Genomic DNA, 72,089 nt, shown 5'->3' with positions numbered 1-72,089 from the left:
TCAGAAGAACAAGAAATAGTCTGATATCTCTGATGAATTCAAACTACTACTACTTTTTCACTGATGAACCAGTAACACATTTTTTACTTTACATTTCCCAATACAAAAATGCTCAACTTTGAAGCAAATGACACAACAAATATTTTCTTTACTTTAATTCCCTTCTTGCTTTTTCTATTTAACTTGTGATACTTGTATAATGGACACGGCAGAACATGAGGCTTAGCTAAATTATCCATGATTGCCCACATGACTGACTGTCACTCCACACACCACACATACACATGCTTGCATGCTCAGTTACTCACACAGACACACACACACACACACACACACACACACACACACACACACACACACACACACACACAGACACACACAGACACACACAGACACACACACACACACACACACACACACACACACACACACACACACACACACACACACACACACACAGAGTAGCACTGATTTTTTACTTCAGACAGGTGCACACCTTTTCCGGAAACAAATGGCTCATACATGAAGACTGCATGTGTGCAAACACACTTGCACTTAGTTATCTCTCTCTCTATCTCACGCACACACACACACACACACACACACACACACACACACACACACACACACGCACACACTTCAGCTTACCTTTTCTGAGTCTTCTTTGCAAATAAAACAAATCCTTCCAGGTTTGCAAATAAATTAAATCCTTCCAGGCAGACGTCGCAAATACACTGATTAAACCCTTCCAGATAACTTTGAAAATAAATCCTTCCAGGCGACTTAGCTTATTTCAGGCTGGTTCATTCCTGCTCGCAAAGCATATGAACTAGCTGGAAACCCAGAAATACGTGTGCCACGAGCTCAGGCTGGTAGCCCTGACAAGCTGACATCATCGCGCATGCAATGATGTCAGCCAAAGAGCAAAAAATAAAAAAAAAAATAAAGGAAAATAAATTGGAACTGAAGGGGAGCGACTTAGGAATCGTGTCCATTATTTGGACCCCAAAACTCAATTAAAACCGAGTAATTGGGGACAGTTGGGAGGTATGAGCCCAATGGTAAACTTAATCTGCGACTGGCCAGATGCATTTTCTTTGAATGTGAGTTTCAAGGGCAGAGACGTTTACTGTTGTTCATGCCAAGTCTGCTTTCTCTGTGAAACTGTATTGCGTTGTTTAGCAAATGGTTATCAGTGCTTGTCCTATAAAATTTGAATCCCAAGTTTTAAATTAAATCCAAATATCTGTAATCATTGTTCATAGGTTCATAGGTTCATACTAGGCTATCTGCCCTTGGGCATTTATAAGCCTAGCCAGAGTGTGTTTCGCTTTCGCCACCCATTTTAAATGAATTTTGCTATGCCATTTTTCGAGGTTAGTATACTGTGCCTCTGTCTAACAGTGACACAGAAGTGATACCCGGGGCAAACCTACTATCTCCCATCCAGTCATCAAGATTCCTCTTGAAGAGAGTCAATGCCTAACCTGGACTGGGATTTTATTCCAGAGTGAAGGGGGCCTCTGGGTTATGAATCTGTCCCTCCAGCATGTCCTATTTATTTCAGTGCTGAGGTTCAAGTCTCTCGAGTGCGTAACTCGATGGGATTTGGATTTTCTGAGGTGCAGCATGTCCATTAATTCTGGGTTGGACATGGCTTTATACGTCAGGCACAGATCGCCTCTGAGCAGGCGGTATGCCACTGAGTAGAGCTGGAGTTTCTTTAACCGGGCAGCATATGGCATCTGTTTGAGCCCTTTGATCATCTTGGTGAGGTACTTTTGGGGTCTTTCCAGTTGCTGCAGGTGTCTGGTAAGGTACATCCCAAAAGGGGCATTGTACTCAATTATGGGCCTGATGAGGGATGAGTAAAGAGGCACGATGAGCTCCCCTGATATAGATGTGAATCCCTTCATGATTAGGTGGGCTATATAAAATGTTTTTCTAACCACTTTGGCCAAGTGGTTGTCAAATGAGAGATTGCTATCAACTTGGTCCCCAGGTCCCTAATTACTTCTTCCATACTTAATGGATTACCACCTATGTGGTAATTTGTGTGCACTTTGTTTTTGCCAAAGGGGATGACTATACACCTTTTGGCGTTTAGCTTGAGGCCATGGCTCTGGCACCAGTTGTCTGTTTCTATGAGGCCCTTTTGTAGGATGCTTGTGTTGGCTGGAGAGTCTATTATGGTGCCCAGTTTGCAGTCATCTGCGAACTTGGTCAGCCACAGTCCTTCCATGTTAGCCTGTACCTCCGAGAAATATATACTGAACAAGAGAGATCCCAGGACTGAGCCTTGTGGGATGCCACTTGCAACTGGTTTGGAGTCTGACATGGCTCCAGCAATTCTAACCATGTGGATTCTGTCCTTGAGCCAGTTTGCAACCTATCTAGTGACATAGGGGTTTATATTTAAGCTGGTGAGCTTATCTATAATGCCCGAGTGGGGTATTGTATCAAAGGCTTTTGCAAGGTCCAGGTAGGCTGTGTGGACCACCTTCCCCTCGTCAATGGCCTTGGTGACTGTTTCAAAGAAATCAACCAGGTTTAAGAGGCAGGATCTGCCTTTAACAAAGCCGAACTGGGTAGGATCCAGTGTCTGTAGGTCCCCAATATCTTTATTTATGAGGTCCATGATGATCCTTTCCATAGCTTTGCAGACCAAGCTAGTCAAGCTTATGGGGCGATAGTTTCCAGGATCCATTGAGGCACCACCTTTGTGGAGCGGGACCACTGTTGCTGTATGCCACTCTTTGGGTACATATCCTGTAGTAAGGATGAGATTGAACAGTAGTTTTATGTTTGGGTTTAGTTCTTCTTGGAGTTCATGTAGGATGCAGCCCGGGACACCGTCTGGTCCCATTGATGCTGTGTTTTTTGCTTTGGAGAGGGCGGCTCTTACCTGAGCATCTGAGATGTAAGGGGGCAGCACTCTGCTGGGATAGATATTTGCCCTTTTGGTGGAGAAGGGGGGAAGAAGTTTGCGCCGAGCCTGTCAGCTAGGATGTTGGCAATGTCTGTGGGTTTGGTGTATTTTTTGTCATTTTGGACTAATTCTGAGCATATCTGGGAATTTCCACCCAGGTTCCTAACATAACTAAAGAAAGCCTTGTGATTATCCTTAGTGTCCTGTGCAATTTTTCTCTTGAAGCTGGCCTTAGACGATTTTATGAGTGCCCGTAGTTTTTTGCTAATACTGATCAGAGATGCCTTCCCTTTTTGGGATTTTGCTCTATAATGTAGTAGCTTCCTCCTTCTATTGTATAGTTTGTTTATGGCTGGGGTCCACCAGACAGGACGCCTAACTTTGGAGGGCTGGGTCTTGGTTTTATTTGGGATTGCATGATCCATGCATTCCTGAAGGTGTTCATAGAATGCATTTATAAAGGATTCTGCGGTCTGGGACGTATTTTCCACAGGCCCGGGGGCTTTGAAGGATTCCACCTCGGTTTTGAGGAGTGTGAAATTTGCTTTAGAGAAGTTTTTCACTGTGGTTTTCTGGGCAGGGTCTGGGGTCGGGATGTGAATATCTAGTGAGATTAGTTTATGGTCTGATCTTACCAGTGAGGGATACACTTCTGGTCTGGAGCATAGAGTCCCCATGTTGGTGATGATCAGGTCGAGTATGTTTTCCCCTCTTGTGGGAGTTGCAACAAGTTGTTCCATAGCATTTGAGTTTATAAATTCTAGGAACCTTTGGGCTAGGGTGTTCGAGCTAGAGTAATGCTCCCAGTCTATGTTAGGGTAGTTGAAGTCACCCAATATAATGGTGTTTGGAGAGACCTTCATATTTTCCAGTGTTCTCAGGAAGGCCGAGTGGGGTTCTTGGGTTTAAGAGGGTGGTCTGTAGCAGGCTGTAAACTGGAAGGCAGTTTTACCCACTGTTAGTTGCACATGGATAGTCTCTGATGCTTTGTGCTGTGCCACCGACCTGGAGGTGTGGGTATCTTTGACAAATATTGATAATCCCCCTCCTTTTGTGGTTCGGTCCAAGTTTTGGGGCCGAAAAACATGGTATGAGGTATAACCTGATAGTGCTGGGGTGCTCTCGGGAGCCTTGAACTAGGTTTCTGTTACTGCACAGATATCGATGTTCTCCATGCTAAGGAGAGTTTTGAGTGTGTGCATCTTGAGGTTTAGACTTCTGGCGTTGAATAGCATTACTCTTAGTTTCTTATCCCTTGTGATACCTATGGAGGTGGGTTTGTCTTTTGAGCCTTGCCTAAAAAAGGCACTATGGGGGAAGCAAGAGCCTTTGCCAATATCCAAAAGCCCAAGGGCGACAGGTGCAAGCCGTCAATAGCGAAGCATCATGGCTTGTCGAGCATGTCATCTCAGGCAGACAGGCATTGGATCCACTTTGAATGACACCAATACTTAAGCCGATTGTTGAAATTGATCATCTTGTCTTCATATTGTGACATCATTCTTGGTGAGGGTAAGATGCTACTCAAGGTCACGGTCATACCGCCCTGGGCTACATGCTCAGAGAGCTCCTATATGTCTCTTTTCATGTAGTCCAGGGAGGTACGTCTCAGGTCATTCACACCAGCATGGACAATGACTGAGTCATATTTGTACTTGCCTTGGAGTGACCTGAGTGTTTGTGTTATGTGGCGGATCCTAGCGTCCGACAGCAACTCACCATGACCTTCTCCGTGTTCAGCCTGGTAAGCGGGACGTCAGTGGCCTGACGATAGAGTCACCTATTACAAGTGTATCAGGTGTGTTGTTTAGCCTTAAGGGCTATGACTGTTTGGCACACTGGCTTTGTGAGCTATATGTTGCACGTGTTTTGTTTTGGGGTAGCGGTTGCTTGGGTGTCTGCTTTGGAGGTCTCTGCTGCTTAGGCAGATTTTTATTTAGAGCCTCCAAGTATGTTTTTGTGTGTTTATGTGTTTGGTTTGCTGTCGTGGTAGGTCTAAGTGAGACTGGAATTGTAGTGAGTGTGGTTTCCTTCTCCTCCTGACTGGTTACGCCAGTACTGAGTTGAGAGAGCTTAGCCTCCAGTTTGGCTATATGGTTGCATCTCTCACATGTGTTGGAATTTGTTGGGAGGAGGAGAGGGTTGTCTGTGTACATGAGGCAGTTGTAACATTGCCTCAAGATTCCCAGATTCACCAGCTGGACCGGAGAGGAGATTGACAACTGACCTCTGGACATGCTAGAATAGTATTGGGAATTCCTTTATAATTGATAAAAAGGGCCAATGGGGAACAAAGTACTCAAGGGGAGTTTGTGAGGGTGTAGTGCTTTTAATTTTTTAGTGCTGACTTATATAATTGCTTTAGTGAGCAAGTGCCAGGCTTTAGAGTGGGAATAGGGTGCTTATTATGAGAACTAGATCAGTTCTAAGGGAAAAAGTGAAGAGCAGACTTTGTGGAGCAGAGAATGGTTTAAACCCAATTAAGCGGCGTTGCCCGATGCTGCGCTATGCGCAAAATCGCGCAAAGCCACGCTAAAGCGGGTTTTATACAGGGGGACTTGAAAGAGCTAGAAATTGGCCCAAAACGGCCAATAGACTACCAGATTATTGTGCTGGGAACACTCCTCCAGGGATAGATAGGCTGCTCCAAGCTCCCCACTGCCACTGGTGAACAAAGAAGCCTCCCTTTATCTAAGAAAGGAAATGGGCAACACAGGAACTTTCCAAAAGTCCAGAATACAGCAAAGCCTGTATTTGGACTACTCTAGGTCAGGAAAGACGGGAAACAAGGATAATTTTTTTTTTTTTTTTTTTTTTGCAACAACCAGCAGGAAAATGCAGTAAATATGTAACACAGGCTATCGCACTTGAGTGTGTAGCCTCAACAGGTAAAAGCAACAAACAAGACAAACTTTAAAAGTGCAGGTGCAAAAACAACTTTAAACAGTTTAAAACAGTTCAAGAAGCAGAAATACTTGCAGTTTAGCTAGATCGGACAGTCGCCCAGGTAGTAGCAGGAAAACAAACACTTTTATTAGGTTAGCAGTCACTCTTTTAGCCTCTCTGCTGCTAGCACCACTCTGCAGGACCACAATTGTAGAAGTAAAGAAAACAGTATGCACACTGAGAGGTTTGTGCAGTGTTTATGATAATTGGGAAGAAATAGCCAAGTAATGGAACACTGGAATGGCTAAGTGTGGGGGGGTCTGTTGTGTGGGGGGTGGGTCCTGTGGGTGGGCTACTGCAGGAGATGGTGAGCCATTACCCTGCTTAGAGTAATGCAGATCTAGCTTTGTATGTGGGAACTTTATCCGTTAGTTTCTGGACATGTACGAACTGCTTACTATACAAAGGCCATTTACACTTTTGTTGGTATTGTAGAAATTAGTTGCACAGCTGTATAAAAGCATTGCAGAGTGCAGTATGTATCACATGCAAATCAATGCATAAATAAATGTAAATAATCATGCACAAGGAAATGATTACTTAATGGCAAGTTAATGAAGCAAATAAAAAAGTAATGATTCACAGAAATCAGTCAATGCATTGTGCAGTTTGTTTGCATTGGTTGCGATAAGGGGAAGGAAAGCAGAACAGCAGTTACCAGACATACTTTGAGTTGCAGTAGCATGTATGGACAGCATCATTTAACTTTTTCCACCATCAGTGCTGTCCAGGTTATGCATCCTTGTAGATTTAGTGCTATTTAGTTTCCTAGTAGTGAATAACCAACCATGTCTTCACAGATAACCAGACTGTTTATCATTTTTTATTAGGTCAGGATATTATCCAGTGCTTGATTACTGTATTATGTAGGGTGGAGTAGAATAGTGGTTAGAGCATTTTCCTAACATGCAGTCAGTCATGGTTCTCACTAACTCAGGGGTTAGAACACTGGTCCAGTAAACCAGTGGTCATGAGTTCAGAGTTCATCTAATCATGTACCCACTCCTTCGCTCAACACTTTCTGGAATTCATAAATTCCAATGCCCTGGTTCACCTTACCCACACCCCCACCAGGGGCAACAATATCCTAGACCTAGTCATTATCAACATGAGTGACCAGTGTTCCACACCTGAAGTCAACTCCTTGTTGGTCAGACCCGACCATAAGCTAATCACCCTAGATATCCACATCCCGTCCCCACCCCCCATTACGGAAACCACTGTAAAAAAATTCTCCAAAGCCAACTTCATGCTTCTTAAGACAGAAGTGGCAAACTTAATGACACCCATGCAGATGGACAATACAGTTATGACTGCTGAATCCTACACAAATTTATTCTATAAGCACTTACTCGAATGCATGGATCGTACTATCCCTAACAGAACCAAGATGCTATCCTCCAAAAAAAAGGAAGCCAATCTGGTGGTCCCCTGCCATAAACATTCTCTACAATAGAAGGAAGAAACTGTTGCAAAAGAGAGTAAAATGCCATGAGTGGAGGAGCTCCCTTGTCAGCCTCAGTAAGAACCTGAGATCCCTCATAAAATCCTCCAAAGCTACCTATGAAAACAAAATTGCCACTGATTCTAAGGACAACCACAAAGCATTTTATAGCTATGTCAAGAATCTTAACGGCAATACCCAGATTTGCTCTGAGTTACAGCACAATGGCACAAAAATTACAAAACCAACTGATATTGCCAACATCCTGGCAGATAGGTTCAGTGCTAACTTTACCCCCCCTCACCCCCAAAAGGGCACATATCTATACTGGAAGAATGCAGAGTCGTTGTAATCACAACTATGCATGTAAAAACTGCACCCTCTAAAGCCAAGAACACAGCATCCATGGGATCGGACAACATCCCAGGCTGCGTTTTACATGAACTTCAGAACAAACTGGCTCCCCACCTAAGCACCATGTTTGATCATAGCTTCACATCAGGCTTTGTGCCCAATGAATGGTGCACAGCAACATTTATCCTACTCCACAAAAGGGGAGCCACCACGGACCCTGGGAACTATTGCCCTGTTAGCCTGACAAGCCTGGTCTGCAAGGCCATGGAATGTATCATCATGGAACTCATAAACAATGACATTGGTAACCTCCAAACTCTGGACCCCACCCAGTTCAGGTTTGTGAAAGGCAGATCATGCCTCCTGAACCTGATCGACTTCTTTGAGGCAGTCACCAAAGCCGTAGATGAGGGTAAAGTGGTTCACACAGCCTATCTTGACCTTGCCAAGGCTATCAACACCATCCCCCATTCTGGAATTATAGATAATCTCACTAAACTGGGTATAAATCCCTGCGTCACAAGATGGGTTGCCAACTGGCTTACTGACAAAACCCACACTGTAAAAGTTTCAGACTCCAAATCTGACTTCAAACCAGTGACAAGTAGAGTAGCACAGGGTTCAGTCCTGGGTTCTCTCCTGTTTGATATATACTTCTCTGAAGTACAGGCTAACACAGAAGGTCTCTGGCTAATGAAGTTTGTAGATGTCTGCAAACTAAGAGCCATAGTTGAGCCTGCAAAGTATGTGGTCATCCTACACAAGGGCCTCACTGAGACAGATACCTGGTGTCAGAGCCATGGCCTCAAGCTCAATGCCAAAACGTGCATTGTCATCCCCTTTGGTAAAAACTATGTTCCCATGAGCTACCACATAGGTGACAGTCTACTTAATGCGTAATGTGTGATAAGAGACCTTGGGACCCAGGTGGACAGTAGTCTCTCCTTTGATAATCACATCGCCACAGTAGTCAGGAAAGTCTTCTATGTGGTACAGCTCATTATGAAAGGGCTCTCATCCAGGAAAAAAGAGGTCATTGTTCCCCTCTACTCGACATTCATTAGACCCATTATAGAGTACAATGCCCCTTTTGGAATGTACCTCACAAGACATCTGCAACAGCTGGAAAGGCCACAGAAGTACCTCACAAAGAGGATTACTGGCCTCAAACAAATGCCCTATGCTGACCATCTCAAAAAACTCCAGCTTTACTCCATAGCATATCACCTACTCTGAAGTGATCTCTGCCTAACATACAAAGCTATGTCAAACCCAGAGCTGTTGGACATGCTACACCTAAATAAATCCCAATCCCTCCGAGTTACACACTCTAGGGACCTAAACCTTGTCAGCACAATAAACAGAACATGCTGGAGGGATAGATTCCTGTCCCAGAGTCTTCCCATACTCTGGAACAAGTTACCCATCTATGTCAAGCAGAGTTCCTCATTAGCAATCTTCAAGAAAAATCTTGATGAGTGGATGGGAAATAGGAAATTCATCCTGGGGAATCACTTCTGTGGCTCTGCTCGACAGGGGCACAGGAAAATAACCTTCTTGGGTGGCAAAAGCCAGGGAACCTTGTTAGCTAGGCTTATGTAGGCCCTTGGCCAGATAGCCTAGTACCTACCTATGTAGACATTTATTTATTTATTTCCAGTTTTAATTACTGGGGAAGTCCACTGGGCCAAAATGACCCATTTTCAGTGGAGTCCTGGGTAGAAAATCTCCTAGTGTCATAAAACAATTACAATACAAGTGGTTCATAGGTATAACAGATACATTATAAAAAAGTTACAATTAACACATTTGTAGTCATGGTATTTAAGAGAGTTCAGGGTTTTATAATTTCATTTAAGGAGCAATCTAATATGTGGAGTTTGACAACAATATATGTATGAACATGAGTAGAAGGAGAGAATACAGAATAAAGACATAGAGAATACAGTCTGCTTATGCATAATTAAACATGGATGCTATTTACAATATTTACAAAGTTGAGTTGAGTCAGAGTGGCTGTAGGTATTACTAAGAGCATAGAGAGCCCAGGAGAAAGAGCGAGAACACACTGGGAGCAGAGGGTTTAATTTGGATTAGGTAGGGTGAAGGCAGGTACATTTTCACTTGGAGGACAGGTATTTGAAAAGCAGGCTTTTAAAGTTTTCAGCGTTTGGCATTGATCTTAGAGTAGATGGAAGGGAATTCCATTTTTTTGCCAAGTGAGTAGGCGAGAAGAAGTTGGCCAGCAGGATGTTTAGGTTTATTGATAGCTATTAGATTCTGATGTTCAAATCTTAGTGTTCTTTTGGGTATGTAGGGGTGAAGGAGATTAGTTAGGGCCGGACATTGAGTTGTGTGAAATACGAGTCTATGAGCAGTAGTTAGTTGGATGTAGTTAGGGAGTTCGAGCCAATTCAGGGATTGTAGGGTAAGGCAGTGATGGGTATAGTTTTTGGAGTTTGTGGCGAATTTAGAGATTTTGTTATAGCAGGTTTCTAGTTTGGAGGTGATAGTGAAGGACAGATTGGTTAGGAGAGGTGCTCCATATAATGAGGAAGGGAGAAGATAAGTTGTGGCCAGTGTATGCCTAATAGAGTTGGAGAGAAAGCGGTTGTTCCTGTACAGCATGCCTAGCTTTTGGTGGGTTTCCTTATATGTTTGTTCATTATGTATATCAAATTTGAGGTGTTCATCAATGGTAATACCAAGTAGTTTAGTGAAGGGAACTATTTCTATAGGTGAATTGGTGTTGCTATAGACTTTGAAGTTGTTTTTGTTATAGGAGAAGGACTTTGTAGGAGGGAAAAGTAAAATCTTTGATTTATTTGCATTTGGAGAGAGGTGGCTTTGGCACATCCAGTTTTCGGTTGTTGAAAATGCAATTTGGGTTTTGTTCAGAAGTTCAGAGAGGTTTGAGGCAGAGCAGACTAAGGTTGAATCATCTGCATATTGAATGATTTTGGTATCGGGAATGGCAGAGTGAAAGTTATTGATTAAGATATTAAAAAGCATGGGGCCAAGAATAGATCCCTGTGGTACTCCTATTGGGGTGGGTAGGAAGGAAGAGATGGAGTTCTTCCATTTGATTGCCTGTGATCTATCGGATAGATAACTGGAGAACCAGGATATAGTGTTGGGTGAGAGATGTAGGTTGGAGAGTTGACACAGAAGGTGTTTGTGGGACACAGTATTTAAAGCTTTAGACAGATCAAGTAGAATGGTAGAATCTAAATGTCCTGAATTTCAGGCTTGGTTGACAATTTCAAAGAAAGAGAGTAGAGCGGTTATTGTGCTATGGCCTGGGCAGAAGCCATGTTGGGTGGGAGTGAGAAGGTTGTTTCGGGTCAGAAAAGGCATGAGTTGAAGGTGGATGTATTTTTCTAGGATTTTGGAGATTGGTGAGAGCAGAGCAATTGGGTGGAAGTTTGAGATGCTGGTGTCTTTGCCTCCTTTATGAAGTGGAAGAATATAGGCTGAGCTCCAGAGTTGAGAGACATAAGATTCCTTTATGGATGTTTATAATGATGCTGATTGAAGAGCAATGCCATCGGCAGCACATTTCAGGAATGAGGAAGGGATATTGTCAGGAGCATTAGAGCAAGGCTTAAGTTTGGATAAAAGTTGTTGTATAAAGTTAGTGGAGATGGGTTAGAGCTGAAACAGAGAGGGAGGGTTGCTAGGTGAATTGGAAAGTGGTGAGTATGAGCAAGTTGGGTTATTGTTAGGAAATGTCTTGGTGAGGTTAGAAATAGTTTCTATGAAAAATGAATTAATTAATATATATATATATATATATATATATAGAGAGAGAGAGAGAGAGAGAGAGATAAATATAGATACAGATATAGATGAGATATATAGATGTATACAAATAAACAAATGAATATGTGTGTGTGTGTGTGTGTGTGTGTGTGTGTGTGTGTGTGTGTGTGTGTGTGTGTGTATCTATATATATATATATATATATATATATATATATATATATATATATATATATATATATATGTCTACATCATAACACTGACATTTCATAATGTTGAATTTTATAACATTGAGACCAAAACATTTAAATCCCAAAACACTGAAAACCCAAAACATTGAAAACTCAGAACATTGAAAGTGTGCTTCATAACATTGAGAACTATAATGCATAAGTAAATATCATCTAAACCTATAACAACACCTAATTAACAAACACAATTTCTACTATGCTTCTGCAGGGGGGCAAGCCCCACTGTAGCCCCCATGTGCTCTGCCCCACACACCCCATAAATTAAATATACCAACTCCAAGATCACACTACAGTGGAAAAAAGTTTATTTCCTAACCTCACTGTATCACACTCACTATACACTGAGGTTGGGAAATTAACTTTTTTCCACTGTAATGTGATCTTGGAGGAGGTATATTTAATTTACAGGGGTTGTGGGGGTTGCAGGGTGGCTCCCCCCAGTGCAGAAACTTAGTAGAAAGTGTGTTTGTTAGTTAGGTGGTGTAGGTGGAGGTGATATTATTTACTTGTGCAATGTAGTTTTCAATGTTATGAAGCACACTTTCAATGTTCTGAGTTTTCAATGTTTTGGGCTTTCAGTGTTTTGAATTTTTGATGTTATGGTCTCAATGTTATGAAATTCAACATTAAGAAATTTCAATATTATGAAGTAGACCCATATATATATATATATATATATACATATATATATATATATATATATATATCCCCTTCAAAACATTTTAAAACCCATAACATTGAATTTCATAACATCTAACAGTACAAATCAAATGAAGATAATATACCCTCCACATATAATGACATATAATGACACCAAACTACCAAACACACTTTTTACTAAGTTTCTGCAGTAGGGCTTGATACAGTGGCATTCGGAAATTAATGTTTCTCACTGTAGTGCGATCTTGGAGTTGGTATATTTAATTTCCAGCCTGCCCCCCTGCAGAAATGTTGTAAAAAGTGTGTTTGGTAGTTTGGTGTCATTATATGTGGAAGGGATGTTATTTTCTTGTGATATGTAGTGTTAGATATTATGAAATTCGATGTTATGGGTTTTAGATGTTTCAAAGTAGACCTATATATATATATATATATATATATATATATATATATATATATATAGGTTCACTTTATAATCCCAAAATTCTGAAATACCGAATTTCAAAATCTCGAGATCATAAAGCCGAAACCTTAGAATCCTGAAACCCCAGAAGGGCTAATTTCAAAATTGCGAATCCTACACTAACCATACACCACACACATACACATGAACACACCTTCCTCCTCTACACAAACCTACACTACATACAAGTAGACAAGTAGGCAAGCCCCCCTGCACCCCCCATGTGGGGGGCTGCGCCACCCCCAACCTCCCTACTTAAATATACCAACTCCAAGCTCGCACTACACAGACAAACACACGAAAACACCACCATACAAGCTACATTCCCCCGCACACACACATCACAGTAACAAAACACACAGACACACACTAAAGCCCCTAACCAAAACCCTTACACATAAATACTTACTTGAACTTCCAGCTCTCCATTCACAAACCGCAACACTAGAAGTACAAGTTCAACATCTCCAGACTTTGGGTTTTTGAAATTCGTGCTTCCTGGGGTTTTGGTATTTTGAGCTTTAATAGCTTTGATATTTCTGAATTTTGGGATTATAAAGTGTTCCCATTTATACATATATATATATATATATATATATATATATATATATATATATATATAAATGTGCATCACAACATCGAACACAACAAATCACATGAATATAACGTCCCCTCTGCATATAACAACACCAAACCAACAAACACATTTTTTACTACGTTTCTGCAGGGGGGCAATCCCCCCCTGCACCCCCCACACACACCAACTCCGAGATCACACTACAGTGGGAAAAAGTTAATTTCCTAACTGCACTCTATCACGATCACCATAAAGAATGTACACATAATGTCTATATCACTTACCTGTATGGCCTAAAAAACATATACAGAATGGCAAAATAAATGCTATATAAATAGTATAAATTCCTATACTGTATAAATAATGACTATAGAAATAAAAAGTACAACATCTCATAGTGATATCACCAGATTAACAGATTAAACTATAACATTTACACATTTGTTGATACACTATTGCATATTATACATTATAGATGTTATGAAATTCGATGTTATAGGTTGTAGATGTCATGGATTTTAGATGTTATGGTCTCAATGTTTTGATTTTAGATGTTATGAGTTTTAGATGTTTTGAAGGGGAGCCACACACACACACACACACACACACACACACACACACACACACACACACACACACACACACACACACACACACATATATATGGGTCTACTTTAAAACACCGACATGCCAAAACACCGACGACGAGAACACCAAGACCAGAAGATCGACAACTGAGATGACTGACAGTTTAAAAGCCCGACACTGAGAACACCGACATGTTAAGGTAAGTGCGCGATAGTGAAAGACTTTAGGGTTAGGGGCGGGCTAAGTGAGTTAGGGTTAGGGCGCAGGTTAGGTGTGTGTGTGTGTGTGATAGTGATGGACCTTAGGGTTAGGGTTTGGGTTAAGGTTAGTGTATAGATAGTTGTGTATGTAAGGTTTAGTGTAGGTTTGCAAGGTATTTGGTGTGCTTGTGTTGTGTGTGTGTTTTTTGGTAAAGGTATTTGTTTTGTTGATTGTTGGGATTGTGGTTTGTCGGGCATGTGAAGTTTTGTGCTTTTGAACTGTCGATCTTCTGGTCTCGGTGTTCTCGTCGTCGGTGTTTTGGCATGCCTGTGTTCTAAAGTAGACCCATATATATATATATATATATATATATATATATATATATATACATATATATATATATATATATATATATATATATATTTATATAGAGAGATAGTGTGATAGTGGCCATTCAGCGACTAACAGGGGACAAATGGTGTATTTTCCAGACTTCTTCATCAGTGATTCTTAACAAGTTTCTTAGTATTATGCAGACACATGTTAATGAAGATATATGGCTTCCCTGGAATGAAGAGGAGAGAGGTAGCACTATGCATTGGTTTCACATCAGCTGTTACCATGAGGTACTGAGTGATAAAGGCTGAACTAGTGCGATTATAAATGTTTTCCTTGGAGAATGGATGGATGGACAGTACCAGAGACAGAGCAACAGAAAAGGCTACCATTCTTACTGTACTACCATGCAGTCTGCGATGCAGAGGATGTCATTTCTAATGTGTGCTCCTGCACGTGTGTCTGTGTGTGAGTGTGCACATGCACATGTGTGCACGTGCATGTGTATGTGTATGTATGTGTGTTTACAGTTAGCATATGCCAGCCCTTTTCCACTGCTGAGATTTCTTACAGGATCATCTTGTTGACAAGTGCTATCAGAGAGTATAGAAGGCAAACTGAGGCATTCATACGCCAAGAGTTTGGCCTGCTGCATCAATAAAACATTGTGGTTATGTTCTGTTTTGCAAGTGATGCAGACAAACTTTTGGAACCCTGGATCATGATTACCATGCATGACCTCTAAATGATTAATGAGATGTTTTTCAATACTACTTCATGTCCATCCATGGACATGTGTTTGGGTTACCATAGTCTTAGCTTAGATGCTTTGAGGCATTTGGGGTTGTCTCCATGGGTTGCCTGAAAAAGCCAGCAAGGTGTTTGTGGAGTCTGAGGCCAGCAAGGAGTTTGTGGGATGAAACTAAGCACAGATAAGACAGTGGTAATGGCAGCAGATTGGGGAAATCAGAAGAAGCTGAGAATAGAGATAGATGGGAAGATAGTGGAACAGGTAAACAGCTTCAAGTATCTGGGAGGGGTGGTTGAGGAGAAGGGTAGTCTGAATGAAGAGGTCAAAGTTAGAATCAGAGGGGCTGTAGCCAACTGGCATAGAGTATCAGGTGTAGTATATGACAGAAGAATGCCAAAGAAGCTGAAAAGTAAGGTGTACAAGACAGTGGTGCGACCAGTACTACTGTATGGTACAGAAACCTGGGCAGTAAAGGCAGAACAGTTGAAGAAGCTAGAGGTGATAGAAATGAAATGCCTGAGAAAGGTGGTAGGATGCACACTGCAGAACAGACGAAGAAATGAGGACATAAGTGCAGAAGTCAAAGTAGCTCCAATTGCAGAAAAGATCAAAGAAAACAGATTACGATGGTATGGGCACATGTGTAGAAAAGCAGAAGACAATCTGGTGAGGGCGATTTGGGACAGACAGAAAGAAGGTAAGAGGAAGCGAGGGCGTCCAGCAAAGAGGTGGATGGATTGTGTGTAAGAAGATCTGCGACAGTCAGGCATGAGTGTTGAAGAAGGCAGGAGAGTGGCACTGAATCGAGAGAGTTGGCGACAGTTAATACGATACCCCGACCCCATGTAAATGGGAAAAAGGGGATGATGATGATGATGATGATGATGTGTTTGTGGAGTCTGTACTGTGCTCCACAGTATGGTATTATGGTGGTAGGACTGACATACCAACTACGTGCCTGCATTACTCCATTCAGTAGCTACAGTAGATGAGGCCAGTGATGATCATCACCGACAAGGTGCAGTATGGTCAGTAAGAAGTGCAATACCTGACATGGGTTGCAAGGAGATAATGTTTGGTCAACAACATTACACCAGGCATTTGTAGGGCAACACAGTAAGCATGATGCATGCAGTGATCTCAATCGATTATGCTAGTCAGTGTCTGATTTCACTGTGCTTCAGACTTTTGCTCAACAGCATGTATCATACAAAAAAAAAGCGATATGGACAACAGTGCAAACTATTTAATATGTTGCAAACAACTTGGCACCTTGGTAATTCATCTTCACTTGATGAAACAACTGTAAAAAAGGCATTCTTTAGATGACACGTCCTTAATAAATGAATTATCAAATAAACACATCAATTAACACTTGTAACTTTTCAGTAACTCATATTTCACTAAAAACTTTACCTCTTCTCATTCATTTACAATAAATAAGCAATCTGTTTTATAATAAAATAGTAATACATTGTAATACAGCAGTTATATTGGTTTTATGATTCACATCACTGGGTTTTAATGTGTGATACCTCAAAATCAATTTAGTTTCTAAATATAAAAATAGTGTCTGTAGATCTCCCCTGCTAGAGGTAATGGGATAGGCCAACACATTAAAAGACAAATTTGAAGCTCTTCTTCCATGAAACTGTAGGCAGATGGTAGCTATGGGATTACTCGTATTCATAGGTTCATATGTGTATATTAGGCTGATGACCTCTGGGGCCTTTATAAGCCTAGCCAAGCATCCTGTTTGTTTCCCAAAAGTTTATGTGCCTTGAAGGTGTTTTTAAGAGGTATATCTAAGCTAGGGCAATATTTGGGCCTGAGGTGTATTTCCAATTTCTCATTCACTGGTCCAGGTTTCTCTTGAATATACTTAGGGAAGAGCTGTGCTTCACATGGTTGGGAAGCCTGTTCCTGAAAAGGGGAATTCTCTGAAGTACATACTTATCCCTCCAGCATGTCCTTTTTATAGCACAAAAAAGCTTAAATCCCTAGATCAAGTAATTCTGATACTATTCACTTTGCAGATATGATAAAGGGCCATCAGAGCGGGATCCAAAGATGCCGTGTGTTCCAGGCATAGGTCATCTCTCAACAGTCTGTAGGAAACAGAGTATAGCGATAGGGCTTTAAAGCAATCTGAATAAGATATGCTGTTTACACCCTGTATTCTTTTTGTGAAGAACATCTGCAGACATTCTGATTGTTGCATGTGCCTGGTCAGGTAAATATCAAAGTGGGGGTGGGGGATTGTGCTCAATGATGGGTCTGATGAGGGATGAATACAGTCAAGCAATGACTTCTTTGGACCTAGATGCCATGCCCTTAGCTAGACATTGTTTATTTATAAGTTGAGCAACATAGAATGATTTCCTAAGTGTCTACAACACACATTGATCAACAGCTAGGTTACTGTCTACAGATATATTCAAATCCATTATGACTGATTGTACTCTTAGGGGTGTGTTATTCATTAAATAATTTTCTAGGGTGCCTGACTTCCCAAATGGTACTATTATTCATTTCTTGGGACTGAGTTTTAAGCCATGTCTTTTGCACCAGTCATAGTTTCATAGGTTCATAGGTGTGTACTAGGCTAATGGCCCAGGGGCCTTTACAAGCCTAGCCATAGGATTACCCTGGTATTGTGCCACCTGACCTTAGTTCCCAATGCTCTGTTGAGTAGAACGACTGGAGTTATCCCCAGGGTGAATTTTCTATTTCCCATCCATGCATCAAGATTTCTCTTGACGAGGGTCAGCATGGTGCTCTGCTTGACATGTATGAGAAGTCTATTCCATAGCATGGGCAGTCTCTGGGTTATGAACCTGTCCCTCTAGTACATTCTGTTGATTGTGATAATGAGGTTGAGGTCTCTGGAGCATGTGTTGTGGAGGAATTGACATTTCTTTAGATGTAGCACTTCTAATTAAGCTGGGCCAGACATTGCTTTGTAAGTCAAGCAGAGATTGTCTCTAAGTAGGCAATATGAGACAAAGAATAGTTGGAGTTTTTTGAGTCTGTCCATATAGGACAAGTGTTTAAGGCCTAGGATCCTCTATGTGAGGTACTTTTGTGGCCTCTCCAGTTGTTGCAGGTGTCTAGTGAGGCACATGCCAAATGGGGCATTGTACTTGATGACTGGCCTAATGAGGGAAGAGTAGAGGGAGACAATGACCTCTTTCTACCAGGATGCAAAACCCTTAGTAATGAGATGTGTCATATAGAAGGACTTTCTGACCACAGTGGCAATGTGGTGATCAAAGAGAGGTTGCTGTCAACCTGTGTTCCCAGATCTCTTATAATGCCTTCTGTGTTCAGTGGACTACCATCAACGTGGTAATTAATGGGAACCAGGTGTTTCACAAAGGGAATGATGACACATTTTTTGGCATTGAACTTAAGGCCATGGATCTGACAAAAGTCGTTGGCCTCAGTAAGGCCTTTCTGTAGGATGTCAGCATCACTTGGAGAGTTAATAATAGCTCTCAACTTGCAAGTGTATGTGAACTTTATCAGAGAGAGTCCCTTCAGGTTTGCCTGGACTTCAGAGAAGTCGATACCAAACAGGAGAGGACTCAGGACTGAACCTTGTGAGACTCCACTTGTGACTAGTCAGTAGTCTGACTTGGAGTCAGCTACTTTTACACTGTGGGTTCTATCTGTGAGCCAGTTTGCAACCCACCTAGTGATATAGGTGTTGATGCCTAGCTTAGTGAGTTTTTCTATGATTACTGAGTGGGGAATGATATCAAAGGCCTTGGCCAGATCAAGGTAGGCTGTATGAACCACCTTGCCTTCATCCACAGCTCTGGTGACTGACTCAAAGAAGTCGACCAAGATGAGCAGGCATGTTCTACCCATCACAAAACCAAACTGTGTGGGATCCAGAGTTTATAGATTCCCCATATCCTTGTTTATTAGGTCCACAATGATGTGTTCCATAGCTTTGCATATCAGACTCATCAGGCTAATGGGGAGATAGTTCCCAGGGTCTGTAGTCACTTGTCAGGCTAATGGGGTGATAGTTCCCAGGGTCTGTAGTCACTCCTTCTTTGTAAAGAGGGATGACTGTAGCAGTGAGCCATTCGTTAGGGACAAAGCTTGAGGTGAGGCTGTGATTGAACAGGGCACACAGGTGAGGTGCCAGTTCACTCTGTAGTTCATGTAGAACACAGCCATGGATATTGTCAGGTCCCATAGAAGCTGTATTCTTGGCCTTGGGCAGTCCTGTTTTAACCTGTGCAGCAGTAATACTGGGTGCCTGGCAAACTACTGATATTGTGATTGGTCATCTGAGGGGACAGGGGTAAAGTCAGTCAGTATATTGTCAATATCTGTTGACTCAGTATAGGAGGTACTATTGTGCAGTAGTTCAAAACAAATCTTGGTATTGCCATGGAGTTTCTTTACATATCTATAGAAGGGCTTGTGGTTGTCTTTACTATCTCCAGCAATTCTGTTTTTATAGCTAGCTTTAGAGGATTTGATGAGGGATCTCAACTTTCTGTTGAGGCTGATAATAGAGTTTTTCCAGTCTTGAGACTTCACCTTATTCCACATCAGTTTCCTCCTTCTGTTGTAGAGTTTGTTTATGACAGGGGACGACCAGATTGACTTCCTTTTTTTAGAGGACAGCGTCTTGATTCTATTGGATATGGCGAGATCCATACATTTGTTTATGTGTTCGTACAGTGCACTGGTATATGATTCAGCAGTCATGCAACTATTCTCCATTTGCATGGGTGCCAAAAAGTTAGCCAGCTCTGTTTTTAGGAGCACAAAGTTAGCTTTGGAGAAGTTTTTCATGATAGTTACCTTTGCAGGGGGGTTGGGGGTTGGGAGGGATGTGGATTTCCACGGTGATTAGTTTGTGGTCAGATCTAACGAGGGAGGAGTTGACTATTGGTGTAGACAACGGTTGCCCATGTTAGTAATGACCAGGTCAAGCATGTTTCTACCTGTAGTGGGCGTAAGAACGAGCTGGTCCAGGGCATTGGAATTAATGAATTCCAGGAAACATTGGGCAAGTGTATTGGTACATGAGTAGTTTTCCCAGTTAATGGAGGGGTAGTTGAAGTCGCCTAGTATGAGAGTGTTAGGTAGGACCCTAATATTCTCCAGGGTGCTTAGGAACATGCAGTGTGAGTCTTGTGACATGGTTTGGGACCTATAGCAGGCTATGACCTGAATTGCTGTCTTATCCAGTGTTAGCTGCACCTGAAATATCTCTGATGCGTTATGTTGGGCTACCAGTCTGGTGGAGTGTGCATCCTTTATGAATATGGAAACACCGCCTCCTTTGAAGCTTCGGTCCAAATTCTGGGGCAGAAAGGTGTGGAATGACTTACAGCCTGGTAGCACAGGGGTGCTTCCTGCTGCCTTGAACCAGGTCTCTGTAACAGCACAAATGTCGATCTTCTCCATTTTTAAGGAGTGCTTTGAGCGAGTGCATTTTGAGATTTAGACTTCTAGCGTTGAGCAGCATGACCCTCAGATTGCATTTGTTTGTAGCTGTTACGGTGGTAATTTGGGGCACTATAGGGGTGGTAAGAGCCTTGGCCAGTATCCAGAAGCCCAGGAGTGACAAATGCAGGCCATCTCTGGCAAAGCATCGAGGTCTGTCAATCATGTCATCCCAGGCAGACAGAAACTGGATCCACTTAGAATGACACCAGAAACTTAGCTAATTGTTGAAATCAATCATTTCCTGCTTGCACTGTGGTATCATTCTGGGTGATAGTAGGATATTGCTCAGGGCTAGGGTCATAACCACCTGGGCTACATAATCCAAGAGCTCCTCCATGTCTCTTTTTATGTAGTCCAGGGAGGTACATCTCAGGTCATTCACACCCACATGTACAATGACAGAGTCATATTTGTACCTGTTGTTGAGGGACCTGAGCGCATGCGTTATGTGGCAGATCCTGGCACCTGGCAGGCAGCTGACTTGTACTCTTTCCTTATTCAGCCTAGTAAGTGGGACATCAGTGTGCCTCACTATGGAGTCACCTATGACTAGTGTGTTGGGCATGCTGTTTTGCCTTGGGGGCTTTGGCTGAGTGGCACACTGTTTAGGAGAGTTATGTGTCTCGTGTTAGTGTTGTGTTGTGGTGGTCGAGTACTTTTCTGCCTTGGATCTCTCTGCTGTTTGGGTAGTTTTTTATTGAGCACCCCCCATGAAGGTGGTTGTGTGGTTTGTGTTTTTATGTGAAGGCAGTGCTGGTGTGTGTTCTGGAGGGCAATGTGTTCCACGTGGTGTGGTGCAATTGTTCATCTTTTTCTCCTGACCAGCTGTTCTGGTCTTGGCTGGAGAGTGAGTGGCTTCCAATTTGGATATATAAGTGCATCTCTAGCAAGTCTGAGTGTTTGGAGGTAAGAAGATAGGGTTGTCGCTGTACATGAGGCAGTTGCTGCATTGCCACAGGATGCCCAAGTTCACCAGGTTGATAGGAGAAAGTACAGGGAAGTGAACTTTAGACATGCCTGGAGGAGTAGGCATTAATAATAAGTACTGGATATGTAAGAAGTCTGGTAAAGTGCTAGAGTAATAAGCTAGTAAAAGTGCAGGAGAGAAGAGAACTAGCAGATCTAAGAGAAAAATTGAAGAGCAGAATTTGGCACCTCTCAGAAGCTTACAAACAGTCTGTATCTGTCTATATTAGTGGTTCCTGTAGGATATTAGTGCCTTAGAGGGATTATACGACTGCTCCTAGTCATCAAAACATTTTCCTAGTGAAAGAAGCTACTTGGCCACCACACTGTCATAACAAAAATTGATTGTCCCTCCCACATTGTGGAAATTCTCACATATAATTCCCCTCCACAAAGGCGGACCCTCTGCAGAACTAACCAATTACCGCCCCATAGCTATTCTCTCTCCACTCTCCAAAATACTAGAGAGATGCATACACTCTCAGATCTCACACTACCTTCTTACTAACAACCTCCTTTCCAGTACTCAGCATGGTTTCCGACCAAATCATAGCACCACCACTGCCTTACTCTCCTTTACTAACACTATCCTTCAGCATAAAAACAATAGCTATCTCTCCTCTGCTACTTTCCTAGACCTATCTAAAGCATTTGACATGGTCCCACACAAACAACTTATCTCTGTCTTCAATAACCTATCCTTCTCACAATCAGTCACCAACTGGTTTCAGAGTTACCTGTCTGACCGCCAACAATCCGTTGTATGGCAGAATGACATATCTCCCCAACTACCTGTCTCCATAGGGGTTCCCCAAGGATCCATCCTTGGACCCCTACTTTTCTCTGTTTACACCAATAATCTAGCCTCTGCCACCAAACATGGCACACTCATCCAATACGCAGATGACTCAACCATCATCTGCTCAGCCCAGTCCCTACCCAAACTGCAAAAAGTCACACAGGAAGCCTTTTCCTCTGTTGAAACATGGTTATCCGATGCCTAATTAATACTCCCCCCAAACAAAACTAAACTACTCATCTTCCAACCCACCAAACATACTCAAAACAACTCTCACTTTAACATCACAGCAAAAGATAACACCACTATATACCCAACTGAACACACCAAATTGCTACGAGTGGAAATAGACAATAAACTAAAATTTGACATTCACATATCCATGACCATTAAAAAAGTCCACAAAAAACTAGGAGCATTATACAGAAATAAACAATTTCTCACCAAAGCAGCAAAGATTTCAATAGCAAATTCCCACCTTATCTCCACCCTACTTTATGCCTCTCCAGTATATACCAACCTAAGGCAATGTGATCTAAACAAGCTAGAGACCTGCTACAACAAAATCGCCAAATTCGCCACAGGGGCATCCTACGGTAGTCACCACTGTCTCTCACTTGCTGAACTGGGCTGGCTTGAACTCCCTCACCTCCTTCAGTGGTATCAACTCTCACTCGCCCACAAACTTGTAAACCATCCACTAAATGTCCCATCCCTCCAGAATCTACTCCAACCCTATCGCACCACCAGACCACTATGATCCAGCAACAAAAATCACTTGCAGATCACTAAAGCCAATAACTCTGCTGGTGAAGCACTATTCTCTTGCGCCATAGCCAAATTATGGAACTCACTCCCACCCACAATTACCTCCATACCATCATGCACCAACTTCAAAACTTTATTAAAAGCGCACCTAAAAACATGCTGGCTATGCCCTTGCAACTCCCACTCTAATATCATCCACCCCATCCAACTACTACCTTTCTTTCACCTCCACTAACTACCTTGATGATAGCAAGCTCAGATGCTCATAAGCCTAGTACTTATTATACAGCAGGAACTTCTCATTGTTACATTTGTTAATGCCTGTTATGTACTTCAAAGATAAAGATTCTAGTTGTTCTTCATCTGTAAATATGTTATAAGTAATTTCTATGTTAAATTGTTAATCGCTATGTAATCCAATGTAACTACTGTCTGTTTATTTTACTGTGGAGCTTTTCTCCCAGGGCCTCTGCTGAAAATGGACCCACGTCCAGTCGGACCCTGGGAAAAAGTTTTGATGACATAACTGTTTGCTGAAATGGTGTTTGATGGATCAAGTTCAATTAATAAAAGTTCGACAAAGTAAGTGTTCAACAAAATGCTATAGACCCAGATCTATATATAGATTTATCTATATTTAGCTATGCATATAAATAGATATAGCTAGATATAAATATATGTATATTTAATCTCTGTCATGTACAAAAGTAACGCGCACTGTAATATAATAAAATGCCAGAGGATGCAAGTAACACATTTTCTAAAACAAGAAGGTGGACTTACTCTTTCTTCTTCACTCACTTACTTATTTCAATCAGTTTCTCTCCCCTGACTTTCTTTCTAAATATGCCATAACCCTGTTTTATTTTCTTTTACTTCAAATTGCAATTCCTGTTTGTATTCATATTGCAATTCCTGTTTGTATTATACTAGCTTACCTTTAATTTCTCTATAAACTGGCTAAAATGTCTCTAAATATGAAATCAGTGTATATAAGTTGTATCTATTCTTAATAATTTTCACATTATGCCTAATGTGGTATAATTATTTAAGCTGTAGATATTTTTGTATTTTTTTTTAAAGCTTGTTAAAATATTGTTGTAATCCTTTAAAGATTTTCTCTCTGGATCTTTGCTGCAAATGGTCACCAACCCAGTTGGATTTTCCCAGTAATCAAATGTCAGTAAATAAATAAATAAACAAATAAATAAAACAAATGCACGACAATTTGCCATGGAATAAAGAGGTTTAAACAATGAAGTAAATAGTCGAAATCAGTAGCTTAGAGGTGTATTGTTTCGACCTCCTTTAAAATTCATATTGACTTTAAACATAGGATGTGCAGTAGCATTAAATACAATCTGGCATTAGTATTCTTCTGTGGCTAGAAGAATTTTAATGTCTCCTCTTACATGAAAAACATCATCCAGTCTGAAAAATATAAATAAATAATTGTGTGAAACCTTGACATCTAACATCACTGGAATAGCAACAGATGCAACCGATATATTCATAACTTTATAATAAGCTCAGCCACTTTAGGTATCAATTGTGGTACTCAGTATCCTCAAGATAGGAGAACACGAGCTACATGCTGCATCAAGGTTAGCCACTCGGTGGGGTAAAAACTGACTCTGTGAAGTGGTCATGTTGACTAATGTCTCCAAAAATAGACATGGGTATTTGCCGATGATAAGTGGGTTGAGGGCAAGACCTACTCCAACCTACACCAGGAACCCATGCTAATGGTAGGAGGAGTGTGTATGCCCCTATTGTCCATAGTGTGCCCACCATAAATCTCAGCAGATGTGGGTCAATGAGCTTGTGTCTGTCCAGTGTCCAGTTGCTGATCCTGAATTACCTGGGATAGCTCTTTTGATCAAAAGCTGAATATAAAACCAATCAACTAACCAAACATAAACATTGCTACAATCAATGCAGGTTCACTGACAGGATGCATCTTGGAAGTGGATATCATGATGGGATAAAGAAGACCAGACATCCTATGTATCCAGGAGACAAGCTGCAAGGGCAATGCAGCAGAGTCACTTGGCTGGGAATCAGGGGTCTACTACTGCTATGGAGGATGTCAGACAGTAAATGGTTTTGGAACTATGGGGAGTAAGCAGCTTCAGAAGACTTTGCTGGATGTTATAAGAATTTATGAAAGACTCAGCAGGAGACTCCAGTGTAATAATAAGGCCCTATACATAATCTCAGTGTATGCCCCATAGCAGGTTTGTGATAGTGAGGAAAAGTGTGCATCCAGACAGCAGTTGCATACCTTATTAAATAAAGCAGGATAACAGGTATTGGTGTTGATAATGGGTGACCTGAATGCACACACTGGGGCAGACAGAACAGAATATGAGAATTTCTTGGGTCCACATGAGTAGGGCAACAAGAATAAAGAAGTTGAGGTCATTCTAGACCTCTGTCTGTCAAATGGCTTCATGGTGGCCAACACATGAGTCAGCAAGAGAGACAGTCACATGATCACACATAAAACAATGGTTAACATGCAACATAGGTAGACTAGTATGGAAAGGGCATTGGGAAAGATTTAATAATTGCAAAGCCATCCCCAGTGAAACAGTCAGTCCCTAGTATAAATCACTGGTTTTCACAATCAGTTGCATGCAGTAGTCAGAGAAAGCTCTAAGATCTACAGAGACCAGTCTGAAGACCTGGACGTTGACTGAAGAGGAAACACAAGAGTTCATGGAATTACTCAGGGCTCTAGCTACTCAGAAAAAGGATAAAAAGGTGGAATTAAAGAAGAATGGCAGCACCTCAAAACAAAATGTGTGAGGACTATGGAACACATATGCAGTTGAGCCTGATATGGAAATAAGGTATGTAAGGAAAGATGGTGGTGGAATGCAGAAGTCCAGGAAGTCATGAAAAGGAAGGTGTTCAGGAAAAAATGGAAGATAGAAAAGATAGCCCAAGCTAAAAAGAAATACTGGATGGCTAACAAATAGGCTAAAAGTGGAGTTTCAATAGCAAAGAACAGGTCATCAGAGACACTCTACTAGCATCTGGAAAGTGGCTCGGTAGGTAGCAGAAAAAAACTGTATCACGCTGCATGGCAAAATCAGAAGGATAAAAAAGATAGACAGACACCCTTCATAACAGATGTTAGCAACAACCTTCTCAACAGTCCACAGGGCATCAAAGGCAGGTGCAAGGAGTACTTCCAGCAGCTTGTGAATGAAGAAATCCCACCAGAAGCTGTACTGCCCCAGATGCAGCCTACAATGACAGAAGAAGAAGAGCCCACCATAAAAGTAAGAGCAGCACTAAGAAAATTTAAATCAGGGGAAGCAACAGGCATGGATGAGATCACAGCAGATATGATCAAGATGTTGGGTGAGATAAGGGAGAAATGGCTCCTAAGGGTACTCATAGCAGCATAGAGAAAAAGGCATATCCCAGCTGACTGGAGAATAGCATACTTGTGCCAGTGTACAAGAAGAAAGGTGACATCCACAACTGTGGGCAGTACAGAGGCATCAAATTCCTGTCACACTGCATGAAAGTTCTAGAGAGGCTGATAGATAAACAAATATCTTGACAGTTGAGAGGTATAGTTCAGCTGGGGGTGTCTTTGAGTTTGCTGTCCTTCCCCCTTCACAAAATCATGGTCGAATGGAGCCTCCCCCCCTGCAGCCAATCCAATGTCTCACTCCTTGGTTGTTTCGACTCATCACCATAAACATTAATGTGCATACTGCTTTACTTCTGAGATGATTTGGATTTCATTTGAAAGTTTCATTTTGCATTTTACAGCACGAACACCAATAGACATCTGCTAAACAAAGAAATATAGTCTCACAGTGAAAATAGACTTAGTATTAAAACTTCTCTGCCCTTGAAACTCACATTCACTGAAACAGCATTGAAACCCACATTCAAAGAAAATACATTTTGCCAGTGGCAGATAAAGATTAACGTTGGCTGTTTTCAAATCATAGGCCCCTTGCACATGAAACATACATGTGTTCTTTGATACACCTTCTCGATTGTATTAAATTATATTCCTTGCACAATACAGTACAGTTGTTAGAAGGTGTTTTAAATGTATTGTTTTGAACATTTTTCCAGTAAACAATGAAACAAAATGCATGCACCAATAATGACAAAACTGCCCAGTTCAGAACATTTCCATCATAAAAGTCTACTCAAACTTCTACAGTCCACCAGTATCAGTAAATATGCAAAATCTCTGAAGTAAAAGTCATCTAAATAATTCCACATTAAAGACATCTGTAACAATGAAGAGGTTGCTGCTAGCAAACAACTTTATATTTCATTCTTTCATCTGCAAATAAAGTGCCTGCTGCCCTTGAGGAATAAATTGACTATATTACATTAAAAAATTGATAAGCTAGTAATATACATATTGCTTGGAAGAAGGATTCTGTGATAGGCCTTATTGGAAACTTGGGCAAAACAATCATTATTCCCAGATGAATTGGGTAATAAGATAAATGCAGTCTTCCCTCATGATAGAGAGTTAACATGTAACAAGAAAGATATTCTGCTCCATCTCTACTAAAGCATGTATACATATTTGAAATTTCCATAATGACAACAGCTCTTCCAGTTAATGCATTAATATACGGTGTAATGCACACTTACATTTCCTTTAATGCTATTCTTGCTCATATGAGGCAATACAAATTAAAACCCATATGAAAAGATTTATCTCACCTGTCTTGAAACAACACTGGTGTTCTTCATACTTATTACTTCCAGTCTTCCACACTAGACAAAATAAATTTCATATCCATCTCTACCCTATCATACAATCAACTATACCTCATCAACACATACACTAAGACAGTAGAGATAAGATAACTACCACCACCAACATCTACAGGAAGAGACAGTGCACTATGAAATGAAAATATTATAAAAGAAAAATCCCTTTATATCACAGAGCAAAATCATTACAAAATACATTGGTAAGTCCTTGGTCACTGGGATATTGGTACTCAGCATTAAGTCCTGCCCTGGGATTCTGCCGGAAGAGAACATTTTATGAACCAACACAACTTCTACTTAGCCTTACTGTCTATTTTGCATGAGAGGACCTTAAGCCTTCATTATTTCCCCCCCAGCTCCAGTCGGATGAAACTTAGAGAGCACTCAGCACAAGCACATTCAGCACATGTCATGTGTGTGAAGAAACTAGAGGGCTGCATGGCAGGGCAGATTAGGTAATAAAATGCTGACTTACCTACCTCAAAAAAATGAATGATGAAGAGTTTGAGACTGTCCATTTGTTTCCGATCGTCATGAACAAGTAACAACACCAACAACAACACAAACACAAAGTAAAGGCTTTTTTAGCTGGCTGATGGACTCGGGAATCCACTCCAGAAATCTTCATTTCCCCATAGCAATCAGTAACCAGCAAGCACCCAAAGAAAGTTAGTCAGGAATCTCAGGATGGAATCAGGATTCAAAACTTTTGGCAGCAATAATGGCAAGCAAGCAAGCAATATACAGCAGCACTCAACACTAGCACCCGCGTACTGTACGGTAGCAACTGCAAGAAGAAGAGGCTAAGTTCTGTTAATACTGATTGTTTCTCACTCTCTTTTTCAGAAAGAGAGTGAGAACCAATCAGTAGTCACCCTGCCATTCATGTCACGTACATGACTGCGGACGTGGCAGTCCGCCCCCCTTCTATGTTACAGTGCGGTTACCGCACACACTTCTGGGCATCACAGACTGATGCAGAACTCTCCATAGTCCAGACTGCCTTCTACAGCAGTCTGAGACAGACCAGAAACTAGATGAGGAAAAAAAAAACGGAACTTGCTGAGCTGCGAGCATGGGCAGTTCGAGTTCTGGGACTTTGCGAGTCAGTCAGACTCATTTCTTCATGCAAGTTAGCCAGTTTTTTAATTCAAAAAATATTTTTTGTGCAAGTGTGCTTTTCGTTTTCTCTCACAACTCTGGGGGGCTGCAGTCCTGTAGTCCGATGCCACGAGCCGCCACTGGTTTGCAATGAGAAAGATACTTGAGAAGCAGCAAGAAATTAGGAAAGATCCCAACCGGGCATTCCTAGACTTGGAAAAGGCATATGATAAGGTCACAGGAAAGCTGACTTGGTTAGTCCTGTGATAGTTTGAAGTCCCAGAAACACTAGCAGAATTACTGCAAGCTATGTGCAATGATCAACTGATTCAAGTATAGTGTCCAGTCTCACAGAGTTGTTCCCAGTTGGAGTCTGTGTGCATCAGATTTCAGCTTCCGAGCCCATTGCTGTTTATACTGGTGATGGACTACATTAGAAAGCAGGTCGGACGGGACAGATCAGCAAAGTTAATGTATGCAGGCAATGTAGCAATACAAGCAGACTGAGCAAGTCCTTCAGCATAGGATAGGAGAGTGGAATGCAAAAATAAAACTGAGTACAAATAAGATAGTTGTTATGGCAGCTAGTAGGAAAATCTGAAGAAGCTGACAATTAAGATAGATGGGAAGATCGTGGAACAGGTTAAACACTTCAAGTACTGGGGGTGAGGGGGTATGAATCAGGAGGGCAAAGCTAGAATCAGAGGGGTTGAAATCAACTGGTACAGTGTGTAAGGGGCAGTGTAGGAGAGAAGAATTTCAAATAAGATGTAAAGTAAGGTATACAAAACAGTAGTGAGATCAGTACTGCTTTACAGTACAGAAACCAGGGCAGTAAAGTCAGGGCAGTTTAGGAAGCTAGAGGTGATGGAGATGAAGTGCCTGAGAGAGGAGGTAGGATGCACACTATCGGACAGATGAAGAAATGAAAACATCAGACCATACGCCAAAGTAGCTCCAACTGTGGAATGGTCAAAGAGAACAGATTATATGTGACATTAATAAACCATTTCCTAAACTAGAACTTCTTTGCAAAGGGAATGGATGGAAAAATGACAACAGGTTCATAGTCAGTAGGCATGCGGTCCTGGAGACCATTAAGTAGCCTAGCCATAATTCTCACTTGCTCCAAAACACTGTCTGGTTAAGTGACTTGCTCAATTTCACACAGTAGGTAAATGACGGTGGAAGGATTCAAATGCTGTACCCTTGACACAGAAAGGAGCTCAATAATAAGTAGGAGTTTTCGTCTTCTGCGCCGTACTTCTCAACTATACAGACTTTCGCCTCATATTTTTGGTCCATTTTTCATAAAAAATATGTTTTTCTGGCAAATTAGTGGCAAATCATTAAAGACTGAAGTTAGAAAATAATGACAGACGTTTGAATTTCAGACTTCATACCCTTCAGAAAATTCATGCTAATGCAAAGCCTGCTATTCTATCAACTTTCTAAGTTTATAAGAGCAGTATTTAAAAATTGTCCCAATTTGTGGGCCTTTGTTCCAATTTTATTTATGACTTTGTCCAGGTTTCTTGCTCTAAGAGGTTGAGAGGTATGTTCTGTGCTAATTGCCAGATTAGCAGTTTTTGATTAAATACTGAAATCCTTTACGATCTGATATTGTAGAGAAAACTGTGTCACAGTAATATCCAACAATATCTACATAATGGATGGTTCTGATCATCACTTCAAATAATGCAGTCTGTATGACCTTGCAAACGCCATCCTGTCTTCTTATGCTGGAGGTTGTAAAGAAGATATTGCAAAAATATATTATTGAAATACAACATGTTTATACTCTATTACATAACCCAGGTTGATTATTGAATTGATTAAGTCTTTAGTGCAATGAATAAAGAAAAACAATTAAAGACAAAATAAATGATATAGCAGCTTTTATTCAACAACCCACAACTCATGCAAAACATCAGAAATATTACTGCATATAGCATAGTATTTTTTGTGTGTGTGTGTGTGGGGGGGGGGTCATATACTTCCATTACACCTACATATCATGTTTAACTTCCTTATACATTCTTTGCCATTAAGGATAGCTATTTCATGTGACATCACTCAGTAACGTCTGACCTACTTAAATGACTAATAATGCTGTACTGTTGCAGCATAATCCTCCAGAGTCAACAGATACAGATCGTGATCAAATGGGACCTATAAATGAGAATGAATCAGGCCTCTTCCAGCCCTACCAATATCCCATTACTTGGCTGTCTCTATAACAAGTTACTATAAGCATTGTTCAAACCTGCCTGTGCATACACTATTTTTTTTTCTTTTCTTTTTACTATTTCCACAGACATTTGGAGGTAATTTAAAACTTTTATTACAAAATTTACAGTAAAACAATGACAGCTATTTTCTAAACAAAATAAATTACTGTCATGCTGAAAACAGGCTTAGCATGAGAAACAGTAAACTACTTTTCCCTTGAAACTCAAATTAAGTAAAAAATTAATCTGACAACCCATTAGGCTATACGATACATGCTATGATTCATACTCAAATAGGATACTATGAAGTAATAATTAGTTTCTATGTGAAGAGTATAGGAATTCAAAAGACGAATGCTCAACACATTTTCTAACAGCCTTGGACAGCCCCCTTGTAAAAACTGGCCCTTTTCAGGAACAGCCAAGGAGTACTGTCTAGTGAAGTAACTTGGCAGAATCACATACAATACATTTGAAGGTTAAGGCACTCAAACCATATACTACAGGAAGCAGCTCATAGTTATACTCATTAATAGAGAGACAAGCCCAAACACACTGCACTTCATACCTGTCTGCCTGCAAATAAAATGTATATTAAAAATGTATTCATAGCTGAAATATTAACATCAAACTCAGACTTCATGATGCCCAATTTATTCCCAGCAAAATAATAAACATACTGTCAACATTCAGCAAAATAAGAAATTCAAGGATCACATCCAAATCAGTTCCTTCCTTTACGCTACTCTGGTTCATAGGTAGTTACTAGGCTTGCAGTAGAGAGGACCACTGAGGAGGCCAGCCTAAATTTCCAGTTACTCTAAAGTACTGTCTAGTTAAGTGCCTTGCTAAAGAATACAGTATAAATAAGAGGCAAAACAAGAGAGGTTCTGAATAACTGGAGACAGATAAAAGCAGACTACTCTAAATCACTTAGAAGGTTAACAGAGTAACATGTTTTGCATCACTATATGTTTTATTGATTTTTCCCTTGGTAACCAGCTTAGTCCTACGAGGCTAATGGCCTCTTTTCAGGGGAGACCCAAGGTAGCATTTGTCCTTCTAGCGGAAATTTGACCACGGCATCAGAGACCTTTCCCAACAAGTTATTGTTGTGATAGGACCCATATTGCAGGAGCACTTCCTGTTTCCATTCCAGGTGCAGAGGCAGGCCAGAGAAACAGGAATGCAGATGGAAAGACAAGGAGATAATAGAGTGGTGACAAGTGGAGGAGAAAGCAAATATCGAGACAAGAGAATGAGTGCAGGATTCTGAGGAGATGTTTCAAAGAAATGTGTTTGATGGACACGAGTCTGCAAATGATGGATGTATACTTTCTACACTCCATTCGGGAGGGTTGCAGGATGATTAACTTAAAGAAATGGAGATGCAGAGTGAGCCAGAAAATGAAGAAGACATTCCTGGGGGCTATTAAGGAGAAACATAGGAGGAGGACTTTAAGATAATTCTAAAGAATAGTGGTGAGATAGAAAAGAAACCATTTCAGAGAAAGTAAAAGAATGCCAAAGGGGAGTAGCAGAAAAGAAGGCAGAAGAAAATGAAAAACAGAAATACATGTTAATGATTCAAAGTATGAACATATGAAAAGCACAATGAAGTAAAATCATTTATTCTTATTAACAAGCAACATTTTGTGACATTATATTTGAGACTGTTTTATTAATAGAAAAAATTCTTGCAGAATGTGAAAAGCAGAAATACTGTAACCCATGGAATATTTATGTGATAAATGCATTTAACAGGGAAACATAAAAGAAGATTCATGTACAATTTCAAACAAAGGTAGAAAGAGAGACTTTGAAAGGAAATTTTAAAGTTTTATGTAAAGAAGTACTGGACATTTCAATAATTTATGACAAAATTGGTTTATGGACTGGCGGCTGGGATTTTAATATTGTGTTAAAATAGAAAGAGAAAAAATATACATGTAGCAAGCATGATAAATGTGGAGGGGAATGTGGGTCTTTTAAAACATTGGGAATGACCCAAACTTGTTTTTGTTTTTGTGGAAAAGAACATTTGATAAGTAATTGCAATAAAAGAAAATATTTGTGGGGAGGTGGGTCATGATGCAAATAAATGTGAATTGAAACTTATGAATGTAACAAAATTGGACATTTATGGATGGATTGGAAAAATGAAAAAAAAAGGGAAGAAAATGAACAAGGAGAAAACCAATTAGCACTTGTAGAAGTAGATGAAAAATATATGAGAAAAATAATTAAGAGGACAAAGATGAAGGTTCTGAAATAAGTGATGAAGAAGACAAGAACTGGGAGGTAGGAGAAGAAAAAATAATTTATTGGTAAAAGGGTAGACAAGAAAACAAAATTTAAAGGGATAACTATAAAAGAAAAAAATAAATGAAATGGAAGAAAAAGAATATGCATAGCTAAAGATCGGGATTGGTATAATAGCTAAGGTGTTTAACTTAACATAATATACAGTGTTTGATTCTCATCTTTGGGAGAGAAAATGGCTAGGCCTAGAATGGCCCATTAAGGCCATTAGCCTAATAATTAGCAATTAACTTATAAAATGATGAAACCTAGGAAAAGAGAAAATTAAAAAATTTAGAGTGCATTCTGTATATGTGAATAGTATTAAGAATATATTAAAAAGGTTTATTTTGGAGTGGTTTAATACATGTCATGTAGATGCAGTTATATTAGAAGATACAAGATCTTTAACAAATGAGGAAATATTACAAATAGAAAAACTATAGGGAGGAAAGATAATCTGGAATTTGGGAAATGAGAGATGTTCCTGAATAATCGTATTCTGTAGAAATACAGTAACAATATTACATGTAACTTTAGCAACAATTGGAAGGTTAATCACTATAGATTTAAAATGGAAAAACAAGTATATAGAATTAAACATTATATGCGTATACTAATTGGAAAGCTTATTTTATCAGATTTTAGACATAGTGATAAATATGACTATTATAATAACAGGAGACTTTATCTGTGATCTAATAGGCAAGTGTAAAAAAGAAAGGAAATGATATAAGAAAATATTGGAAGTTATAAGATGTAGTAAGTTAAAACTTTTGGACAAAAATTCATGGATTCATAAAAGGGGTATGTATATAACTGAAACAGATTATTTTATAGTATTAGGTTTAGTTATAGGAGAAGGGGGTTAGTTAAAGTGGGATTTTCTGATCATTTTGCAATATGGTTAGAGATGCATAAAAATAAGCAAACAGATTCAATAAAGCCTACACTGTCCATTTACACACAGTAGCGCACTGTTTTGAATTCAGTAAGCAGCTCTACATGTTGTGTAGACCTACGCATTGCCAAGTAAACAAGGTAAACACTGTGGAACGCAAATTACTGCATAAGCTGTTGAACTGTATGCTAATCAAACAATCCAAAATAGAGGAGCTATTCAACAAGCTATACAGCAACCATGATGGTATGCTCCATATGCCAGATGGTCCTGGAAGAAGTTAAGCAAAACCTAAAAACAAAATCATCATTCGAGTTCAAAGATTCTCTCCAAACTTCTCTAGAACCCATACATTTAAAGGATGCCATAAATTAAACAACTTCAACCCTGAGACCTTTAATAACTATCTTGCCACTATTGCTTGGTCCTTCCTCTTTCACCTTTCTCTTGATGAAGTTGTTCACCAATTCAACTCAATCTTCTTAAATACACTGAACTCTATATCCCCTGCCAGAACTGTCATAGTCAAATCATGCTGCTCATCCTGACTCACCAATTCAACCAGGTCCTTCATGAAAAATAGAGATTCAGCGTGGGAGTTCTGTATAAAAACCAAATCACATGTACATTTTTTCAAAAATATAAAGACTTCCATAAACTGACCAAAAAACACATTAATATTGACAAAAAAACTTCTACCACACACCCCAACCTCACAACCTAGGAATCACAAACAATTCTGGAAAATAGTCAACCAAATTCTCCACCCTGGTAATCCCTCAACACCAAACCCCTGCCCTAATAAGTCACTCCAAGAAACTGCTTCCATCTTCAATACCTACTTTATCAATACCATAAGCAAACTTATGTCTACTTCCAACCCTTCCATTCCCTCACCTTCTACCCTACTATGTAACTCTCCTTTCTCATTTAGTGCCTTCCCAGCTAGCTACATTAAAAATCTTTTTCTCAGACTTAAACCATATTCCTCTTCAGCCGACAACTTGCCATCACTCTTCCTAAAGACTGCTGCTAACTCCATAGCATACCATGTTTCCATCCTCATTAACCACTCAGTCTGTGAATCCACTGTCCCAACCATCTGGAAGAAATTCCACACGGTACATATCCATAAAGTTAGAAACTCTGCAGAACTCTCTAACTATCACCCAATTGCTATACTTCCTCCACTCTCCAAAATTCTCAAGCATTGTGTTCACAAAGAAATCCTGTCTTATCTCATGTTTGAAAACCTTATTTCCCCACCCAACATGTCTTTTGCACCCACCACAGCATCTTTTCTACTCTCATTTCCTCTACTAATGCCATATCCCTAGCCAGAGACAAAAATAAACAAGTATCCTGCCTCTTCTTAGACCTCTCCAAAGCCTTTGACACTGTCTCCCACCCCATCCTCCTTTCCAAGCTATCTCAACTTAACTTCTCCCCTGCTACCATTTCCTGGTTTACCACTAATAGACAGCAATCTGTAAAATGGTTTTCAACTCTATCTCCAGTTTTGCCCATAAATATGGGCATTCTTCAAGGTTCTGTTCTAGGCCCCCTTCTCTTTAAACTTTTTACTAATCAGCTTCACACATCCTGTCCTCAGTCATCCCTCATCCAGTATGCGGATGACTCCACTATCATCACCATTGCAGATAACCCCTCTGATTTGCTCACCAATACTCAAACCTCTTTTAACCTCACTGAAACCTGGCTTATTAATAACCAACTCATACTTAACCTTAAAAGGCGTAAACTTCTCCTATTCTTACCTAAATCTCTCCACCATCTTAAATCTTTTTTCACCATTTCTTCCTTTAACAACACCACAATCTAAACTGAGCCCCATACAAAGCTCCTTGGTGCAATCATCAATGAACAACTTAAATTTGATCTCCATGTTCACAACTGTATAAAGCAAACCCACTAAAAGCTTGGCCTACTTTATAGAAACCAAAAGTTCCTCACCCCGAACTCTAGAATCTCTCTTACCCTGGCTTATCTTCTTCCTAATATTTTGTACTGCTCTCAAATCCTCAGTAACTTACAGTCCTCTCTACAATCCAAAAGTGATAAAGGTGCCAGCTTTTTAGCCAACATGCCACCAAGATCACATCAAGGTCTTCTCTCCAAACTCAGAGTTGGCTAGAATTTCCTAACCAACTCATATATTCTCAACTTCTCTTAATTGACACTATCCTAAATAATCCCTCCTCCTGCCCTAGCATATCACCTATTGTCTCCCTTTATAACCCACCATGCTCCCTCAGAATTTATTTTTTTTGAAAATCTCTTTATTAACAAATTTTAATATAATACAAGAAAAGATATAACAAACACACAATAAATCAAAAAGAATACAGATAAACTATACATAATGAGTAGCTATTTACAAAAAAAAAAAAAAGAAAGGGGTATGATATGGTTAAGCTAGAATAAGGTGAAACAACGCATCCCAATATTTGGTAAAATATGTATGAAGTTTTAAAGTATAAATAAGATATTTGTTGGCAAGTAAGTGCTTGAGAGCAAGTTGTTTAAATCCATCCCATGAGAGTAGAGATCTGTCTTTCTAGTTATGAGTGATGTAAAATTTGATAAGGGTAGAGAATTTTATTAAGATATGTATCTGTAGTTTGGACAGTCCTCTGGGGGGAATATGCAATAAAGCGAATTTCCAAGACAAAGTTGTCTTCTCGTACCCCATCTTTTCCAGCTGGACTCTGAGAGAGCACCAAAGTCTGTAGAAGCATTTGCTGCTCTAAAAAATGTAAAGGAGGTCTGGTTTATGGTTAATACAATATAGACAGAAAGGTGAGGATGAGGGGTAGATTTTGAAGAGGTTAGTTGGGGTGAGGTACGGATTGTTTAATATCATAATTTGGGTGTAAATAAGTTTTTTGAGGGGAATGAGTTTTCAGGAAAGTTGTGTGGCTTGGGAGATTTGGGTGGGAGAAATTGACAGATCAAGGTCTTTCCAGTAGTTTGAAAATATTAAGTAATTTAATTTCAAATAGAATGAATAAGTTTGTAGGAATCAGAGATCATTTTCTTTTTAAGTCGAAGGAAGACCCATATGGATTTGTAGGTTTTTATGTCATTAAGGATTAGAGAAATGTCTTCCAGCAAGTTACAACATAGGTCAAAGATTTGTCTTAAAATTATCATATAGCTTTTGGGTAGATTCATGGGTCTTATATCAGTTATAGAATTATTTTTAAAAGGAAAGATATCAGCTATGGTTAATTCTCTGACAAGTGGATGTTTATCTAGACTGATCATTTTGTTATTCAACTTGAAACTGTGGTTAAGATGAATGGGTTGTAGGGTGTTGAAGGCATTCATCAGGTTCAGGGATTTGAAAATCTTCTGAAGGATGGTTATTTTATGTTTGATAGATGAGTGAAGTTTATGGTTTTTCAGGCTTTCTGTGTTAAGAAAAGGGAGGGCTTTGGTATTAAAATTGAATGTTTTAATGTAATTATAAAAGAATTTTGTCCAAGTAGGGGACCATAAAGATGTGTTGGGGGCATAGTCAGATATTGTTAAGATTCTAGTACTATTGATAATGTCATAATAGAGTTTAAAGTCAGGAAGATTTAAACCACCATTATCTTTGGGGAAAGTTAAACTTCTATAACTGATTCTAATTTATTTGCAAGACCATAGAAATTTAGAAACAGAGGAGTGAAGGGATTTAAAGAATGTGTTGTGAATAGTTGTATTAGAAGTGTTGAAGAAATATATAATAGATGGGGTAAAATGTTCATTTTAATTGTGGCAACTTTAGTGAGAAAAGGGAGATGTAGGTTCATCCATCTATTTAGATCTTGTTGGATGTTAGACCAAAGATTAGAAATGTTGTTCATGAAGATTAATTTAGGATCTTGATGAAAGGAGATACCTAAGTATTGTAAAGAGTAATTCATTTTAATTTGAGAGGAGAACATATAGAAAGTCAACAGGATTAAGATGAAAGATAGCTGCTTTCTCTACGTTTAGTTTTTAACTTGAAAATTTTGAGTAAGTATCAATTGAATTTAGTATTTTTGGAAATCAGAGTTAGGGAGGGAATAATTAAGATTGAGTTCACAGCAAAAGCTGATAATGCAGTTTTAGTATTAAAGAGAGAAGGAATACGATGGAATTTATTTTGGTGAGTAGTAAGAGTAAAGGTTCAATGTATATAAGTTAAAAAGAGTAGGAGACATTGGGCACACTTGTCTGGTTCCATTTTAATATCAATTTGAGAGGATAGGATATTGTTGATTTGTAAGATGGTATGTGCATTAGAATAAAGAGTTTTAATGGTTTATATAAAAGTGGGGGAAAGCTGAACCTGGGTAGAATGGATAGAGGAAACTCAGCATTAAGTCTGTTGAAGGCTTTAGAAGCATCAATGGCCAGGGCATATATGGGGTTGCAGGCATTGTTAGAAAGAGTGATCAAGGCATCAAGAGTGAGGGTATGGTAAATGTTTGTCTATTCTGGGTGAATCCTGATTGCTTTGCAAAAATATTAGAAGGAATAAAGGGTTTAAATTTATTGGTTAGAATAGAAGCATAGATTTTCATGTCAAGGTTAATAAGAGCAATAGGCCTATAATTCAAGGGGGTTTTGAGATCAGATTAGATTTAGGGATGAAGATAATTTTAGAGGCGTTTAGGTGTAAGTCATTTATTCCATTGTGACTGATGTAGTTAAACAGATGGAGGAGAAAGAAGGATATTTTTTGAACAAATGCTTTGTAAAATTCTGAAGTAAGTTTGTCAGGGCCAGCGGCCTCGTTAGGTTTAAGCTTGTTAATTTTCATAACTATTTCTTGTTGAGTAAAGGGAGATGATATAATTGTCTGTTGTTCAGGGTTAAGTTTAGGAAAACTAAGTTGGTTTAAGAAATTTTCCAAATCCAGTTTGCTAGGTGAAAGGTCTAGAGAGCTACATGAACCAATATAAATTTGCTCAAAAATCTCAATTATATCATGAGTGTTATAATAGCTCTTACCTTGGTAGGATAATTTGGTTATACTAGGAGAGAGTTTGTTTTGGTTTATTAATCTTGCAAGGAATTTGAATGGCATGTGGGATCATTCTGAGTAATTTGTTAGTGTTCTTATTTCTTGGAGTGATAGGTTTTTGTTATTGAAATCAAGAAGTTTTTTTGTGTAAGTGAATTAACTGTTTTTCAAATTCAAGGTTAAAATTTGATTGTAGGTGTGTCTCAGAATTGGTGATTTTGTTTTTTTTTATGGAAGATTCTTGGAGAAGATTTTTTTTGTAGTAAGAAGCTTTATTAATAAGAGCACCTCTAATCAGGGATTTAATAGAAGCCCAGTAAATATCAAAGGGAAGATGGTTGAGTTCAAGAGAGTTTAGAGCTTGGTCAAGGATGGTATCTATTTCTTGTAATATCTCTTTATTATTTAATAAATTAGAATTTAATGACCAGTTATAGCCTTTGTATTTAATAAGATGATCTTCGGACCAGTCGACAATTAAAGTAATCTTAGAGTGATTGGAAAAAAATCTAGGTTCAGTATGAAATGAGACGTTAAAGTTTAGAAAAATATTGGAGATTAAGAAAAAGTCCAACCTGGACCATGACTTATGGTAGTGGGAATAGAAAGTGAATTTATTTTTGTGGGCATTTTGGGGTTGGGAAGTATAAGGGCTGAATAAGAAGTCATTTCTAAGTGCCATTGTGGCTAAAAAGGCATATATGTTATAGTTGGTTTTGCTGTTTGTTCTGTCAGTCAGTAGATCCTGGAACAAGTTCCAGTCTCCTCCTGAAATATAGTAAACATTAGAGAAGGAAGGAATAAATGATTCTCTATATATTGTTATGATAAATTCATGTTGTTTGATGCAGAGGCATATAGATTTAACAGTAAGATAGGTTTGTCAAGATGTGAACAGTTGAACGTTATATAATACCATCTACCATCGGGATCAGCGTCATAATTTAGAATTTCGTGAGGGAAGTTTTTATTTACTATGATAGCTACTGCTGTACTGCTGACATTTTTACCAGAGGACATGATAGTCTTGATCCATTTTTTCTTAAGGGCTGGCTTCCATTGTTCAGGTATTAAATGTGACTCCCGTAACAAGTGTTACATTTTCTTTAGATTTAAAGACCAAGTGAAAAAATAGTTTCTTTTTTTTTAAGTTGAATCCCCTTACCATTCTATGAATCAATTGTCCACTTAGAGAAGTATTATTAGCTTTGGGTTATATTTGTGAGAGGCAGGAGAGGAAACATGAGAAGAGATGATTTAGTGGAGGTGGACAAAGGTGTAAATCTCTTCCAGTATATATCTTGTGCTAATCTCAAAACTATTTAGCTCGGAAGAGAAAGGGAATGTAGGTGGTTGAGATCTAGGAAAAGAAACACAAAGGAGATCAATAAGTAAGTGATCTCTTATCACTGGATTTCTGAAACCATGTAATTCCAAGTTTGAAATATAAACTACATAGAGTATGGATAGCAAAACTTTTCCTAATACATCAACTGGAAAATTTCTAGCTCTTAATATACCAGGGAGGGTAGGATAGAGAGCAAGAGCTGTTAGAAATATTAATATATCTCTCAAGATATCATAGTTAAAGAAAAAAATAAAGGGTTAAGTATATCAACTAGGAATGAGATATTGAAGATTTCTAAGCAGGCTAAATAACACACATTCTCTGTTCTTGAGAATATAATTGGTGGGTTGACTATGACAAAGGTGTCACGACTTGTGATGAGTGGGTAAAAATTAAGAAAGGTAAGTAGAGATCTATTCCATGTCACGGATTAACTTGTCCACAGATAAACATGATAACGACATAAACATTCTGCATAACATTAGGCTGTAAACAAAAATAGACTGTAGCAATTCAACAATGACAGATTCAATCAGGTAACACAAAATACTGTAGATAAATAGCATTCATGTCAGAGTTGTTCTTAAAAATAAATTCTGGTGTCAGATCCCCAAAAAAGCTATTGAAAGGGAACACAGGTAAGGGGGCATATTTCAAACAATAGTTCACAACAAGGTGTTACTGATGTATACATCTGTCCATGAACAATCCCCCATCTCTATGCACTCCTGAGAGAAAAAAACATGTTAACAACAAATATCAGAGAGGTCTAACCTTAACTAATGGTATCTAACATAATTTTAACAGTGTCTCTGTTCACAAAATTGGGGACTAGCACAGAATAATAAACCAACAATGTTACTATGTAAAGGATTCTACTTACAAAACCTGACACTATACTAAAACAAACCATTTTATATTGGATGGTCGAGAATTAGAGATATAGACTAAATGGTTTCTCCACAGCATCTATGTGGTCTATGTTGAATAAGCTATACTGACATGCTGTGGCATTTCTCTATACACAAATGGTGCTATTCTTCTGGGGTTTTGATCATCATGGTGTTCAGTAAAATAATGTTACGGTATGTCTGTGCCAAGGTGTCATGGCTTATCAACCATCAAGTAAAGGTTGAGTTTTTAAGAAAGGGGTTAGGAGTATCAAATTGACCCAAGTAAAGGAAATATCTAATTGGTAATACAAAAGGCAGTACAAGTGCCTGTGAGCTGCATAATGCAAATTAGCTTTAGCTTAATCTAATTTTTGCATAGGAAACATCAGTAAAAGCAAGAGAAAAGGATAATGTTAAACATGGTGTAGTAAGCTAATGTAGTTACTGTAGTTCATCTTAGAACAGCATCAGTAGAACTAAGTTACTAAGAAAACTTTCCTGCATAGCAGGGTTATTATAACAGTGACTTAATATAAGGGCTTGAGTTTGCAGAAATATATGATTTAAGTGTGACTAGTTAATTTCTAAATGACATATAAATATCCTGGTTTACAAAAAAAAGAAAGGATAAAAACATTTATGCTCTTTGGTAATTGTTCCTTCCTTCCAATAAGTAAATTAGTGTTAGGAAAGGTTTTTGCAGCATAAATGTATGGCATTTATTATTTTATAATGTGCTGCTATTGTTTCATCTGTGATGAAGTACACATCTTGAAAGCTTTTTCCTCATTTGGTATAACACATTAATGTTTTAACTTCCCTTGTCATTTTCCAAATCAAATATACTGTCAACAGGAAGTCTTTTTTAAAATGTAGGGAGCAGAAAGAATTCACAAAGGACACCTGCCTGCAGTATTTAACAACTGAGATACAAAAGCCTAACTGGAAGCTCCTCTTGGGGCATGTTTGCTGTCCCTGAAACAGTAGCACCAATCTCAAGGACATGCTGTGCTGCACTTTCCTGGGAGCTGTCTGGATCCCTGACAGTGGGCAGGAACTCTCCATTTGCTGTTAGTGGTGCATCTGTGGCAGACCCCCCATTACCCATCTAATCATGGGCCACTGCAGCTGCTCTCCTCTGTGCAGATGAGACCATGTCAGTGGCCTTATGGTTCACCTGCTGTGGCCATCTACTGCACTAACATCTGCAACTATCAGCTGCCAAATTTGCATTCTTCCTTACATATCTCCACATCCCCTCTCAAGCAGGAAGGCACCATGTTGCCTAAAAGCTTCCACAATTACCTGATTTTCAGGGTCAGTGAACAGAGGTTTTTGGGGATTGTGACACCTGGATGCCATAGTCCTAGGTGTCCTAAAAGACAAAAGAAGGATAATACACATAACTATCACATAACTACAAAATAACGGTTTCCAGATAAAGCAGAAAATGCAGCATTTCAGTATTATTCACTGGAGAAACATAAGGCACTCTATAGATTTGAAGTATAAACCTTCCATGGAAACATTTTAGCCTCTCACTTTCATGGGTGCCATTTTCAAATAGTACATTTCTCAGCTAGTTGTTACAATTCACCAGTGCTTGCACGCCATGCAAGTTGCCTTATTTTCAGTTATTTCCTGTTATCCTGATAATGTCTTTTTCTTAGGCTGTTGTGATTTCACTACCATATAGTTTTAGTTCTTAGTGTGTATAGGCTGCTGTGACTTTATTTATAGAATAGCCTCACGTGCTTAAGTTGCTGGGACTTTCCTGACAAATAGATGTATTTTTTTTAGCATGCTTGTATTTTTTTTTTTGTGTGCTTGTATTTTTGAAATGTGCAAAGGTTGCTTTTGGACTGCATATTAAGTCTGCTGTGATGTACCACTAAATAGCACTAAGCATTAGCATGCTTAGACTGCTTAGAAACCCTCTTTCTTTTGTTTCCTATTGAAAAACTCTGATTTGATGGAACATATTATTTCCAAGCTCCTGTTTACTGATTTGTGTACTTTGAAACAGCAACTGTTTAATGTGCAATGTTTCGCAGCTATGGACAAACAGTACGCTAGTTTGCTGGTTTAAAAAGTCATTCTCTGCAACTACTTAGGGCACTATTGTCAGTATTTATCTGCATGCCCTATGTCTTTAGCACATTGTCTGTGTTTGATATCATTGTAGTGAGGCTAAATTGCATTTGACCTCTTGCTGCTGTAATAATATATACATACTACTGTGCAACTTTCTTTTTGCATCTTTTCACCCTTTTCAGTTCTTTCCTCATCCTCCCCTGTGTGCTATAAATCTGCTTTCCTGCATGAGACAATGGGACCATCAACAGCCTCAGAAGCCTTCACTACAGTTAATTTTATTAGGGACTTATTTAGAAACTGTCCTGTATCTGTGCTCCTAACATTATAAAGTGTAGGTGCCTTATTTTAATACTGTGAGTAGTGAAATTTCCTTAGTAAGCATCTCTGGCATGCCTAACACCGGGTTGATGGTAGTAGGCAGTGTTAAATACTATCTCCCTGGCCCCAAATACTCCTGCTCTGCCTCATTTTCCCCAGCTAGGTGTAAACCTGCTCTGTTGCCTAATACTCAGTGGGTGATTAGCGGCAGTACATTTCTGAACATTTGCCATGCTGTACTTTACTAAACCAAGTCAACAATCAGCAGGACCATCACAGGATTCAGGATTCACAGGTTAGTACTAGGCTAAGTGCCCTTGCGAGCCATTGTAAGCCTAGCCAATTATCCCTTGTGAGACTCAAACCCTGCACCTTGTGTTTGTAAGGCAAACAGCTTAACCATTAGGCCACCCTCCCAACCCCTTAGGATCTTTACTTATAGAGGAAAGTAAACCAAAAGAAAACCAAAGATAAATGTTAAAAACATTAAGGAATAGCTTTCTTACCTGAATATAGATTTTTTTTTCTTTTGTTGTTAGCATTAGCAGTCTACAAGGGGGTGTAGCCCCGCTCCATGCATCCTCGCTTCCCTTGGGCACACTCCATTCCTCTACCTATCCCCATTCCCACTCACCCCTACATTCATTTGCTTTATACCCTCTTAGCCACTCCCTGTGCTCATCTCTCCAATCCCGCTTCCACACTCCTGCCTCCAGACTTCCTGTCAAACATTCACTACTTCTCACCCCTCTGAGTCCCTGAAAATGTCTCCACCTCTATACTAGTCTGTACTACTATGGTATCTTTTCTTTATTCTTTGTCTTCTCTCTCTCAACACAACTTTTAGCCTGCACTCACTAATTCAAATCACACACTACGCATCCAGCTTCACATTCTTCCCACAGGATTTCTACTTCAACATTACTCCTAACATATTTCCCTTAAACTATCTTCTTACTATCAACTAATTTATCCTTCTCACAAACTATTCCTTACACTATTCTCTTAACCCCTTGGACCCAATTCCTTACCTCATCTCCTACAAACTATCCTATATTTCACTTTACCTTTCTCACATTTTCTCTTCCCTTATCCATTCTGCAGATGTGCATCCTAACCCTGGACCCTATAACACTTCCTCCCCCTCTCATACTATATCTGCTAAGTTCCCCAATACTCTTCATATCAGCACTTTAAACTTTCAAAGTATCTGTAATAAATCCTCTGAACTGCAAGCCTGGTTCTTTCATAACAAAGCAGATATCCTAGCTGCTACAGAAACCTGGCTAAAACCTTCTATTCAGGACTCTGATATATTGCCACCAAACTTCAACATAATTAGAGCAGATAGAAATTAAAAAAAAAAACTGGTGGTGTTGCACTCATCTACCACAATACCTTAAGCATCTCTCCATTTAATCATTCTATCCCTCAATTCCAAAATGCTGAGATACTAAGTTCCTTTCTAGATATAAACTGTTCTAAAAAAACTCTGTATCATAGTAATTTATATACCTCCTGGAAATAACATCACATCTTAGAAAATATCCTTTCCTGGATTTCCTACAACATAAAAAAATAAACTATTATTCTTGGCGATATGAATATTGACTGGGCCTCTATTACTTCTATTCACTCTACCCTAGCATAAACTTGTTTCATTTCACCCAACTTATCTCTAACCCTACTAGGTGCAACAACAAAAACAATCAGTTACTGAACTCTCCAAATATATTACCTCAGGGACCATGTCCAATCCAATTACTGGCCATCTCTCTGCCTTTGCCATCCATGCCTACTCCCTCACAAGTAAAATCCACAACACTAAAATTGTCCAAAATCTGTCTAATTTTAATCCCTTACTTTCAACAACACCCTAAAAAGCATCAACTGGAGTAGTCTTAAAACTCTCCCTCTAGATGATGCTCTTCTTCATTTCAATTACACCTTTCTATATATTTTGCTGAGTCTTGCACCCTCCAGAACAAATGAATCAAATGTAATCATGCCCCTTGGTTAACATGATCTACTAAAGAACTAATGTCTCACAGAGATAATGCTTGGAAAACCTGGCTTAAATCAAAAACTCCATTAGACCTCACTTGCTATAAACAGCTTCAAAACAGCATTACAAAAGCACATTATCAAAGACAAACAACAGTACTTCTATAACCAGTAGGCAAATAGGAAAAACAACCCCAAAATACTCTGGTCATCCATAAATAACTGGCACCAAAACTAATCCCTGTCAACACCCTGGCATCTCATCTGAACAAATAGCCATCATTTTAATACCTACTTTATTGATACCATTGCCAACACAACTGCCTCCTTCTCCATACCACTCCCTATTTCTTTTCCCACAACTCCATCACCATGCACCCCCCACAAGACTCCACTCCTTCAATTTATAACTCACAAGCATTCCCTCAAACTACACCGAACATTACTACCCTACTTCCCAACTCCTCACAACAACCTATACACCACCAGTTTAACATCTAGCCCATCCCCACCTCCTTCATTAAAAAACTTATTTCAAAATTAAAACCCTGCTCAAGCTCAGCTGACAAAATACCTGACAAGTTTCTAAAAATTGCTGTTGATGCCATGGCATACGCCATTAGTATTCTGATTAACAGATCAATCCTAGAATCCTACGTCCCTTCTCTCTGGAAAAAAAAGCCATCATACTTCCTGTGCACAAAGGTGGGCCTTCAACCAACATCTCTAATTTTTGCCCTATCACTATACTCTCCCCTATCTCAAAGATCCTTGAAAAATGCATGCAAAAACAACTGTTAGACTTTCTCCTTAAAAACAACATTCTATCCTCCGCTCAGCATGGCTTCCATCCTAGCCACAGCACATCCACTGCTTTGATTTATTTTCTAGACATACTCCATAAAGCTAGGGAATCCGGACACTTTGTGTTGACCCTTTTCTTAGACCAGTCAAAGGCATTTGACACTATCTCTCACTCTATCATTCTATCACAACTTTCAAACATAGGATTATCCCCCCAAGCTCTTAACTGGTTTCATAGCTACCTCTCCAACAGAGAGCATATTGTTAAATTGTACAATTCATTTTTCCCCTATCTCACCAACCCCACAGGCTTCCCACAAGGCTCCATCTTAGGCCCTCTACTATTTAATATTTTTATTAAAAATCTCAATTTGGCTATCCCACAGGACTCCCTTGTCCAATATGCAGATGACTCTACCATTGTCTGCTCTACACCTAATACAAACATAATTCAGCTAAGCACCCAAGCAGCCTTTTCTTCTATGGAGAGCTGGCTTCACTCTAATCATATAGGTTCATAGGTTCATAGGTAGGTACTAGGCTATTGGCCCTGGGGCTTATATAAGCCCAGCCAAAAAGGTACCCTGGCTTTTGCCACCCAAGAAAATTAATTTCCTGTGCCACTGTCGAGCAGAGCCACAGAGGTGATCCCCGGGGTGAATTTCCTATTTCCCATCCAATCATTAAGATTTTTCTTGAAGAGTGCTAATGAGGAGCTTAGTTTGATATAGATAGGAGTTTATTCCAGAGTATGGGAAGTCTGTGGGACAGGAATCTATCCCTCCGGCATGTTCTGTTTATTATGGTGACAAGGTTTAGGTCCCTAGAGCATGTAAGCTTGGAGGGATTGGGATTTCTTTAAGTGGAGCATGTCCAACAGCTCTGGGTTTGACATAGCTTTGTATGTTAGGCAGTGATCCCCTCTGAGTAAGCGATATGCGATGGAGTAAAGCTGGAGTTTTTTGAGATGGTCTGCGTAGGGCATCTGTTTGAGGCTGGTAATCCTCTTTGTGAGGTATTTCTGCGGCCTTTCCAGTTGTTGTAGATGTCTTGTGAGGTACATACCAAAAGGGGTGTTGCACTCTATAATGGGCCTAATGAGTGATGAGTAGATGGGAACAATAACCTCTTTTTTTCTGGATGATAAACCTTTTGTGATGAGGTGAGCCACGTAGAAGGATTTCCTGACTACTGTGGCGATGTGATTATTAAAAGAGAGACTACTGTCCACCTGTGTCCCAAGGTCTCTTATCACACTTTCGGTGTTAAGTATACTACCACCTATGTTGTAGTTCATGGGTACAGAGTTTTTACAAAAGGGGATGACAATGCACTTTTTCGCATTGAGATTGAGTCCATGGCTTTGACACCAGGCATCTGTCTCAGTGAGGCCCTTTTGTAGGATGTCTACATAATTAGGAGTTTCGATTATGGCTCCTAGTTTGCAGTCATCTGTGAACTTCATTAGCCAAAGACATTCTGTGTTAGCCTGTACTTCAGAGAAGTAGATACCAAACAGGAGAGACCCAGGACTGAACCCTATGGTACTCCACTTGTCACTGGTCTAAAGTCGGATTTGGAGTCTGCAACTTTCACAGTGGGTTCTGTCAGTTAGCCAGTTGTCAACCATCTTGTGACATAGGGATTTATACCTAGTTTAGTGAGTTTATCTATAATTCCAGAGTGGGGGATGGTGTCAAAAGCCTTGGCAAGATCTAGATAGGCTGTGTGAACCACCTTAGCCTTGTCTACGACTTTGGTGACTGCTTCAAAGAAGTCTATCAGGTTTAGGAGACATGATCTGCCTTTTACAAACCCGAACTGGGTGGGGTCCAGAGTTTGGAGATTACCAATATCTTTGTTTATAAGTTCCATGATGATACGTTCCATGGCCTTGCAGACCAGGCTCATCAGGCTAATGGGGCTGTAGTTCCTGGGGTCCATGGTGGCTCCGCCCTTGTGGAGTGGGATAACCATCACTGTGCATCATTCAGAAGATACAAAGCCTGAGGTGAGGCTATGAATGAACATGGTAGTTAGGTGGGGTGCCAGTTTGTTCTGTAGTTCGTGTAGAACACAGCCTGGGATGTTGTCTGGTCCCATGGATGCTGTGTTCTTGGCTTTGGAGAGTGTGGTTTTTACCTGTGCAGCCGTGATTACTGGAACTTTGCATTCTTCCAGTATAGAGATGGGCTCTTTAGGGGGTGAGAGGGGAGTAAAGTTAACACTAAACTCATGATTTTCACACCCAAGAGACAATCCCTTGTAAGGAGGCCTGACCTAAACATCTACTCACTCAACACTACAAAAATTGACTTAGTGGTCCACACCAAATTGCTAGGTGTAATAATTTATGACAGCCTTAAATTCGATTTGAATATTCAAAACAGTATTTCTAAGACACATAAGAAGTTAGGGATGCTGTACAGACACAGCAAGTTTCTCTCCCTCCCCTATAAACTAACTCTAACACAAGCATACCTTCTACCTTCTCTAACCTATGGTGCACTATTGTTTGCTAACCTGCAATCTTCTCAGCAACCAAAATTAGATATATTATACAATAAAATTGCTAAATTCATTACAAACTCCTACCTCAAACCCACCACTGTATTGCCCTAAAAAAGTTACAATGGCTTGAACTCCCCCACTACTTGTCATTCCTACAGCTTTTGATTACTCATAAACTAATTTACAAACCACAAGATTACCCTGCACTTAACTCACTACTTAGCCCCTATTCGCCCACTAGACCACTGCAATCTGAACAATAGCAGCTTCTTCAAGTCCATAAACCCATATCAACAGCAGGACAATTACAATACTCTTGGACTGTAGCAAAAAAAATGGAATAACATGCCAAAATTCATCCTCCTTCAACATGATACTAGGACCTTTAAAACGACTCTTCATAACCACTTCCTTACCAACAGGATATGTAACTGCTCAATCTCCCCCTCTGCTATCACCTGATGTGAACAGTAACCCTGTTTAGTCCATCTTTCATCCCTTCTAATTTTTCTTCTCCTATGCACTAATAACTTTTCTTCTCCTATGCACTAATACCTTTTCTTCTGCACTAACACTTCTAATCTGCTGCCTAATTTCTACTAGTAAAATTGCACTCTCTCACCTCTCCTACTACCACCCATCTCTAATTCCATAGCCTTCTTTTCTCTAACTTACATTCCACTCTACTTCTTCATAGTTTCTTGTTTAATATTACTATTCAGTAAAGTTCAACTTGTATTAACTTCACAGTCCATGAAGTCCTGTATCTATTTCTTGTACTTCTTTAATGCCTGATGGATATGCCCTAACCAATTACCTCTTTGTCATAAATGTATGTTCTTTACTCATTTTTTGATTTAACCTTTAGTATAATTGTTATAGAAACTATTCATGTATACCTTGTTAAATGTGATTAAAAAGTTTTCGTTATACTTGTTCTTTTGTATGCTCAACTTGAAGCTTTTCTCCACGAGTCTCCACCAAAATGGGCTTTCATTTGGCCAGTGGACTTTCCCGGTAATCAAATGCCAATAAATAAATAAATAAACAACAGGCTAGATGCAAAGAAAATAACAATAGCAATACATCCTTGTTTGTGTCATAATAGAAATTCAGCTTTACTCCCCTACCCCCAAAAGAACAGTCAAATTACACATTTTGCTAACAAACCATCTTTGAAATGCTAAAAGTACTATCAAATGAACTGTCCCTGAAACAAAACTACAGATTTATCACAGAACATTCCATTTTAAGGCATTGCCACTCATGTATACCTGTGAAATGCCCTGAGGAACATGCCCAGTCCATCAGTACACTTCTAGCTAAAGCATACAGATAAAAGTGTAGCCTTTGCTAATTGCTAATCTCTCTCTGTCTCTCTATTTATACATACATATATATATATATATATATATATATATATATATATATATATATATAAAACACTGTTAAGCAGATTTTTCTTCATTGCATTTAAGCATATGCCGTATATAGCTGACAAACTGCAAGCATACCTTCCCAAGTTCAGTAGTCTTCTCTGCAGATATACTCCAAAGTAATAGCCTCTTTACTGGCTTTTCCACATAAACAAGTATCTTCACCTCCAATTTCCCTAGCTACATGATTGTCATTTTATGCTATAGATTCAGGGCTGTCAGTACAATGAAGATGCAAATTAGGTGTGAACTCATTGGAATTGCTGAATCCCAACTACTTAGCTCCATGTAACTGATGTAAAAATAGTGTAGACACTACCTCAGTGTTTGTTTTTAATGGAGTGTAACTTTGAATGGTTACTGCTAGGGAGAAGGAACATACAACAGCAATGCATACTGCCCTACATCCAGTGGGAGTGTCCTGTTAGACATATAAAGTGTTAGATGTAATTTTGTCAGTGCTAGAAATCTAATTAAGCAGTACACAATTCACGGGTTCTGTTCATTAGCATCAAACTTCCACTTCATTTGTTGGCAACGGCATATTATATTATTGCCATTTAATATCCTCACTCATTTTAAGGACACTGGTATAGAATGGCATACAGATTGCATGTCTCAGCTTATCAGTCAGATAAGAGAAGAAAGAGCAATAAACACAGAGAGGGCAGACAGAGCTGCATATTTGCAGGAAATATTAATCACTAGTTGTCTGATCACTCAGTGTACTACATCCAAAATGAATAAATGTACAAATAACTGTTATATGGCTGCATATTACTGTAGATGATGTTGCAATTGGTCATACGCCAAAGGATTTCAGTTCCTTCTTGCAAAGGTGCTTGTGTGGCAAAAGGGGATAAGGAACCCTTATTTTGTTCTGAAGGTTCATTGGAGTGAGAGTTCAAATCCATAGCAATGTAGAAATACTTCATGTGTATTAATATTTTGTAGTGTGTACGTCATAGACTGTTTTTCCTTATTTCAAATACTTTTCCCTTTTTTTCATTTCTTTTGGGGGTCAGTGATTGCAAGATGCTTGACTTAGTGCAAACATGGGAAACAGAGAAAAATTGAATGTCAGGTTTAGCTGTTCTTATCTCATTTGTGCAATGCTTGGCAGTGCACAAAGGGAATTAATAGCCCGATCAGTGTAAATTTTGTTTTCCATTTTTTCTCAACACCTGCAGACAAGTTTCAGACAGCCAGTAATTGAAAATGGATACATTCGATTAATTCTGTGGGGCACAGCACAAACATGCTAAAAGGTATTGGCCACGGTTAACATAGAGACCTTAAGAATGATTAGGAAATTAGCGAATGTCATTTAACTAGTCCTGTGGAAGCAGGTGTAAGTGTAGGGCTGTAGTATCAATAGTCATGAGGTCTAGTACATGGTATGCAACTTATTTTTACTGAAGTGATAATGCAGTTTATAGCAATGGACTGAAAAATAGACAAGTGTTATTTTAACATTCTTGGGGCAACCGGTGTAAGTGTAGAACTGCCATACACATGGTTCTGGCTTCTAATGCAGGATATCCCATACACTTTTCCTGTTGTTCCACTTTCCATTATATTCACTCTCACTTACAACAGTTTAGATAGTGGAGCTGATATGAATTATGTGTATGAGGGATGAGACACCATTATTGTGTTTTCAGATGTATTAGTGTGGGTATACTGCCTACTATATTTCTATAAGTATAATTCTGCTATCTGTATATGCCATGCCTTCACAATTACATAAGGCACATATGCAACAGGATTTATATCCAATAACCTTGTCAGGTCACACACATTTATGTGTAACAGCTCAAACTATCACCAGTATTTATGTATAATTCCTGACTATGTCTGAGCAGCACTTCTTCTGTGGGAAAGATGGAAACTCAATGGTGTGTAAGAAAATGTTTTGTCCCTTATACCTACATTTGAATCTCACACTGTAAATATCAATTTTCCTCAGTGTATAAAGGCAAAAACAAATGTGTCAGGTCATTAGATTTATGCCTGTGGTGCATGTCTGCAAACTTAACTTACCTAACAGTTACCTTCCAATTTCCAGTATATATCTCCAAGCTACATCAGTAGACACCCGTGAAACTGAAGCCAAGTGTCAGATTAATCTTCCAATTTCAAAAATTGCTTTTCTTCCTGCTTGGTACTGTTGCTCTCTGCTTAACACCATGCAAACATGGTCATTATCATTTCCCAGGTTAAAACATTATCAGTAAATGCAATAAGTGGAATTGCAGGAAAGCATCAGTTTTCATTGCTCTAGTTTGGCTGGTAGACATGGTTGGCATTAGAGATGAAGGTATCAAGTTTGGGGCACAGAGGTGGGGTGTCTAGCAATCAAGGATATTTACTGGACTCCTGGTAAAGTGCCACAGCCAAAGGCTTCTGCAGGGAGGCTATGCTGGCTTCCAGAACAAGTCTGAGGCATGGAATAGTATTGCAAGGCTGTATCCAGTGCCACTGACACCCTATACACTGATGAGCAGTGAATGCATCATTTTAATGACCTGCACATGTGAAAAAGGGATATCTTCAACTGTTGGTTGAATGTGTTTGAGACTGCAGACATCCCACAGCTGTGTAAGTATGACAGTAAGAGAGTACTTGTAAAACTTGCAAAGCTAAATATAGGCAAGACTGGCATGCATAATGCTCTTCTGTTCTTTTCTGTTCTTTCCCCAGCCGCCACCAAGCAAAAGTTAAATAGGCAGGCTCAGATTGCTCGAATGGAAAGGCTGAGCAAAGCAGGTGGTGTGTATGCAGCAGAAGAGGCATGTTACTGTAGCTTTAAAAATTAAAGATAACTTTTTGGGTCTTTTATACAGTTGTATCAAATTGAGCATGCATATCCAAACTGTAAAAGCAAGTATGCATGTATTAGTCTGTAGCACAAAACAAATATAGGAGTCAAATATTGGATTGTAATCAGATGTTGTGGGTTCAAATATTAGAATTCACAATTATACAGTGTTGTTATTTCTTTAATAAGAATTATATTAAATTAAAACTCTATCCCAGTGGCACAAATGCCCTGCTGTAATCTATATAACTGAAACACACATATGTGCAGTGTATGCACATTTCAAGGATTACTTTCAGCAATCTGTAGTATAGTATAGTGTGTGTCTGTTACGATGAATACTTAGATGTAATACTTAAGATAAAAGAGTTGAATAATTGTGTTAATGCATGGTATGTCTCTCACCCCAACCCTTATCTCTCTTCTTTATTTTCTGTTATGTGTCATCAAAATGTCCCCATATCATCCATGTGTACCACATCACTAAATGTTACATAGCACAGCGAGGTGGGCCAGCCCTATTAGATCAGCCTGCCTCTGCTCCACTGGCTCTAGTACCTGTGTGCAGCACATCTGGGACCTAACCTGGTAGCACTGCATCTGCTACTCCTGCACTACCTGTACCCTCACGTAGTACAGTCCTGGAAGCTAGTGCAGTGGTACCCTCCAGGAGTAGTGACAAAGGTGGTGATTTCATCACCCACCAGGAGATGCCAAGGTTGGTGCATAAGGTCATGACCACCCCATGGTGTACGCCTATGTAAGATGGAGAGGCCGCTCTCCCTCATGGTAGATAAAAGGACAAGAAGTCAAGCACTCCAGCCAACAGCAGAGTAAGGGGACAGTGATGACAGTTCAGTGCTTAAGGACTCAATTCTCACTGTCTCCAACATTGTCGGGCATAAAACTGTGTTGTCCCTTCCCTCATCCCAATCATGGTGTCCCCCAACCTTTTGTCTCCTTCACCATACCTGTCTGTTGTCTTGTTTGTCTTATTTGATTGCATTTGCTTCCTTTACCTACCCAACTTACCTGACCAAGACATACCAACTTCTCTTACCCATCAGTCCTCTCTTACTGAATTAAAAAAAAAATGGGCACCTGTCCCACAAAACAAAATGTCCCGTACATAGCACTCCATTTCACACACATCTTCTGGACACACTTGATTTGCTCCATTTGGCTATACAGCACAATTGTGTTGTTGTCACCTCTCTCTCTCTGGAGGTGACAGTCCAAATTCATCTAATATTCTGCACATATGATTAGTTTTGTAGAAAACTCAGCACACTATTTCCCTATCAAAACTCTACATTACTACAATATGGAGTCATCCACACTAACAGGTCCCAGTACTGACCAAAACAATATAATATGTCCTAGAAATGTACAAAATAGAACCCTTAACCTTAGAAGCATATGCAATAAAATATCTCAACTGCATGCTTGGATAAACCAGTTTAAACCAGAAACCTTTGCCTTAACTGAATCCTGGCTAAATGCAATCATTACAACACTCTGAAATGTTACCTCCCAACCATGCCATAGGTAGATCTGACAGACAACATGGGAGGCATAGCACTACTTTACCCCAACACCCTTAATATAACACCATTTACAAACAACACCCCTACTTTTTCTAATGCTGAAATGTTCATATCCTTTATACATCTCAAGAGTATGAAAAGTATCTGCATCACTGTTCTCTATATTTCCCTAGGACAAAATATACCCATGCTAGAGGACATACTATCCTGGACCTCACAAACTCTCAAGCATGAAACTATTATCTTAGGCAATGTTAACATAGATTGCCATTCTCTCTTATCATGATTACCAACTCATAAGCATCTGTGATGGTCCCTACTCTGGGCCAGTAATCAAGGAGCCTCAATTCTCACCACTGACATTAGTGAGGTGCAACCACTAGGGAAAAAATGGATACACACAATATTGTCAGATGCAGCTCTCTGCACCAAGCACAATTTCCTTTAAGAGCATACAGGGAGGACACTCAGACTAGGGGGGTAGACTGTCTCTTGCTCTCTCCAGGCCCCAAATAAGACTCCACACTGACCACTTCGGAGCTCTGTGTCCCTGTTCCAAGTAGCTGACACACACACTTGGATATTTGATTTACACATACACACACACAGACACACACACACGCACACACACACACACACACACACACACACACACACACACACACACACACACACACACACACACACACACACACACACACACACACACACACACACACACACACACACACACACACACACACACACACACACACACACACACACACCTAGGAAAGGCTGCCACAGATGCACCAGCTGTGCCCCCTCTGCCCAGACTGTAAGGTAATTATGCTGCCACCTGTCAGCTACTCTAAGGGTCTTACAAGGGTACCAAATTATACTGAGTAAAATTAATACTAACACAAATGGTAGAGTTTGACCAAAGCAGCAAGACTTTCAGGAGCAGTCACAATTTAACTAAAATAAGCATAAGTACTCTTAAGTTGTTAAAAATATTCTCTAAAAGACCTGCCACAATGAAAGGTATAGACATTTTTAATAATACATAAAATAGAAAACATAAAAGTATTGAATATCTAGTTACAATTAACACCAGCATTTTAATCACAAGGGATATAAAAAAATAACACAGTTGGATAGATTCACACAGATGCAGAAAACCAAAACTTAACTAATCTCACTATATTTTCCTGACTGACTGAAGAATTATTGTTCCCTAGTTAAGTTACTTACTACAGCAAGGCAAGATGAGTGTTGAGTTGCTTATGACAGCAAGGCAAGATGAGGTGTTAGGTTGTGTGAGATATCTGCAAGAGATCTTTCCTGTCAGGTTCCAGAAAACAAAGTACTGCTGTTAGAGTTCCACCATATCTCTCACTAATATCTAAAAAAATCATTCCAGTGCTGGTTATAGAATGACAGTACATCTTGTCACCTCACTCTAGTACAGTACACACCCAGAGTTTTGCTAAGATCTGTTTCAGCATCTGAAAACTATAAAATAATTTCTAAAACTACCACCCTTCCACGGTAGCAATTAGCTCAACCCTAATGATAATACAGTAAGATTCCTAGTTCTGGTTTTACCAGGCATTTTTGTCTCTGGCTGCAGTCAGACCTCTAAGGTAAAATCATTATGGCCTAAACCAATCCATTTAGCTTTCAACTTATTTTTCAAAATTAGTTGGATTGAAATTAACATCTGCCCTTTCAGAATTCTCTGTTAAAACATATACATGTAAGCAGTTATAATAATACTGTTGGATGTATATGTACATCCCTTTTCTGTCCACCAGGGCCCACTGTTTATGTATTTTTAACACAACTTTACAAATACATTTTTAACACAAGGATATGTACAAATCAGTATGATAGTCAAATGACATAAAATTCTTTACAAAACTCCAGTTTGCTATGCTGGCATATGTTACACATGCACTGCCCTACTCCCTGGCATAGACGGCACTACCTTATATCATCACAGTATCAACCTCTATGTTTTTCTCAACTCATTAACTGCCTTACTAGGTACAATAGAGACTGCACTCAACAATCTATTTTAGACCAGATTTTGGTGTCACATCCTACAATCTTTACCTCTACTGTCACATTTCCTAACTCGCTAATCAACCACCTACCCACATTTGCCAATAGAGCCAATCCATACCTACCAAAAATAAATACTCTAAAATTTATCAGCAACCTAAGTGATTTTAGCCAAGACAACTTCAATGAACTATGTCACAAAATAAGCTGGTAATCACTAAAAAATCTCCCATTAGATGAAGCTGTGCACTATTTCAACTCCAGTTTTCTAAATAAACTCAACACTCTAGCTCCAGTATGCACTAAAAGAATTAGAAAGAAATTTGCTTCTTGGCTAACTAAAGCTTACAAAATCTAATAAAAATTGGATGTGGCCTAGGGTGTCTGGAAACAAAGTATAAATGAAGTAGATCTAATACTTTACAAACAGCTATGCAACCAAGTAAAAAAACAGGTTATCAAAGATAAACAAGTTTATTACACCCACCCTCAAAATGAACACAAAACTAGCCCATAAAATTCTAATCATTAGTGTCAACCCTACTTAACCTTGGCTCAAATAACAACCTTTCCTCTCATTTGATTCCCCCCATCTCAACTATCTAAAAACTTTAACAATCACTTTATACAATCCATAGCTGACCTGATCTCTAAAACCCCAAACACTAGCCATTTTTTCTTCCTCATCATCTACCCCTAGCAGTGCTCCTTTGACTATTTCTGACCATCTCCACCACAACAGCCCAAAACCCCTTTCAAAAAACTCAACCACTTTCTCTCTTTAACCCATACCCAAATGCCTCGTAAAAAGACTATTGCAAAAACTTAAACCCTGATCCACCTCTACAGACAACCTCCCTCCTCAATACCTGAAATTGTTTGCTGTCTTCTTTGTATACCTCATCAGTATCTTGCTAAACAGATCTATATCAAAATCTTTAGTACCAAGCATCTGGAAACTATGTGATATCATTTAAATCCAGAAAGGGGGAAATTCCACAGAACTGACCCACTTCCGACCCACAGCCATTCTATCTCCCATCTCTAAAATACTAGACAAATATATCCATCAACAACTATTTAAATACTTAGTGCTAAACAACCTACTTACACACACTTAACTTGGTTACTTTCCAAATCATAGCACAACTACAGCTCTCCTATCCTTTACATAATCTGTAAACAGGGCTAGAGATGCATGCAGCTTTATATCTGCTGTATTTCTTGACCTTTGAAAGGTCTTTGACACTGTTTCTCATTTCTTACTCCTGGACAGGCTCTCCAACTTAGGATTTACCCTTCCCACCCTACAATGGTTCTACAGCTACCTATACAATTGGAAATAAGCCACAAAATGATTCAATGAGATATCTTACTTTCAACATAACACAACTGGGGTCTCACACGAATCCATCATTGGTCCCCAAATCTAATACATTTACAAATAACCTGTGCATCACCTCATCCAGTTGAACACTTATACAATATGCTGATGACTTCACAATTGTCTGCACTTCTCCCACACTACCCTGACTTCTCTCTGCCATATAACAAGCATCTTCTGCATCCTGGTTCACCAGCTGTCAACTATTCCTCAACCCCAAAAACAAACTCCTTCTCTTCCAGCCTAACAATTACCGAAATGACACAAATCAATTCGAAATACTCTCAGCAGACAGTACCATTATTGAACTAGTACAAAACACTAAACTACTAAGGGTCATAATATACAATCATCTTAAGTTCAACCTCCATTACCAACAAAATATAAAAAAAGCTCACCAGAAACTTGACATCCTCTATAGAAATAAACACTACTTGAACACATAGGTTTATAGGTTCATAGGTAGGTACTAGGCTATTGGCCCTAGGGCCTATACAAGCCCAGCCAAAAAGGTACCCTGGCTTTCGCCACCCAAGAAAATTATTTTCCTGTGCCCCTGTCAAGCAGAACCACAGAAGTGATCCCCAGGGTGAATTTCCTATTACCCATCCAATCATCAAGATTTTTCTTGAAGAGTGCTAATGAGGAGCTCTGTTTGACATAGATAGGTAGTCTGTTCCAGAGTATGGGAAGTCTCTGGGACAGGAATCTATCCCTCCAGCATGTTCTGTTTATTGTGGTGACAAGGTTTAGGTTCCTAGAGCGTGTAGCTCGGAGGGATTGGGATTTCTTTAAGTGGAGCATGTCCAACAGCTCTGGGTTTGACATAGCTTTGTACGTTAGGCAGAGATCGCCTCTGAGTAGGCGATATGTGACGGAGGAAAGCTGGTGTTTTTTGAGTCTGTCCATATAGGGCATTTGTTTGAGTCCTAGGATCTTCTTTGTGAGGAAATTTTGTGGCCTCTCAAGTTGATGTAAGTGTCTAGTGAAGTAAATGCTGAATTGGGCATTGTACTCTATAATGGGTCTAATGAGGGATGAGTAGAGAGGGATTATTACTTATTTCTTCCTGGATGGGAAACCTTTTGTAATGAGGTGTGCCACATAAAATGACTTTCTGCTTGTCAAAGGAGAGGTTGCTACCTACCTGTGTCCTAGATCTCTTATCACACCATGGAAGTTGAGAGGACTACCACCGATGTGGCAGTTTATGGGCACCATGTTTTTCTCAAAGGGGATGACAATGCACCTTTTAGCATTGAGCTTAAGAACATGGTTCTGACAGCATAGGGCATTTGTTTGAGGCCAGTAATCCTCTTTGTGAGGTAGTATTACGGCCTTTCCAGTTGCTGTAAATGTCTTGTGAGGTACATACCAAAAGGGGCATTGTACTCTATAATGGGTCTAATGAGTGATGAGTATTGTGGAACAATGAGCACTTTTTTTCAGGATGAGAAACCTTTTCTGATCAGGTGTGCCACGTAGGAGGATTTCCTGACCACTGTGCCGATGTGATTATCAAAGGAGAGACTACTGTCCACCTGTGTCCCAAGGTCACTTGTCACACTTTCGGTGTTAAGTAGACTACCACCTATGTGGTAGTTCATGGGTACAGAGTTTTTACCAAAAAGGATGACAATGTGCTTTTTGGTATTGTGCTTGAGACCATGGCTTTGACACCAGGCATCTGTCTCAGTGAGGCCCTTTTGTAGGATGTCCACATCGTTGTGAGTTTCGATTATGGCTTCTAGTTTGCATTCATCTGCAAATTTAGTTAGCCAAAGACCTTCTGTGTTAGCCTGTACTTCAGAGAAGTAGATACCAAACAGGAGAGGACCCAGGACTGAACCCTGTGGTACTCCACTTGTCACTGGTCTGAAGTCTGATTTGGAGTTTGCTACTTTCACAGTGTGGTTCTGTCAGTAAGCCAGTTGTCAACCCATCTTGTGACATAGGGATTTATACCTAGTGTATTTATTTATTTATTTATTTTTATTTTACATTTGTTAACCGGGATCGTCCAACTAGATACAGGTCCATTTTCAGTGGAGGCCGGGGAGAAAAGCACCAAAGGAACACATATGCAAGACATACAGACAATATATTTTACATGTTTCTAGTATATTCAACCAGACAATATAGATGAACACAAATTATTAATTTCTTACAAAGACATACAATGATCAATAAATGTACTAACAATAAAGTATATTAACTATCCTATCTAGAGTCACATTATGCATCTGAATATGGTATTGTAAGACTAGACAGTCATATCAGGAGACTGTGTGTTTGAGGAAAGAGTAATAGCAGGAGTGGAGCAGGGACATAACCATTTATTGCTGAGATGGCTTTTGATAGATTTCTTAAATCTGGATAGAAAAGATTCCAGGGTAATGGAAGGAGGCAGGGAGTTCCAAATTTTGGATATGTAAGAAGAGTAGAGGGAGTCACCAGCATGGTTATGTGATCTAGTAACTGTTAATAGTAACTTGTCTGTGGAGCGGAGTAGCCTAGGACAGGAATACTGCTGAATTATGTTGCTTAAAGCTGGTGTTTTATTTGGGTGGGAGAGGAGCTTATAAGTAGTGATAAGTTAATTGTAGATTAATAAATTTGGCAGTTCAAGCCAGTCCAATTGTTTTAGGTTATGACAGTGATGGGTTCTAAAAGATGAGTTTAAATAAATAAATAAAAATTGTATATGTATATATATATATATATATATATATATATATATATATATATATATATATTGCATATTGCATAATATGCATTATATTGAATCTACACTGCATGCTTCTTGTGCTGTAAAAATGCTGTAAAGTCTGTTTCAACACATGATCCTGTAAATTATTTTCTGTATTTTACTGTTTTAGTGTACATTTATATATATATATATATATATATATATATATATATATATATATATATACATACATATATATATATATATATATATATATATATATATATATATATATATATATATTTATATATATATATATTTAAGTCTGCACTTGGGAGCTTTTCACCCTGGGCCTCAGCTGAAAACAGATTCATTTTGACCCAGTCAGACAGGTAAACAAACATCAAATAAAAAAATAACTTTTTACTGAAGAAATGGATAGCTATGGTTCTGTCCTACCTCCCTCCTGCACATTTCCATATTGCTTTCCCTTTGTTCTTCCTCCTGATTGCTCTTGATTTCAGCACTTTCCTATCTACCCCATTTTAACACCTATAATCTGGTCAAAAATTAGAATTAAATAAAGCACACCTAAGTAGCAGGAAAAAACAATGGATCCCTTCACTTTTTGTTCTGTATGTTTTTGCAATGTTTGGCATCAAGCAGCGATGCCAAGTGATGGTGGGCCGTGATATAATGCTGCCATTACCTCTGTGCAATGACACTTAACCCCATATGTTACGCCAACACACAGCAACATGTAGTGTAAACAATTAATGTCAGACCATTATCACTGTTTATTTGAGTCTTAGACACACCTGAATTCAAACCCAGCATCATCTGGGCTCATAAAAGACATGTGTCAATGCATTTACACCTGCTGCCACAGAGTCAGTTAAGCCGCAGGTGTGTTTCATATACTAAATACTAACTCTCAGATTTTTAGCAATGTGGCTTGCATTTGCACACTGCTTAACTATGCGGAAATAGGGAAAGTATTTGAAATGTGTATCTCGCATGTTCAAACACTTTGCCAGCTGTCATGCAAACCTGCTGCTCGCCGCACTAGGGAAAACAATATTATTATGTATTAGTGCTGTTTACTGTCCATTTCCTGTTTATGACATGAAATTACATGTGGAAACATAAACTGAATATGTCACATATTTACAATACAGTCATGTGTTGTCTTCCACAGGCACTGCAACCTTAGTGTATCGGTACTTTTTTCACACACGTATATAGGCTACACTACATAAATTAATATGTCATGTAATATGCAATGCATGTCAATCTGCTAACATGCAGAACTAGAACTATTGACCCATAGCCCTAAGCAGCCTTATTGGCAAGGCTATGGGAGGAATTATCACGGACCTAATCCACAGGGACATAGGTGACCTTTAACACAATTTCCCTGACCCATTTTAGTTTTGTCAAGGATAGATCTTGCTTATTAAACTTAGTGGACTTCTTTGAAATGACCCCAAAGACCTGGATGAGGGATAACAGGACACACCACCTATGGTGATTTATCCAAGGTTTTGACACTTGCCTGACATTACAGAGAGCCTTTTACACCAGCATGTGGGACACTGTTATTGACATACTCCCCTCTCCAGATCCTGCTGATGTCATCTGGTATAAAGTGTTGTCTAAGACACTCCAAGTCAGACTTCAGATGTGGTGCTTGCTTTAAATACAAAGTTCTGTAGTGTGTGTAGGTGTTCTAGTCTCACTGCAGTCAGGTGTGTATGTGTGTGTGTGTGTGTGTGTGTGTGTGTGTGTGTGTGTGTGTGTGTGTGTGTGTGTGTGTGTGCACTTGCTTGACATTACAGATAGCCTTTGACACCAGCATATGAGACACTGTTATTGGCAGATTCTCCTCATCAGACACAGCTGATGTCATTAGTTATATCTTAATTGTGGATATGTACTGTTCCCACTAGGGCAGGGTCAGATATCCTCTACAATACAGATTACAGTGACATTAATTTCAGTCTATCTACATAAACCATGGCATGGTTTATAGGCACTGTGTTTTCTTGGTGAGTAACCCCTGTGGTCTCTCCAGCTGCTGCATGTGTCTGGTGAGGTACATGCAAAAGAGAGCATTAGAATCTATATTAGTGTACTGATGAGGTTCAAGTACAGTGCTGTAATATACTCCTGGGATTGGAATACAATGCTGTGACTTATGATGTGCATAAGAAAGGCTTTCAATACCATTGTGGACACTTGGTGGTTGAAGTTCAGATTGCTATGTGCATGTGTTCCCAGTGCTTGCATCACTGGGTTTCAGCATAGCAGGACTTTGTCAATGTTGTAATTAGCAAGGAATTTATCTTTGTAGAAGGCCAGAATAACAACACGTGTTTGCATTTATTTGTAGACCATGTGACTTTGTCACCAATCATTTGTTTTAGCCCTTGCTGTAGTATGCTATTACATATGGAATCAATGATTGTACTCAGTATGCAAGATCAGCAAAAGCAGTAAGCCAAAGGCCATAAATTGCAGTCTGAACTGTCAATAAATAGTTTCCAAACAGTAAAGTGCCAAGCACAGCTTCCTAGGGTACACCAATGGTGACAGCTCTACAGGTACAGGCTGAGTCACCAACTTTCATAGTAAGTGTTCTGTCAGTGAGCCAATTAGTTACCCAGTTACTGCCATAACTTTTAATCCCCAGCTGGGAAAGTTTTTCAATGATACCTGCATGAGAGATTTTGTTCAAACCCTAGGCCAGTTGAGACTAACCAGTATACACTGTCTTACCTTCATCCAGGCCTATCACACAGAATCATTGGTCAACTATCACATGGCTTGTAGCAGGCACCTTCCTGACATGGTTGATTACATACTTCAATACACCCTTTGCACAGACTATATTCCTGTAGAAGGGTGACGTCAACATGCATCCATTGGATGACAGCACCCAATGTATGCATGTATAGACACATCCTGACTCTTCTTATCTGTGAGGTACACCAACATGTCATCATAGATATTTTTTAAATGGACACTATTGATATCCTGGCTGTGTGCAACAGACCTGTGTGAGTTGTTAGTGCTATATCATGTCAGTTACATCTATTAGATGTCCTCAAATAGGTCATCAAGCGCATGCATGATGACAACACTATCATCCTTTAAACTTGATAAACCCAAGGCATTTGACACAAATCCACACTGAGGTATTCACTCAAGACTGTCAGATGTGGCCATATACACCTATATCACCAAGAGGGTAGACAACTGTACCACATATGTGGGATCTAAATATGTTGACATGTGTGAAGTGACCTATATCTCAGGTCTAGTGATCAGGTCCATACATCAGGGCTATCTGCTTGGCCCTTTCCTATCCATTACTTAAGTGATGGACATCACAAATGGCATACACGTCCTGTGTCCAAACAGCTTAGAAGTACTACAGATTGTGAGCAATCATTTACTTCAGTTGTAATATAGGTTCATATGTGTGTACTAGGCTAATGGCCCTGGAGCCTTTGCAAGCTTAGCTCAAAAAGTTTGTCCAGGCACCATGCCACCCGATGTTAGTTCACAGTGCCCCTATCTAGTAGGGCAACTGGAATGATCCATGGAGTGAACTTTCTGTTACAGGTTCATAGGTCTGTACTAGGTTAATGGCCCTGGAACCTTTTAGTATAATACATACATTATCAACATACACAAAAGATTGCTGATACAGCCATGACACCACCTGCAATGACACAAAAACATGGGGTGGAGGGGGATTTGTTACGTAAGCAAAACAAACACATAACCTAAATATAATGTAGACATCACACCCTATTATCACAATAATAGGTAAGGGACCTGTGTCCTAGGATAGATGGTAAATGGAACATCTACAAGATTTTGGTCACAGTGCTGACTACTCCTTTGTATGTAACACAACTGCTGATTATGTGAAGGGCATCCACATCAAAGGCTATAAAACCTCCATAGTTCACAGCCTTCATCAGGCCAATAACCAAGTACAATGCATTCTTCTTCATGTATCTTATCATATGCTGATCTCTGATCCCCTGTAGGCTTGGTCAAAAGGGTACTTTTAACTGTAGAATCTTACTTGATATATTTTCTTCTCTTCCCAATGTATAACTGACATTGTCTTTTTACCTATGTTCTATATCTTCTTTTACCTGGAGTGTTTTATTAATTTCTTGTTATATTACTATGCTTAGCATACATGATGAAACCTGTTTTGTGTAGTATGCTGTATGTACCATAACTGACATTGTATTTTACCTATGCTTCGTTTACCTGGAGTGTTTTATTAATTTCTTGTTGTATTACTAGTCTCAGCATACATGATGTAACCTGTTTTGTGTATTACGCTGGATGTACTGTATTTGTATAACTTGATGCCGTAGCTTTTCTCCCTAGGCCTCTGCTGAAAATGGACCTGGTCCAGTCGGAATTTCCCGGTTAACAAATGTAAAATAAATAATACATAAAATTTTCCAGTGATGTGTAACTGAAGTGTGCCACTTTTGTTAAAGTAAGCTGTCATACATTTTATTGGCCATACCTAGGTATTATTTTTGTGGCATAAACATTAATGTGTGATGGTTCAGAACTCCCATCACGTTGTTACACCAGATGCATGTGTGCTACCTGTTGCGATGATGCACACAGGACATACATAGCTGTTTGACAACATTAATGGCATGGGTAACATTCATGACAATGCAGATCGTGCTCTCTCTCTATGTATATATACATATATATATATATATATATATATATATATATATACATACATATTTTATATATATATATATATATATATATATATATATATATATATATATATATATATATATATATATATATATACATATATATATATATATATATATATATATATAGATATATATAGATATATATAGATATTTATATATATATATATATATATATATATATATATATATATATATATATCACAATCTGCACTGTAACATTCATGACAGTGCAGATTGTGCTCTCTCTCTCTCTCTCTGTATGTATATGTATATATGCCATGCACAGCACTCAACTAGCCTGTATTGATCATAATGTCACATCCAGGTATATCTGTGACCCTTCTACACCTCCAGCAGATGTCATGGTGGCAGGACAGTGTGTTTTATTACCCTCATAGAGTTTGGGTATGTCATAATAGTTGTATTTGTATCTGTGTTTGTGCAGAATCATCTCTGATCACTCTAAATCACATATCTTATGTCAGAGATATGGGATTACTGGTGGCATTATTCTGATATTGTCCATGATTGTGCATGCTTCTTTTAATGTTGTCCATGAGCCTTTACCTTTGTCCCACTTGCTGAAAACCTCTGCTGAAATTACACTCATATTCAGGCAAATCAGTTTGCACAGCTTCACAATATGCACCCTACTCCACTGTATGTAATATCCCTGATAGATGTCTTCTGCATTGTTCATGTAAGGATGCTTATCTTCACACAGACATCTTCACCATTGTTTTGTTATCCTGTGTAACAGTCAGATAATACACATTTTCAAGGTGTGCAGGCCCTACTGTACCATATTCATATGTGATTGGTGTTGCTGCTTCAGCCGTCTTCCATAGACATGCCATCATCTGCTGTACATTAGGATGTTTCACCTGTCCTCATTCTCTGTGTGCATTCCTACAATTCATCTGTGTGTCCCTATTCAATACAAATACTTCCCATGAGCATTTATTTTACATGGCAGTCCAAGTACAGAATGCCAGGAATGGGATTTCACAATACTTTACACTTTATACACTGTCTTGTACTGTGTTTGAACCATACACTTAAATATTGTACCTGTCATGTATCCATATTTTCACAGGTTGCCCAGTTTTTGCCTTGTATATCTTTTGGTGTGTTCCTTATTGAAGTTGTGGTTTTCTACCATACCACTGGGATGATTTCAGGGCTGATGTGACTCAATAATTATGTATATTTGAGGCTCAGACTTCAAATCCTTCATAAACTGTATCTTTACACAAATATCTTGTTATTCTAGTGGACTTCTAAAGAACAAATTTGTCAACTCTGTCCCTATTTCTGGGTCATTGTCCCCCTGTTATGTTGGTCTTTGTCCAGAAGTCTTGCACTAAGAGATTGAGAGCTATGAAAACTATTATCTAACAAGTCCTGGTGATCATTTTGTCATTCTGTACAAAACTGCGGACCTTCAGTACTCTGACTTAAACAGGATTGCTATGCGTGTTCGCTTAAACAGTTTCCTGGATGGCAGCACTGTTGCCAGCCAAGAAACCTCACTTATTTATCTTTAAATGCAGTGCATGGCATGAATTTGCGATCACTGCTGCTCGATGCGCATCACCATACACACATGTAAACTCCACCTAGGTTCCTGTAAAACCTACATGAAATTTACTGAATCCTTGGAAAGGAATATATAAAAATAGGCAAAGGAATAAAAAGGATAAACAAAAAAGCACGAAATGAAGAATGAAAGAAATTAGTAATACAGTTATGGAAAGATCATATTACTATGAGAACATTTTGTAAAATATTTTCTGAATGCTGGATGATTTTTAGTTATATATATTTTTTCCCAGTGGCAATATGATGTGAGAAAAAGAGATAAAGAAAAAATATAAAATAACACATAACGATGGATTGGAAGATGTAGACCATAGTGATAGAAAGTGCTTTGACAGAAAAATAATTATATAAAAGAAATAAAGAAAAATACAAGAATTGTTATATAAGCAAAGATATTTTTTTACAAAGGAAAAAGAGAGGAAGTGTTGAGTTACTTAAGCAGATTAGTAAAAGAAGATTTTTATTTATTTTATTTTTATTTATTTATCATTTGTTGACCAGGAAAGTCCGACTAGGTTCCACAGAGCCTGTTTTCAGCGGAGGCCCGGGGAGAAATGCTCCAGATGGTAATGCAATGAAACAAATAAAAATGTAAATGGAGAAATAGAAACAACTAAGGAAAAGATTATCCCCCAGATTTACTAATCTTCCATGCAGGACTAGCTTAGTCCTGCACAGAAGCAGCTGCTTAAGAGCAGGACAGCAGCATGCCATGCATATTAATGAAGGCACTCTGCCTGAGCTCCTAATTTTACATGAAGCTTGTAAGAGTTCAGGGGGCATATCTGAGAGCAGAGCTCTCAGAATATACACACCCTCACAATGAAGAACAGCAGAAAGCCCAAAAGAATGAGTGAGACCACTCATAGGTGTCCTCATACCCCCAGCAACATCCCCCCACGTGTACAACAGCAATAGTAAATACAAACAATATAAACATACCAATTTTTTTATGAATCTGATTAAATCTAACTGTAGGTGCATGGGTTTGCCCATCGCTTGGCCACGGTTAATGCAGCTTAAATGACTGAAGAGGATAATAAGGAAGATATATGCAAAGGAAACATTATAGCAATAGTGTAGTGGACTGAACGTTCACTTTACGAGCAGGCATTCCCGGTTCGAGTCCCACTGCAGCACATTCCATTTTCCAATGCAAATCATGTTATGACCAATATTTTAGTTGCATAACCTACTAAATAACATATATTTGTGAACTGGAGTACTGCATTAAATGCAGATGTGAGGTGTCAGTGTCATAATGTTGCAAAGTCCACAGATAATCACATGTACCCCATGCAGTATATGTACACATGAATCAGGGATACAAATGGAAGGTAATATATATAATGAATGACAACTCCATACAGCTTCCAAATCCCCCACCTTCCCAAGAAATATTAGACATTACTGTCCAAATCAGTGCAGTGGTAAGCGGGAGTAAGCACTAGTAAGCAAGTGTAAGTACTATTAAGCAGTAGTAAGCAGGAGTAAGCATATGTAAGCACTAGTAAGTGAGTTTAAGTCCGTTAGTGTGGGGGTAGGCAATGCGCACTCAGGTTAAGCAAAATGGAAGCAAACTCTCTGTAAGCATATTTAACCGAAAGTTAGCATTGCTTACCCTCATGCAAACCCACTTAAAAATGCTTAAAAGTGCCTAAATCACTCTGTATCCAACAGCCACTGTTCTGCCAAGCAACAAAATGAACAGCCTTGCAGGTCTTGAACCCAGGATCCTACACACTATAGTTACAGTAGTTAACCACCAAGCCATCACAGCAGTATATAAGACTGAGGTATCACCAAACAAGCCCTCACTATAGTACAATCAAACTGAACATGTGAAAGGAATCAATACACAGTCATATGTTCTATAACCTACTACATAACATAAATATCTGAACTGGAGTACTGAAATATGCCCAGACATAAGGTGCAAATGTAATAGAGTGTTGAAGTCCCCTACTAAACACAAGGACCCCATACAGTATACGTACACATGAATCATGGATACCAGACATATAGATAAGTTATAATGAAAAATAAATCAATACCAAAAAGCAAATATAATGTTATGTCAATGTTAAGCAATGCTAAGCATTCCACAGGCCAGCTTAGGAGGTGTAAGCAATGTGTAGGCCAGCTAACTCAATGTACCCAGTGGTATATCCCTTTAAGCAATGCCGACTTTAGGTAAGTAGATTTGCCCATAGCTTAGCCTATTCAAAGCCAACCAATCACGGCAAAGTGCAGGAATTCGGCCCTACTTAAACCCAACAGGCAGGAATACATCTCATAACTGGTTGTAGCTCCCCCTTGCAGGCACCATGGCAGAAAGGGGAGAGGGAGTGTGCATTCGGTTGCAGCACTGGGGCAGCCAGGAGTCCAGAGTCATGGCAAGACTCCTTGTCAAAGACCATGAGCAGAGACTGTTGCAGGGCCAGTACCAGGGTTCCCAATATAAGGCAGAAGCTTGGGACTGTCTCACTCATGACCTCGCCAGTGCCACTGGCATACCCCAAACTGGTGAGCAGGTTAGGCATCACTATGCTGACCTGAAGTTGAGTAAAGCAGACATCTTGGAGCAGTGGATCCAAGAGGCTAGGATGGCAGGGGCTGTCCCAGCTGTGTGTAAGTATCACTCCACTATATGTGTAATTAATTGCCAGCTCATGTATATTATGGATAGGTATGGCTAAATATTCCTCTTATGTCCTTCACAGAGGCAAGTGAGCAGGCTGCGAACCAGGATGCCCCTGGCTGTCACCTGCAGAGGTTGCGATGTGAGGCAGGTCAGTAATACTCTTACATGTACTGTCATAGAAAATAATCTAAAAGCATTAATAAGGTAATTGACAGTATAAAACCTGTATTGTTTAAGGCAAGTACAGCATACTCCAGGGAATATGGCAAGAAGTGTCTCATATTGTTTATATGTAAATAAAAGCATAATAGCCTGACAGTAAAGGTCTAACTGCTGGACTGCATGTGTATACTCTGGTAACATATGGTAATGTAGATTTGTAATCACTTAATAGTACTGTTGTATTAAGAACTGTTACCCGCACTGTGCAACATAATTAAAATATGTAGGAATGTCTGTATATGACTAGTGTAATCCCCAAAGGTCATTCAGTAATACTGAGAGACACATAGATAGAAAACAGTAAAAAGGCAGACAACAAAATCCAAATACCACATGCAACTGAGACATGAACTGTTGCATTTTTTGCACACACAGCCATGGTTGGAATCTTGGGAGTGGTAGTAGTCGGCATACAGAATCATACCCCACAACTGTACAGATATGTCCAGAATGTCCAATAAATTGGCCCATATCTGCTGCCTGTCACCCTGTCCCCCTGGGAAATCAGTGGGATGATCCCAGCTGTATAGGCAGCAAACAGGAAATACTAATGAATGTCACACATCTATGAGAACAAAGCTGCCACACTAGCAACTCCCCAAAATCTTACACCCCCATGTTGTCAAGCTGTGACCAGAGTGTGTACAGTAACAGAGTGGGATATATGTGCATAATACTAATGTGGAATCTGGTACTGTGTGTGGCAACATTCAGGTAGTGCTAGCAAATATTGCTGCCACAGGTCTGTCAGATATGAACACTGTGCCCAGAAATAAAAGAATGATACCCTGTACTGGCACTGTTTACTTTGGTATTGCATGGCATTGCGACTGATGCAGTTGCTCTGAATAATAAGGTATTACTCATCACTGTCACCCACACTGTGCTACATAATATAACTGTCTAGGAAATCCTGTATAAGAGTGTTGTAATACAAAGACAGAATGTAAAACCACAGGCAAATTAGAAGACAGAAAACAGATAGGAGATATACAGCAATATCTATATAGCACACAGAACTGTGATGGACAGTGTTCTAGTTTAAGCAGACACAGCCATGGCCTGAATCCTGGGAGTAGAAGTAGGCTGCATACAGAATCATACCCCACGACTGTACATATAAGTCCAGAATATCCAGTATATGAGCCCATATCTGCTGCCTATCACCCTTCATCCTGGGAAGTCAGTGGGATGATCCCAGATGTTTAGGCAGCAAACAGAGAATGCAACTGATTGTCGCACATCTATGAGAACAAACCTGTCACACTAGCAACTCATGAAACTGTTATGAGAGTAATAAGCCAAGTATGTCCTATCAACACCACCATGTTGTCAAGCTGTGACCAGAG

Source organism: Protopterus annectens, chromosome 1.part1 (genome assembly GCF_019279795.1).
Source record: "Protopterus annectens isolate FY-2018-M chromosome 1.part1, PAN1.0, whole genome shotgun sequence".
Taxonomy (NCBI): domain Eukaryota; kingdom Metazoa; phylum Chordata; order Ceratodontiformes; family Protopteridae; genus Protopterus; species Protopterus annectens.
The sequence above is the reverse complement of the archived record's forward strand: the minus strand, read 5'-3'. Positions refer to the sequence as shown.